This window comes from Symphodus melops (assembly GCF_947650265.1).
Source record: "Symphodus melops genome assembly, chromosome: 18".
Lineage (NCBI taxonomy): Eukaryota > Metazoa > Chordata > Actinopteri > Labriformes > Labridae > Symphodus > Symphodus melops.
In genome coordinates, this window is record NC_136708.1 from 16,385,222 (window position 1) to 16,446,169 (window position 60,948).

General features: G+C 41.4%; 3 protein-coding genes and 1 long non-coding RNA gene across 6 annotated transcripts; 2 read left to right on the forward strand and 2 right to left on the reverse strand.

Annotated features, from left to right (window-relative positions):
• The first annotated feature begins 25,086 nt into the window (after positions 1 to 25,086).
• hey1 (hes-related family bHLH transcription factor with YRPW motif 1) lies at positions 25,087 to 27,895 on the forward strand. Its single transcript, XM_079367548.1, has 5 exons — positions 25,087 to 25,281; positions 25,396 to 25,471; positions 25,563 to 25,646; positions 25,785 to 25,866; positions 26,178 to 27,895. Exons 1-5 carry the CDS (start codon positions 25,196 to 25,198, stop codon positions 26,840 to 26,842), a joined length of 993 nt encoding a protein of 330 aa, XP_079223674.1. The 5' UTR covers positions 25,087 to 25,195; the 3' UTR covers positions 26,843 to 27,895.
• A 3,667-nt stretch (positions 27,896 to 31,562) lies between these two features.
• Positions 31,563 to 40,525, reverse strand: stmn2b (stathmin 2b). The gene is made up of 5 exons (XM_079367922.1): positions 40,360 to 40,525; positions 33,951 to 34,046; positions 33,602 to 33,774; positions 32,854 to 33,045; positions 31,563 to 31,835 (listed from the first exon to the last, which is right to left on the reverse strand). Exons 1-5 carry the CDS (start codon positions 40,376 to 40,378, stop codon positions 31,776 to 31,778), a joined length of 540 nt encoding a protein of 179 aa, XP_079224048.1. The 5' UTR covers positions 40,379 to 40,525; the 3' UTR covers positions 31,563 to 31,775.
• A 745-nt stretch (positions 40,526 to 41,270) lies between these two features.
• Positions 41,271 to 43,829, reverse strand: LOC306839180. 2 transcript variants are annotated; one of them, XR_013781163.1, is made up of 2 exons: positions 43,252 to 43,829; positions 41,271 to 42,931 (listed from the first exon to the last, which is right to left on the reverse strand). It is a non-coding gene; the product is annotated as an uncharacterized lncRNA (long non-coding RNA). The 2 variants fall into 2 exon arrangements; XR_013781164.1 differs by lacking the exon at positions 43,252 to 43,829 and adding an exon at positions 43,073 to 43,245.
• Positions 42,863 to 59,229, forward strand: LOC306839165 (Y+L amino acid transporter 2). Of its 2 annotated transcripts, none has more exons than XM_079367700.1 (13): positions 42,863 to 42,952; positions 46,370 to 46,747; positions 46,914 to 47,089; positions 48,478 to 48,620; positions 49,514 to 49,639; positions 49,930 to 50,074; positions 50,390 to 50,513; positions 52,343 to 52,446; positions 52,566 to 52,662; positions 52,757 to 52,906; positions 53,948 to 54,131; positions 54,797 to 54,892; positions 58,333 to 59,229. In XM_079367700.1, exons 2-12 carry the CDS (start codon positions 46,628 to 46,630, stop codon positions 54,889 to 54,891), a joined length of 1,464 nt encoding a protein of 487 aa, XP_079223826.1. In that variant the 5' UTR covers positions 42,863 to 42,952; positions 46,370 to 46,627; the 3' UTR covers position 54,892; positions 58,333 to 59,229. The 2 variants fall into 2 exon arrangements, with proteins under 2 accessions (XP_079223826.1, XP_079223827.1); XM_079367701.1 differs by lacking the exon at positions 58,333 to 59,229 and adding an exon at positions 56,836 to 57,381.
• Positions 59,230 to 60,948: the final 1,719 nt, after the last annotated feature.

Here is a 60,948-nt window from a genome sequence, read left to right on the forward strand (position 1 = left end):
TGCAGATAGGTGTTAAAAAGTCGATAGTAAACTCCCATTTACTGCTCCAAAACAGTTAAATTGCAATGTTTAGTGCCAAAGTGAATAACATAACATTATAAAATCCAAAAGTAGCCCTCTTTAATAAGCTCAACTCTACCAACTTTAAATTCTAACAAACCTAGTTACAGTCGCTAACCTCTGATGAGACATTTTCTCTGCAGGGGAGGGGATTAAAAAAAGCTAAATTAGACTAAAGAGCACAGTCTTTTTTTCCCCCTTTTTAGTCTCTTTGTCTTTATGAACAAAACTTATCAGAGGTCTGGACATGTATGTGTATCGAATGCTCGGATATTTCTTTGGTTTGTGTTACATTTTATCCACTTATGTGTTTGTGTATTTATGACATTCCTGGCTGAGCGTTGTGGATGTCTTCCCATTGATGTCTAATCATCGTTTAACCATTATGGAGGGGGGGTAACTGCCCGCTTAGGTCCTGACAGCTGAGTGCGCCCACTTTCCCATGCTGTCAATGGTCAAAGGTCACCTTGCAGCTACTGCTGCAGTTGTTACGACCCCTTGTACACAAGGCCTCTCCTGTGTGGCTGTGCGCATTACTGGTCGCATGCGGCTGAAACAGGAGAGGCAAAGAGGGGCCTCGTGTGTATTTGACTGTGCTGTGTGTTTGACTACGCTGTGTGTGTGTGTGTGTGTGTGTGTGTGTGTGTGCATATGTGTGAATGGCACCCCACAATGACTTGCTCAAAAGTAGTCCTTACATCGTCTCGTCTGTTTGTTTGGACATGTGTGGGTGTGGGTGTGTGTGTGCGTGCGTGCGTGCGTGTGTGTGTGTGTCTGTGCGTATGCAAGGCAACTGGTAGCCTCAACCACCATGAATATGTCCTTGTTAGGGTCCATGAGGCCTCTTGTTTGTTTGAATTGATTGACATACAGTGTTTTTGTATGAAAATGTGTCTGTGTGTGTGTATGTGCGTGTGTGTGTGTTTGTGTGTACGTGTGTGTCCTTTGAACTGTTGGCATTCAGCATTCAAAGTTTCCTGCTTTTCTTCCTCGTGAAAATCCGGCAACCTTCGTTTGTTTTTCTTGCCAGTCTTGTTACTGTGGCTTCATCTTCACTCCTGGGGCTCAAAAACAATTTCAACCTCGAAGTTCAAAAACACACGTCAAACTGAGGGTTGACACAGCGTACTTGAACTCTTTTCACTTCTCCTTCCGTTTTGTTTGGGGGAGATTTTGAAACAAAGGGCGAATAATCGGCACAGGTGCAGGTGAGGTTCCATTGGCACAGTGTTTTCCTGCCAGGTGGAAAGCAGAACATTAGCGATGTATGAGATGAGTTTTACGCCTTTATGTGTACTTTGTTATTTGGCACCTAGGGCACTGGTGTGAGAGGAGCTTTTGAAGTTACCTCTCTGCCCAGAGGGCAAACTATCAAGACCCAAGAGTTCAACTCTATTGTAGCTGCATGTACGATCTTGAATTGAGTGTCTTTTCTTTGGCGCTGTGAATGCTGCAGCTGAGGTTTGAATTGTGTTTATTGCTGCAGGCAAGGTTAAGATTATTTTACAAAGATTTTTTATTACATAGGTTTAAGACACCCTTTCATTAACATTCAAAATAAAGCTATTAATGCTTTAAAGACTGCTTCATCATGGGTGTCATAGGGGGGAAACTAGGAGTCACCCAGAGCCACAATGGAGAGAAATGTCATTAAATGTACAAGTGCACAGTATCTGAACTGAACAATTCTAACACCTTAGACTGTAAATATTAAAGGAGTAACTTCAGCCATTTGTTAAAGCAGGGGGCTCTGGCAGCAGCCGCTATGCTGGAAATCCTGTCTCAGCCTAATGTTCAGTCGACCTATGCGACCTATCATTCTTAAAATCTTGTAAACGGGGGTAGTTTAAAAAAAAAAAATCCACCCCAATACGTTGTATGGCCATGATGAAAATAACTAATCAGACCTACAGTATTGTGTGGACAAGCGGACACTCGACAAAAGTGTTAGCTTTATTTTTCAAGATTGCTGCTTGGTCCACAATTGGATGAAAAAGAAGCTGTAGAGGAAAGGAACAGAATGGAAAACAAGTTACAAGTTTTTCATGACATCTGAAGAGATGAATTAAAAAGTTAGAATGTTTTTTTTTCATGCATCTCCACCGGGAAAAATCCCCCCAAACTTTTGCTCTTGTGCTCAATGATCCCCGATTTCTAGGTTGAAATACAAAGTTTGTGTGTGTGTGTCATAAAATTAATTGTTTTAATGGTGTGGGGTTGGCTCGTGCTGTGGTGGTGGGGCCCACAGTGATATTATTTCATGGGGCCCAGGATTCCTGGTGCTGCCCCTGGCTATGGCACAACACCACTGAGATACAGGTGGCTTTTTACAGTTAAGCCACACCACATGCCAGACTAGAAGAGCGCTAAAAGGGTTGATTGTAGATGTGTTGGAAAGTAGCGTCAGTTAGGCTTAAAGAGTGAAGTCTCCAGTTCTCCAGTGTTAACCGTCTGGTAATCCCACTGTGTTTGGCTGTGATCCGACTGGATTTAGTCTATAAAGCTGAGCAGTGGCGCAGGTGCTGCCCGATAAGACCGAGGATTCACAGAGACAATAAGAAACTCAAAGGGGGGTGTGGTGGGGGAGTAAAGAAACAAGCTTCTCTTTGGCTGATTTTGTGTCCTAAAGAACCTGACTATAAACCAGCAATCTGTAAAACAGGATTGGAAAGAGAATGAAGAAAAGGGTCAAAGAAATGGCATTAATGTCGACTAAATAAAAAATACAATCTGAGAAAACCAGGAGCACAAAAACAGAGGACTAGACAGAAATTTCAAGGCACTGTTCTCATCCCTTTGAAGAAGCGTATTGTAGGCAGTAATCCCGTGTTATGACAGTGACATAGTCCGTCTCTCCTTCCTTCCCACAGGTTGGAGGGATGAGTCAGACAGAGAGGAAAACAAAGGAGCAGGCAGGAACTTGTAAAGATTATGCTCTCACCGTGTGGAAACTAAACACCGCAACCAGAGCCACTGCAGCCGACGTCTACTGAACTACTGTACTGCTGTACTGCTATCTGCCTGACTGACTCTGTGTGCGGGCTTAGATATCTCCTTATATTTAAATGAATTAGCAGTAAATGATTGAGGACAGGCTGAGGCAGGTTATAAACTTAACTCTGTGTTAAGACAACCATTAGGTAGACCACTGATTTTATATCTTTTATGTCTCTTTAATTTACAACAAATCTGGCAGGTTTCTATACCACAATTACCACCATCAATTCACCACAAAATAGTCCCAAACAAATTTACTTTGCATTATATATAAGGCTACAAGCCAAGTCACATAAAAAATGTATATTCCTTTAAAATGTAATTCTTATTATTTTGCAGCTTTTTCCATAATTTGTGGATTGAACTCCAAATAAATCGCTTTCAGTTTAATTAAAAAGTAATTTAGGAACAATGTGCCTTCATTGTAGAGCCTTATTACATTTTGACATTCTGATGTTTCAATTCTTCGTGTGCCTCCAAACATAAAGGGTGATGTTATCAAAGGTTTTATGTTGCAGCGTCACTTCAGGTTTTCAACTTTTGCCCTCAACTTTTGTTAAATAAAGAAAACACTTTTCTTTACTAATGTTCTGAGATTCAATCTTACTAAATGATCACATTTCTGAAGAATGTCATAACAGTAAAAGCCACACGGCAGAAAACAATAATAAAACATAATTGAAAATATCGAATTTTCCTGAGCCTCCCTGTGAGAGAGCGAATTTCTGCACAAACTCTCTCAGGATTCCTGCTTTTTTAAAGGCAGAAATAACTGAGCTACCAGAAATAGCTGAATAAACTATGAGACAGCAGCTCCTCACCGTCTGCAGACCCACATGGCTTTTAAAGAGCGGGGCTTTCCAGGGTGGTTAGCAAAGTGGACATAGACACACACATACAAAGACACACACACACACACACACACACATTTTCCAAGGAGCATGAGGGTCACGCTTGTCTTATGTAAAACACAGCTACCCACAGAGAGCTGCGGGGCACAGGGCCAACCTGCTCTGATGTTCATGTGCTAAAGTTGAGTGTGTGTGTGTGTGTGTGTGTGTGTGTGTGTGTGTGTGTGTGCATGCGTGTGTATGTGTGTGTGTGCCTGTTGCTTGGGAGAGAGGGGTTTGTTTTGGTCAAATGTATTCACCCAGTAAAAGAGCTGTGGCGACAGTAATTAGACGGTGTTGTTGAAGTCCGAAACTCTCCTAATATGTTCCTGGAGTCCCTGTGCAGTGTGGACCATCTTTGTGGTCCGCGTGTGTCTGACTGTGTCTGTCTGTCACCCTGCCTCCGCCTCTCAGCCAGTGAGTCTGGGACATGAAGAAAAAGGCCAATTATATATATATTTTTTAAAAAACCCCGCTCTCCATCTTTGTTCTGTGGGTATAAACCACTTCTTTGCTTTTTTTGTTTTCTTTCTTTCCCCTTCTTTGGCTTTCTGACATTCCTCCTCCATTCCCACCATCCCTGAAGCCCCCACTCCGCCCTATCACTCATGCTCACACACAAGCATGCACGCACGCACACACACACACAATACACACACACACACACACACACACACACACACACACACAACACACACACACACACACACAACACACATGCATACAAGCTGACTCTTTTGGTCTAAAATAGTCACCATGCTTCCTGGTCCTTCATCAGCACCATATCTTATCCTATTTGAAAGAAAAGCAGGGTGCGGCTGCTTGTTAGATTGTCTGTTGCTATGGTAACAGCTTTATCCCAGGGATATTTTTGATATTAAAGTTTGTGTTTCCTGACACTTTATATTGCTTTTGTATTTTTTTGTAATTATATGATCAGACTGAAAACATATAATTTCAGCAAATACATCAACATACATATAGACACTTTGTTACAGTACTGGTCACAACATGTTGCATAAGGGCATTTCTTGAAAGGGCAGGAAGATCTGTGTTAAATTAACTGTACAATATAGGGCAGTGGTTCTCAACTTGTTTAACCTTAAGAACCACCACTAATTCCTCCCTGAAAAATGGTGATCCAAAACTATTGTAATTTTTTTATTGTAATCAGATGAATTTAATGAAAAATTGTAAAATTTTGACCTGAAACAGTACAAGACAGCGGACGTAAGCAAAAACTGAATATAACAAACAAGTTTAAAAGCACTTGATCCACATTCGGGACAAAAAACAGTTCCACACCCACCTTTTGGTTCCCAACACATCACTTGAGAACCAACGCTATAGAGGATAATACTTACTTATTAGTATGTTGATATCCACTACAGAGGTAGCCGCAAGACATCAGTGGATGTTCCAAAGCCTTTTTTAACCATTAGCAGCCATGCTTGTTAATGCTAATGACTTGTAACAGGTGCTTATCTACTTTGTTTTTACTGATGAGACCTGCTAACTGTATGAAGGCTTGTTAGCTGAGCAGAATGACAAATACCAATGAAAAGGCCATCTGTCACCTTGAAAAAACAGGAAGGGACATTAGAGTAACATCATTTACATAATGAACACAACACCGTCAAGGATGTTTTCCATTCCACATTTTTTATTCTCAGCAAAGAAGTCAAATTGCAACTTTAGGGTACTGCCACCTGTTGTTTACGATCAGAGGTCAAGCAGTGTTTTCCCATTACACCTTCGAATTGATGAGTCAGCTGGCTTGGACACCTGGTGCAGAGCATACAGAAATAAAAAAAAGTTCTATCCACAACTTTTCTGATGAAGAAGAGAAAGGCAAAATGAGACAACTCAGATCAACAGAATCACGTCTGGTGGAAATGAACTGAACTTAGAATTTAGGCGGTGTATGTAATAGCTCTGCTTTTATCCCCCTTGAATAATGATTGATGAAATATGACATTCAACTTTATACAGTAAATTACTTGGACCAAAATGCCAGAATGGATGAGTAGAGAATGGATGGGATACAGAGAAAGAAGGCTATCTGGAAGCTATTTTGATTTAGTGCAATCCTGTCTGGCTAGCATTCACGCTTTTAGCATGCTAACTGCAAATTGAATTTTAAGAAAATTTAAGATTTGGCTGTTGTACTTTCTGGTGGCCCCAATTCAGACATGAAACCGATGAAACTCCTGAGAGAAAGGACGTTGTCCTTCCAGCTGCTCTCTCACACCCTTAGGCAGGTTTTCAAAGAACTTCCCTGCACATCATCTTATCGTACATGCAGCAGTCTGGAGTTCTCTTTCTCACACACAAAAACAAACCAGCCGTCTCTCTGTCTCACACATTCGCAGGGCTACACTCGCTGCTCAGTGTCCAGCTCTGGGCGGTGTTCCCATCCCCATGGCCTTTCCCAGCACAGACAATGCTTTGTGTCCCACAAAGGAAGCTCTCATGCGGGCTCTGGGGCCCTGTTTGGCCCTCGGTGGCCCCCCAGGCCTCGGAAAGGCCCCTTGAGCCACCCTACCACAACCTGCTGAGGTGCCAAGAGGAACATCTGTGTGACTAGGATGAAGAGACTTTGCTGAGGTTCTCACACTGAAAGTTGCCTGTGTGTGTCTTAGTGTGTTTTTGTGCTCGTGTGTGTGAGTGTCTCCCAGCTTGCGTGTCTCAGTGTTCATGAGCACAAGGTCTAAAGTCCTGGGAGTCTCCCAGTCCAGATAATAAATGGTGTGAGAGGAAAGACAGAGTGTGTTGCCAGATCTTCCCAGTCAATGAACCACGTGTCCCAGCAGTCTGGCTGCAAACCAGAGAGTCTGAAACCAGGTCACACTAACAAGAACAGAGAGATGAGAGAAATTAAGAGAGAAATGGACAGAAGGATGGAGGAAAGAGAAGGAAGTGTTTACGGGAATGTCTGTGAGGATAGGAGAATGAAAGCGGAAAGTAAACACGCAAATAAACGTGGTTGAAACACCCAATTTATCTTTGAACCATATAGTTTTCTGTTTTTAGTAAGTTGTGGTATCTCTCGTCATTTCAGGTATAGTGTCTCCAGATTTCGTGATCATCCACATCTGGCCCCTGATCTTGTATTTAGTGAGCACAGTTGATATACTCTGTTTTCTCTTCTCCCTTGCCAGATTGTCTGTCAATTTTTGGGTTATTTGATTTTCAGTTATTTCCCAGTGTTGTTGTCCCCTTTTATTTTTTTACTCTGCTTGTTTGTCGGTTTTGGGATTTTTGCCTATTTCTCTTTCGGAATTTGTTTGTTGATTTGGACTTAACTCATGTGTATTATAGTCCTGGTTTGCATGTAGAGTCGATGCTTTTTGAACTGCAACTTTTGTCCTGTTGTTATGTCTACTGCCTTTTGTTCTGTCTGTGTAAGCTAGTTACATATATTTGGGACCGACAGTCCATCGCAGGTGGCTCCCATGATCCACACACACAAACACACACACACACACACACACACACATAACACACATATATACACTGTACATGCATGCATACAAACATTCTGTACACACACTTAAAACCACAAGCTCTCGTGCTATCCAGTACAGGAAGTGACATCATCAACTACTGGCCAAAACACAGGAAATATGACGACTGCTTGTGAAGGACATGAGGGAAACATCAGCTCTATGTCATCCACCAGCTGCTGATCCCACACCCATGAGCACACACATCCAAACATAATCACACACATAGAGGAATTAATACAAATCAGCCACAGTGTACTTTTAAACGACATATCATGAGACGTATTACATTTCTTTCTCCGGGTCAAATACTCCTTAATTGCTGAATGCCGCTGTGAGTACATGCTTGTGGGAAAATGTGGGAAAGTGATTGCTTTCTGCATCTGTATGTGAGCAGGAACACTCTCTGCCTTAAGGCAAAAACCATATATTAAGGGTTTTGATAGTGTAGCCCAAAAGAAATCCCTGATATATCTAAGGGAAATGTTTTTTCTGGCTACAATAATAAACATAAAGTCAGATTATAGGCTAGTTGTTAGATCAACAGAAACATGGCATTTGTTTTAAACTCTAATTATTTTCTGTCTGTGTTTTTCCAGATTTTGCCCGATGGCATTAACATCAGCATGTGAATGTGTTCAGTAAATGGGATTAATTAGTACTGGTGGACACTTCCTACCATCAGTGTGTGAATATGGTTGAATGTGACACAGTGTAATTTTAGTGGTCATAAGATTAGCGCGCTCAAGAAGTCAATTTAACACCTATAAAATGAATGCCAGATTATTTGTTACTTTCACATTTTACGAAGTATAAGGACAACTTCAAAAACAAATTCTCACTTTTTTTGGGGATCAAAAATATTGACCCAATCTTCAAAAAGATTTTGGTGAATGTTAGGGAAAGAGCTGCTTTAATGTTACCAAAGAGATGTCTTGCTCTCCTCATTGTTGGAGACTTTTTACCAACTGAGTAAGCGCCCTTGTTTTTTTCCGAGCTAAAATGAAGTCTTTAGACAAAAAAAAGTTTGATATAATTTTGCATTTACAACCAGAAAGCAAGATTTTATAGCTTTTAAAAAGACATACTTACCTGTACAGTATAAACAAGTTACAGCTTGTTGGACACGTTAACAATCAACACTTCCAGTCTGCAGTAGGTTTCCTACGAGATTTAATTTTTTTTGGGTCACAGTTTACGATGTGGTGTTATAGAGCTAAAGGTTTCCTGCTGTTATGTTTTCAACTTCATGTGGCGCATGTTCACTACAAGGTCTGGATCCGGTTGCAGGCACATCACGCAAACACACATAAAACACTGAGACCCGCATAAACGGTGACAGATACCATCTTCTCTCTTCTTGCATTGCCTCCCACAGATATACAAAGTCTTCCTTTCCATATTTCTTATTTGCAAAAAAGACTGCTGGCTCTCTTTTTTTTCTCTATGTCTTTGTCGCTCCTCTCTGTCTCGCTCCCACATTCTGGACACACACAACAAACACACCACCACCCTCTCAACTTCTGCACGTTCCTCAGAAGAAGCATGCATCAATAACCACAACAATGCTCGCTCACACACACCACACTCACGCTAACATACACAGAGAAAAGAGAAACCCACAGTGGCCCAAACAACATGATCCCAAATATTCATGAGTATAAGCTACAAAGCAAATATGTGCGGTCAACACCAACACAAAATCTGGAACCATGCAGGGATGTCACAACTTTGATTTTCATTGAGCCTCATCCTGTCAAGTGTCTTTTGAATTTCTATCTTTCCTTGTTTTTTGAAGTAGTCTTTCATTAAATCCCACTGAATGCACACAGCAATGAAGACGATACGAACGCCTGCAGGGACAGCTCTGAGTTCCTCTGTATCCAACAAAGCCTTTCCTTTGCCGGTGGAACTAAAGTCTCTGTCTATTTCCATCTGCAGGCATAACAAACAGAGCGTAAAGCGCCCAATACAAACGTAAACACGGGAAATATTCCTGAGTCCGCTCCATGTTTTCTCATGGCATGTCCGAAATACCGCGAGGCCTTTGATAAATAACTAGAACAGCACAATACTGCAACCAAAACTTCTCCAGAAAGGAAATCTATACTCTACAAAGGGATACGTAACCAATCTGTTTGTCTTCTTAGGAAATGTGTGAAAGACAAAACTGTTTAACACAACAGTACGTCTCCTTTGATAAATCTCCTCATCTGTGGAAAAGAAGGACGAATCAGGTTTGGTTTCACCAAAGTGGCTGCCTGTTGCTTCCTGTTGAGACTGTGGTCTTGTTTCCTTTTAGCTATGAACAATTTCCTGGTGACAGAGAGCTCCCTCACTCTTTTCTGACATTTTCTCTCTAGCTATAGACACGCATGGTACAAATGGACAAGATATCTCTGAACAATGGTTGTCCAAAACTAGAAATCCTCACATCCAATCAAAAAGTACATTTTTGTATACTTTAAACGATAATGTTAAACAGCTTTGGTTGCATCGTCTACGTCTTTTTATCACTTCTTTATCACTTTGGTATGGTGGCCCAACCAACGCAACGCACTTCATCAAGAGAAAAAAATTGCAAATAGACAAACCAGAAACACATGTGCGACATTTAGACAAAAAGCTTCAAAGTGAAATAAACATCAAAATACAAAAGACATTTTTGGCGTCCCACTTCAATGACTTCCTGAGTCACGAATTCTGGCAACAGCGTGTCCCAGTCGTGGTCATCACTTTTTGTGTTTCTTCTGAAACCATTTTTGCCTCTGTGAATTATCATTTCGTTACATTTTTTTTTGAAAGTGCACGAAAAAAAAATCAGCAAAACTTTATTACAGTTGTTGGATGTTAGTCATTTATTAGAATTCAGTTAAAAAAAGTTAAACTGGCGGGGACATTCGTTTAATTTCCGTTATTTTCAAACGGAGAAAAAGACATTCGGCAGCAGTGATTTAATAATTACATCGCACAAGTTAGACAATTTTGCTGTTATAATATTTAGTCCCAACCCTTGATGCGTATAACTACTATTTCAATCAAAAGAGATGTTTTGGGCATTTGTGACTGTTGACTGAAAGTAAAGGAAAACACCAGCTCTTCCTGCCCTCTGTCTGATGTGATAGTGTCAGCAGAGTTCCCACCTTTATTCAAACCTGAGTTTAACTGAAAAAGTGAAATGTTATCAGGTGATAACTCCAAAGAAAATCAGCCCCAAAATGTTATGAACAGGCCCAGAAGGAGGAGTTTACATGCCATGCTCACACGGAGGCAAGTGGAGTACAAACACAAAAGTGTTCTTTAGCTATCTTGCATCAAAACATTCTCAAGACAACCTGTTTGTCAGTGTGTGTGTATATGAAGACACAAACTTGGATGTGTGTTTCCTGGTGTGTGCGTGTGTTGTGCATGTGTAATCCTTTCCAGCCGCTTCGCCCCCTTTCCTTTCTCTCTCCGTCACAGTCCTGGGAAGCAGTCGTGGGGGGGGATCTCTCACAAGCGCTCAGTGTGTGTTTGTGTGTGAGAGTGTGTCTCGCAGACAGCTGTGTGGACGGCCGGGAGCAGCCGTTACAGCAGGGACACACACACCCACACCCACAGCCGTCCCATCCCGGCATCCTACCCAACCCTCTTCCTCCCCCAGTAGTCTCATCGCTGCCTCTTCTTCGTAAAGGGAGATGTCAGCTGCGTGTGTGTATGGTAAGGTGAAGAGACAGACATGGTAGCTCTGTGCTTTGGACAGCAGAGGTTATTATATCATTATGTGTGAGTGTGTGGGTGTGTGTGTGAGTGTGTGTGTGTGTGTGTGGGGGGGGGGGGGGGTGGTTCGACAACCAGATGGCAAAGCGCTGACCTCTTTACTTGTGTGTGTGTGTGTTGGTCAAGACACAGTCACATTACATGGTTGACTAAGTGTTCATGTACCATATACCATCTTGAGCATGTCAGCATGTGTCTGTGTGTATTTGTCTTAGATGGTGTGTGGGTGTCTTAAACGTGCGTGCACAGAGAGCTCAACTCTGACTAAGTATTGAGTAAAGATGACTCACAGCTTTTATAGAAATGCACGTCAGAAAATCTAAACGCTAGCACGTGCAGTGTTAAAAAATTTGGATTAGAAGTGAACAGCTCTCTACCTTGTGTTTCTGTTTTTTTGCAGATTTAATGAACACGATGCAGTGTGTTAAGTTTGGAAGTACTTGTACTGATGTAGATGTTATGGACAGAACCAGGCTAGCTTTTTCATCGCTTCCATTTTTAAACACAAACTGCGATAACTTACTGTGATATCACCAGTGTAGAATTCATTAAAATATTGGGACGTTTTCGAGCTCCTCCGGGGGAAATTCAGAGGCGACATATATAATCCCTCCAGTGAACTGTGGTTTTACCCTCCTCCTAGTTGGATGTTCCTAAAAAAAATCTTCAGAGGGGAATGTTCTGGAGGCACCCAATCAGATGCCCGTACCACCTCAACTGGCACCTTCAGATGCGAAGGAGCAGCGGCTCTACTCTGAGCTCGCGCTGAATGTCTGAGCTCCTCACAAGCACTTTTTCCTGTCATAGAACCATTGCCTCGAACTTAAAGGTGCTGACCATCATGAAAGTCCTCCTCAATAGCCTCCTGAACACTCCCCACCGAGCCAATTTGCATTGTCTGTCCATGATATACAATAAAATGTTAACGATATTTTGGGTGAAAATGTGAAAACAAACACAAAATGAATGAATAAATGAACTTCATAATTTGTGTGGACTTCATGTGTTGCACTCACAATTAAAACATGCGAAGGTTAAAAGTGAGTCAGTCAATCTAAATGCATTAGATTTTAGTTTTATGACTATATTATTGCTGTGGACTGTTCAGTGATTGGAGGATATTTGTAAGGCTTTGTCCCAACTGTTGTTATCCAATTTAAAAGCCTTTACTCCATACTGTGTGCCACATACTCCCTTTTTGGTTGTTGCTTCAAAAAAATTAGCTTCAATATGACACGTGATCCTGCTTGATATAGTTTTTGAAAGTACATTTTTCTCAGTATTTTAATACCTTGTTGGTTTTATGATTTACTGTATCTTATTTCAAAGAACAGACAGGAAGCTTGGCGTAGGAGTCTCAGGGTGAAGGGGACAGAGGGAAGAGCGCGACCTCGCTGTTTGTGTTGGTATGGCCGCAGGAACCCAATATAAAACAGAGCTGTCACTAACACTTCTGACTGCTAGGCTCTGTGTCAGCCCACAGACCAAATAAACAGCAATCAGTCCTGCACTAACCACTGTGACAAGACACACACACACACACAGACACACACCAAAGCCAACACTTGATGAAGAAAACCAAACTCAAATCACAGCAGAGAAGCATGCATATATTGTGCGCGCGCACACACACACACAGACAAACACACACACACACACACACACAGACACACACAGACAAACACACGTTCCTGCACACAAATGCATACACACGTCACTCACAAGTCCAAAAGCAAACAAGCCGGGCCGCCTGTTTAATTAATGTTTTCAATTCGCCCTCTTAGTGATGTAATGACAACATGAAAGTAATTTTCTCTGAGCCTTGTAAGTGCGTGACTTCCTGCATATGGAGTGAGTGTGTGGGCACAAAGCGCCACCCTGGACACTATCTTATATATCTATACTGTATATATTTATCAAAATGGGTTTCTTTTTAACTTAACATAAAGCAGTCTTTGCCAGTATATAGTTGAAAAAGTAGTATAATGTATCAATGGCCAATTCATCCTTTCATAACATAAAGGAAGTTTCAGTACATCCATCTAATTCAGTTAACCTTGGTAATAATGGTGTGGGTGTTTCCATGGCAGCTCATATTTGTGAGCTAAAGAGTCGACATTTTGTGCTAAAACAAGTAGTTAATCAGGGAATATTTAGTGACTTAGACATTTTTTAAATACATATTCTTCTGAGTGCCTTGTATTACAATATGCGACTTATCCTTTTTTAAATATTTCAATATGCAAGTCTTCTCCAGCCAGTCTATTTTATTTGACATCTCCTTTTGAAGATATCCATACGGTACATAAAAACATAACTGGCATTACTTCAAAGATATTTTAATACTCTGACTGGATTCATGTCACATTTTCTCTCCGTTATTTCAGGAAAAACCTCAAGAATTTCTGAGCCGAGCGTTCCGCATTTCCATGTCAGCCCACATCTACAGCAGAGGGATCAGACATCACAAGTCCTGACTAATAGATACGATTGTTTCCTAAAGCCTCTGAGAGGGCGCAGACAGACAGAAAAAGCTTTCAAGATCCCGCTGTGATTGAATAAGCATAAGGAGGAATTGGTTTCGTAAGCGGCCAGGACCAGCCCGAAGATATGACTTAAGTGGTCACATTCAAACAGTCACAGCAGACAGACAGAGGAGGCTTGACTGGGAGCCTTAAGAGGAATAGCAGATGCTGGAGATGAAAGAGCAGTCAGGCCTTCACTGGAGGGCTCCGTCTCACAGATACTGACACACCCACGAAAAACAACCACCTCCCGTGTCCTTTAACATTATACTTAATAAAGGTGAAAATATAGTATAAAAAAAGTTTTCACACAGTTTAGAAAAAGGAAATCTGAGACACAATATTTATGCTTAATAAACAGTATGTCACGTTTTGGGTAGGAAACAGGGAGAGGAGGACCCAAGTGCAGAATAACTAATTATTTATTTTAACAAAAAGGCAAAAACAAAAACTTACAAGGAAAAATCCAAAACGTTCCAAAAAGCAAAAACAAAGGAAATCCAAAAAGGCCACGAGGAGAAAACACAGGGAGCAGGGAGAAGCAACACATTCCAGGAACACGAGACAATGACCATGACAATACAATGAACCAACAAGAAACTGAGGCAGACAGAGACTAAATAGACAAGGGGTAATCAGACACAGGTGAGACTAACGAGACAGGTGAGGAACATCAGGGTAATCACTAAGGCGGGAAACACAAGGAACAAAGAACACAAGACCAGAACACTGAAGACAAGTACAAAATACAACCTGACACCGACACCACCAAAACCAGATATACAAAATAAAACAGGAAACACTAAAGACTAGACTTAAAACACAAGACAGGAAATAAACTAACAGGCAACATAGAAGAACACAAGGATACAGGAAAACACACTAGGGACTAAAGTAAACCACACTAAGAACATACATACACAGAACACGAGGGAAACAATGAACTAAAACAAGATCAAATACAGAACAAAAACCAAACCATGGCACAGTAGCCTTATTCAACCTGCCGTTTCAAGGCAGGATATTTACACCACTGTGATATTTCACCTTCAATCTGAATGTCGCAAAGGCGTAATGGGGAGACAAAGTGATCCCCTCTCTGTACCGATGGTACCGTCTTAGGAATTAGTAACAGAGGTGTGACAGGGGTGAGATGGGATCAGCCGAGTCAGCATGGGGGTGCAGCGCTGTGTGTTTGTGCATGTCTGACTGTGTGAGCTCCAGCTGTGCCTTGTTTCCGCAATGTGAGTACATAGACTTTGACAACAATATTAGGCCGTCATTATGACTTCACAAGGATATAATGATGGCAGATAAGACGTATAAGAGTATGAGGTAAAAAGTAAGCCGGTAGCCTGTTAGCATAGCTCCAAGATAAACAAACAGCCGAAGAAAGCTAGCCTCATTTTTTTCAAGCGTAATAAAACAGCCATTAAGTATCTGCCTGTATCAAAAACAAGTCGGGACATGTATCGATTTAACAAATGACCTTCGGGACAAAACCAGGCTGGGCCTTTAGACTGTGTACAGTCTTTATGCTAAGCTATGCTAGCTAGTTTCTGGCCTAAACTACATACTTTAATTAAAATAATAATAATATAATTAAAAAGCTATTATCTTCTTCTCTGCAACATGTTTAAGGCATACAGTCATGTGAAGCGTTATAGGCTATGTTTCTGGAGAGAAACATGCCTGTGTCTTGCTTTCTTTTACAGAAGCGCTACCAAGAAACGTCATCTGAGTTTGAGCTTTTAGTCCGCTGTCTCCTGTCATCCTCACTCTAGACAGGCAGGCAGACAGGGCACCCTGGTCACGGCACGGCGGGAATAACCACTGGGATCTACCATTTCCGTTGGTGCGTCTCCCCTGCTGTCGCGGTCGCTCCCCTCCTACACACACACACACACAACCACCACACATAAAAAATAAACACACCACAACTGGTCCCCCTCTGGAGAGATCAATTTCACGGGATCACACGGCGAGCTCTGGTTCCCAGGCGCTCCTCACGCGCTCTGCAGACGTAGACGGTTCCCTCGAACAACCTGACTCCTGACCCTCCGTCATTACCCGGGTCAGAGGAGCAGCAACCCCTCACTACAGCAGGGGGGTGGGGGGGGTTTCTCTCTCCCAAGACATTGAAAGGAGGCTCATTTTGTTCTCTCTTCTTTTCTTGAGGCCAAATGTCAAACGTTAAAACATGTTTCAACTGTTCGGCCTTGTTATCGAATTAGGTAGTGAGGATTGGTGATTAGAAGTTTGTGTGCTTAAGGAAAGTGTGTCTGGTGTGTGGATTTGTGTGTGTGTTTGACAAACGCGTGAAACTAATGTTGTTTCTCGCGTCACATTTCGACATACCTTCATGTCAGGCATGGAGATCACAACGCAGCCATATCAAAGGATCAAATTTGGAGCTATGTGAGACAAAGCGTGAACTTCTTACGCCACTCGTGACTTCCATCGCATGCCAGCAGGTTTTCTTCTTGAATCTCGACTGCCACTCTAACTCAGATATGTTTTTCATAATATAAAATGTCATAACAGGAGAACATTTGCTGATTTTAAACGGTACAAGGCCAATTACAAAGTGTGACTGGGTCAAACAGAAGGCAAATAATCACCTCAAGCTGAGATGAAAGTTGAAATTCTCCCTTTGTTCTTTAACTCTCTCCTCACAGTGACCACCCACCAGGAGTTTCACCGACTGTAGACGAGTCACACCCAAAGCCCCTCTCACCAGCCGCTCTGCTTCCCACTTTAACCCTTACCCCATAGAGTCAGACAGCTGATTATTACTGCATCCTGTAAATAATTACCTCCAGGTACGCCCGTCTTCTTGATTGGGTTTGATGGAATGCAACAAATGGGAGTCGAATACTGAGGTCTGCCTTCCCTCCACCTGTTGAATTTAGATCCCACCATGTACCAGACTGAGGATTAGAGGACCGTTCAGAAGATCAGAGAATTGCAGATGAAAGGGTAGGGAGGGTGTTCAGGTCGTCTGAGTTTTCTGTAGCCAGAGAAATGATCCCTGAAACATATGTCCATCAAGTCTGCTGTCTGGGAAATACTACAGGTGCCCCAGAGTCCTTGCATCCAGGAGCAAGACCTGATTTATTACCCAATCTGTTCAGCTTGTTGTCAAGCCAAAGGCAATGGCATTGCTGAGTATGCACAATTTCACTTGAACTTCTGTGAAAAAAAAAGTTTTATGAGTTTGCTGGTTAACAATGAATTGGTTGGACTGACATTTTGTTTACAAAGTTTGATAAAGGTAATTCTTCTGCCCAAAATATTATTACAAACAAGGCAACAAGACAAACATAATAAATAAGTAGACCATTGTGTAGACACCATTGTGCCACTTACATACCCAAAAGCATCAAATATTAATCCTCAACTAAAAGTATACGACAAACACTTTTAAACTTTTAAACACTTATAAGATATTTCTTGTTCTTTCAGCGATGTTAGCATGAAATATTTATGTCTTCTTGTACTTATTGCACTATTCCTTTTTTTTTTTTAAAGCTGTATTCAGATTCAGTAACATAGCCGCCATGTTCTCTGCGTTGTTCTTCGTTGTGCAGACGTGGACTCTGCATCTCTTTTATTTTTCAATTTTGAATCCGCCTGTCTTGTAAAAAGCCTGATTCATAATTATACTCAACAAAAATATAAACGCAACACTTTTGTTTTTGCTCCCATTTGTCATGAGATGGACTCAAAGATCTAAAATTCATTCCAGATACACAATATTACCATTTCTCTCAAACATTGTTCATAAATCTGTCTAAATGTGTGATAGTGAGCACTTTTGCTTTGCTGAGACAATCCATCCCACCTCACAGGTGTGCCACATCAAGATGCTCATCAGACACCATGATTAGTGCATAGGTGTACCTTAGACTGTCCACAATAAAAGGCCACCCTGAAATGTGCAGTTTTTGCTTTATTGAGGGTCTGGGGACTCAGAACCAGTCAGTATCTGGTGTGACCACCATTTGCCTCATGCAGTGCAACACATCTTCTTCGCATAGAGTTTATCAGATTGTCAATTGTGGCCTGTGGAATGTTGGTCCACTCCTCTTCAATGGCTGTGCGAAGTTGCTGGATATTAGTGGGAACTGGTACGCGCTGTCGTATACGCCGGTCAAGCACATCCCAAACATGCTCAATGGGTGACATGTCCGGTGAGTATGCTGGCCATGCAAGAACTGGGACATTTTCAGCTTCCAAGAATTGTGTACAGATCCTTGCAACATGGGGCCGTGCATTATCTTGCTGAAACATGAGGTGATGTTCATGGATGTATGGCACAACAATGGGCCTCAGGATCTCATCACGGTATCTCTGTGCATTCAAAATGCCATCAATAAAATGCACCTGTGTTCTTCGTCCATAACAGATGCCTGCCCATACCATAACCCCACCACCACCATGGGCCACTCGATCCACAACATTGACATCAGCAAAGCGCTCACCCACACGACGCCACACACGCTGTCTGCCATCTGCCCTGAACAATGTAAACCGAGATTCATCCGTGAAGAGAACACCTCTCCAACGTGCCAGACGCCATCGAATGTGAGCATTTGCCCACTCAAGTCTGTTACGGCGACGATCTGGAGTCAGGTTAAGACCCCGATGAGGACGACGAGCATGCAGTTGAGCTTCCCTGAGACGGTTTCTGACAGTTTGTGCAGAAATTCTTTGGTTATGCAAACCAATTGTTTCAGCAGCTGTCTGAGTAGCTGGTCTCAGACGATCTTGGAGGTGAACCTGCGGGATGTGGAGGTCCTGGGCTGGTGTGGTTACACGTGGTCTGCGGTTGTGAGGCCGGTTGGATGTACTGCCATATTCTCTGAAACGCCTTTGGAGACGGCTTATGGTGGAGAAATGAACATTCAATGCCCGAGCAACAGATCTGGTTGACATTCCTGCTGTCAGCATGCCAATTGCACGCTCCCTCAATGCTTGCGCCATCTGTGGCATTTTGCTGTGAGACAAAACTGCACATTTCAGAGTGGCCTTTTATTGTGGGCAGTATAAGGTACACCTGTGCACTAATCATGGTGTCTGATGAGCATCTTGATGTGGCACACCTGTGAGGTGGGATGGATTGTCTCAGCAAAGCAAAAGTGCTCACTATCACACATTTAGACAGATTTATGAACAATGTTTGAGAGAAATGGTAATATTGTGTATCTGGAATGAATTTTAGATCTTTGAGTCCATCTCATGACAAATGGGAGCAAAAACAAAAGTGTTGCGTTTATATTTTTGTTGAGTGTATGTAAAGCTACGAATGTATCGTAGTATGACGTTAAGAAGAAGAAGACGTAACCATGCTCATGCCCAGTTAGTCCTGGAGCAGTGTGAGTGCAGGCGGGGATTGAGGGGGGGGGGGGACGGGACAAATGTTGATTAGGGCAAGGGTAAGGTCTCAAACACTTCCTATGGAGGGACAAGACTAAGACAAGTGTCAATGGGTCAACTCTGACGCATCCTTCACTTCCTCACTCACTGAGACGCATGTTCTGTGTTAAAGTGAAGGAGAGGACCCCGCTCACAAAACTCACAGGGGAACATTCAGCGCCTGACAAGGGCAAACAATGAGACCACGTTCAAAACCCAACCCACCTTTAGGACAATACTCACCCCTGCCTCACAAACAGCCCTCCCTCCTTAAGACACACATTCATAAACAATGTCTCTCTCGATCCCTCTCCCTCGGCTCCTCTCTCTCTCTGAGGCACAATGGTCGGGTGTCACACATGTCTGGAGCAGAATTAGCTGTCGCTTCCTCTCCCTGTCAGGGGAAACAAAGATGGCCTTCCTCAGTGCTGCACACGGCTCTATTTATAAACAATAACAAGGCTCGCCCTCTGCAGGGTTTCACCAGTGAGCAACTCGGAGTATTGTTTTCAGGCCAACAAACATCTGTCTGCGGCTAACCTGCAGACACTGCAGCGCTCAGTGACTAACTGAGGGTCACACCATCCAAAAACTGTGGAGTTTTGCACAAGCAAATATTCAAAGTCCCCGTCTTTAGGTAGGGAGGCTGGACTGAAACCTGAATTATACTTCTGCATGCCGGCTTGAGCGAAGCCATATTGCTTACTCTCTCAGGATTGCTGTGCAATTCTCCACCTAACAAATACTAGTTGGCAGCGCGAATTACACGTTAGATGTATTATCAGTTTCTGGTTCTTCCACATTCTCTACTTATTTGTGTAAAGGAAACCCTGGTGACTGGGACAAAGTTTTATGTTGGAGCTGATAAATGTTGGCTAGCCATCAATGATACAGCAGACGATTATACCGGCAGTGATAATGGAAATATTGCAAATGCAGGAAATACAATATACCCATTCATCAAACCAATCACAGGCTTGTGATCTGGGTCAATTCAGACTTCAGACTTTGTACGTCAGCTTCTAAGGCCCAAAAGCCAACACACACTAGCCTATACCATTAAATATATGTATGTCATCAGTTGAGTTGGTAAGGATGTGGTTCATTAACAAAAGAGGAAATGTTCAACAGATTAAACGGATAAGTTGAGTTTTGATTCACGTGTTGCACGGCTGTTTTTCTAAATCTAACGCACAATGCCATGACCAAACAGTGTTCCCTTTAGCATCTCGCCCACTTTCAGCTAACGCAAGCGACACAATCAGTATGCATTCTTTGAAAGAAATGGCTCAAAATCACACATAGATGTGAAATGTGACTGAAGTGACATGAAATTTGAAGTCATTCCCCATGAAGGAAACACCACCAAGGGTAGTTAAAGTGCCTGACAGTTTAGCATGACTTTGTTTATTCAAGGAGTAACTGAGAGTTCCTGATCATGACATCAACATCATTCATCAATGTCACTCTGTCAACAGTACAGCCGAGATTCATTTACACTCCCTGAAGTCATGTAGATCGGCAGGAAATCAAATCCAAACAAACTGATGCAGCTAAACACCTGATGACACGTCGAACACTGTCTAAGTATATACAGCACAAGTAATTACACCTAATGCATAAATGTTGGACTGTGCCGTCAACAAAGACAAGTTAAGGGAAAGCCTGCATTGAGGACTACTTCAAATCTAAGTGTGCAAACAGATGCTCATATTTCTTCACGCTGGATTCTATTTATGTTAAAGGTGATGATGTGATAAATACTCAAAAAACTTCAATACCCCTTTTGAGTCTGTAGTGCAAGTGAACAGAAGACTTCACTCAATTTATTGTCCTGCTAAAACGTCTGCACAGTGCTACATTTAACTTCTTAATTATTCCTCTTTTGAAGTCTGCCGGTCCTCTGTCATCCACCTCCTCTCCGAAAAGCTTCTTCACTTCTGAAGAAGTCCAGCTGCTCCTTGGATCAAGCTTTCAATTCCTAATTTGAACTGACCCCCGTCTATGTGTATAAATAATTAAAACTTGACGTCTGAGTTAAAACTAAAAATGCAAAGAAATAATTGCAATAGAGGGAAGATCAAACAAGAAACAAGAATGTAAAGGAAAGAGCAGGAAAATAACAAGAATTGAATTCAAGCGCAGGGAGAGCAATGGAGGTGAACCAGCGCTGCAAACCCTTGATTATTTGGTCCCAGCATTTGAGTCAGTTTGGTGGCCTGATTTGCAGCGGGAGAGAAGAGGCGGAGGGTGGAGGATTTGATGATGTCGTGTTGCGGACCCTCACCTTCAAAGGGCGGCCCCTGAAAGGGCCTACTAATCACAACATGTGATGAGACCGGTAGAACAAAGACAGCCGTGCAGAAAATAACAGCGTGGGAACTCTGGTTGAACTTGAAATACAACAAGAGAGGGCTCACCCCCCTCCTCATCCTCCTCCTCCCCCCCATCCCCTCCTCTCCCTTTCCCCCCTGGTTACACACTGACACACACATTCTCAAAGTCGGTACCTAATGTGGATGCACACCTGTGTTTATTGTAACTAAGGCTTCAGGTTATATGTAAAAAAAACTCCCCCCAAAAAAAACAAACCTATGTGGACGTAGAGCCCACGAAAAATCCATTACAAACACGCACACATTAATAATGAGTTCGCTGAATGAATGGAGTGCATCTGTGTGCCTGTCCTGCTTCAAGCATAGCCTTGTACAACAACAATAAGATGAAAACAGCCCTAAGTGCTTCCTCTCATTCATAAGAAGCAAACAAGGCAGCCTCCTCTCTCTATGATGACTATAACGCCTTTGGTAGCTTCCCACTGATAAGAATCACCAAATACAATATTACTATGTGAGTGTGTGTGCGCGCGCATGTGCATGCATGTGTGTAGGCTAGCAATGACTACTCTATAATTCATTGTTTTCTGTCGATCTTTATTAGAACAACAAATCTAAAACAGAATTTCCCTCAGAGGATATTGATGGTGTGTCTCATTTATAATGAAATATTGTTTGAATTTGTAATGAATCATGGTTTTATGTTTCCTCGCTGAATGTTCAACTTGCAGTTTCCCTTGAACTCCAGTCGAGTGTTTTCCTTTTATCTATTTTTAGCTTTTATCCATAAATGTATGATTTATATCTTGTTTTTTCCACTAAGGTAGTATTGTTACACTCTGCATGAGACATATATTAAAATTGCAGTAACTTTAAGATATAGTGCAATGATTTAGAAAGATATGATTAAAGGCTTTCATGTGGAGATTAGATGACATGATGGACACCACTGATGACTGCCTGGTAAGCCATGGTTCTAAAACCAACGTGTGGAAAACAGGTGGAAACAATTAGCATGTCCTCGTGAAAAAAAAAAAAAAAAAAAGGTGGAGGGGTCTTATCAGCACACGTCAATCTCAGTCAAATCTCACGACTGGACTATTGCCTGGCATGCATACATTACTTTCTGGAGTCTGCACTGCAACTGAGCAGAGGCAAGAAATAAACAGTAGCTCCCCCGAGACAATAAATCATCATATTTACAACAGTTTCAGATTGGATGTACTGGTGGAAAAATGTTATAGCAGGTCTAGCGTTTTTCTAAAGCTGTGTTTTTTTTAAACATATGCACTGCTGAAGCTATTTAGTATTACTGCATTATCACATCAGCTCCCTCAGACGTGCTGCGGAAAGTCAGGAGAAACTCTGGGTGAAGTGCATTGATTCACACAGCTCCTCTTTCAAGGATCAGGAGTTTTTCACGAGCATTCAACTGCTTTTTAAAGCTTGGTAGTAATGGGAGTTCGGATCTTCCAACTTTCTGTAAGAAAGACATGTCAAACTGTTCTTTTGAAATGTTGGACTATTTCTCCTATTTACAAGGTAAAGAAAAGCTGACTGAAGATTATCTAGGTCAAATTCTACCTTCTCCATTGGCCGTCGGTCTGGGTTATTTGAAATCTGCTTCAGTCCCGGCCCTGCAGGAGACCCTCCACTGAAGAGCTCCGGCTACACATGCAGTAACAAGAGCCCCCTATGTATACAAACACACACCAGCAGCTCTGTCAAATTATTTGTGGAGTGTGTGTGTGTGTGTGTGTGTGTGTGTGTGTGTGTGTGTGTGTGTGTGTGTGTGTGTGTGATCATTATAGGAGCCACCAGTCTTGTGGTGGTGATGATGTGGAAACTCCGCGGGGAAAAAGAGGAGGACGGCTTTGATTGCATTCTGCTCTTTTGTTTGGTACTTTGAGACAGACCTTGAAGTCCCCACAGCGTCTTTACCGTGCACGAGGTCTCTCAGTGGGGTAAGATTAGACTTGGTGGCTTCCTCTGGTTGCGGCAGTGCTCCCTGTCTCTCCTCCCGGGCTGAGTTAGTATTGGATTACAGGTTCACACGCTCGCTCGCAGACCGCCCGTCGCCCCGACCAATTGCTCCATTCATTCCAGCGCCGGAGACGGCCGCCGGCCCCTGATTGGTTATCAGCGCCGGTTAGGGAACTTTCCCACGGCCAGCGCGTGCTGACAGCCGGCCAGCCACTCCTCATCACCACCGGGACACACACGGGGAGGAGGTGGGAGGGGGAAGGGGGGCAAGTCACGGACCAAAAGTCCATTGGACCGCTGTCAAAGTTTCTCCAAAGATCTTCTATGTACAAAAGATGACTCACTCCAGCGTTTAGCGTTACAAGATCCCAATGAGTTTAACTTTGCAGTATGAGGCCTGACTGACAAACGGGAGGATTGAGTTGGGTTTAAAGACTAATGAATAAAAAAAAAAAGATATGTTCTGTAGTTTTAAGTTTATGCCAATAAAATAGTATGTGTACGTAATGAAGATGTTTGGTTTATGTGCAGACATCCTACACATTGTAGTTTCTCCTCCTTTTGATGTTTAGATGATGAAGAAATCTCCGCTGACACTGACTTGCTTGTATAATAAATAAGTTTATTTACAAAGAAAGAACAGCATGAACCTGACTTGCCATGGATTGCCTGGGAGAGACATGAAGCCAATATCATCTCTGTCAAACACAGACAAACTTCTCTGGACACAGGACCCCATACAGTCACTGTAGGGATGACTCTCAGATGTTATGTCTTCCTGTGTATTTCAAAGATCATCACGTGTTTTCATGTTTCAGATTTAAACAATACCTAGTTGTAATCTTACACAGGCTAAAAGGAGCTTTAACCTTTAACCTGAAATAATTCACTTCAACTTAAACCAAACATTGAAGCGGAGGTCTGTTCGTTGTGCCCACTCATCTAAGTGAAAGACAACACAAGTATTATAAATAAATTGTCGTGTTGTCTTGCTATGTTCTAGTTACAAAAAGTTCATAAAGAAGAGCTGTCCTTGTAGGGAAACGATTACGAAGATATTGATCTGAAACAGTTGCCCTCCAAAAGCCAATTTAAAGGTCACTATCAATAGAGTTGGTTCTTCTCAAAACTAAAGTTCTTCTTGTACTTGGACCAAGAATTAAACCACTAAAACGTCAAATTAAAACATAGGTCAATGTGATGATCTTCTGAGAAAATGCTCTGAGTCTTTTAATGATACCACACATCCGAGGTAAAAACATTTTTTTAAACAGCATCTCTCATTATGTTTGAGAAAAAAATGCAAATACAAAATTTCAAATTAAATGATATAACATTGCCACTGTCTCTTCAAAAGGGTCACACTTTTCACATTCATTTCATGCTAGAAACACATGAAAGTGCTTTCAAAGTAAGATACAATTTGGCCAAAATCATTTGGCCCTCTGTAGTGAGAGGTCTTTCCGTTTTTTCTCTCTCTGAATTTATCCAAGCGCACTGATGTGTGTTTGGGCCAAATGCACTGTCACTCAAAAGTGCTCCTGCTTGATGATTGGCTGCTTTGCCGAGAGTGTCCGCCTCTCCTGGCTGGCTCCACCGTTGAAATGACACCGTGGGAAAGCTGGGTGCTTCAAACAGAGACGCTCCGGGCAAACCTGGGCAGACGCACGTCAGACGCAGACACAACAGTATCTCTGAAGGACTATTGTGGACTCATCGAAATGAAGCGGAATCACGACTTTAGCTCCTCGGACAGCGAGCTGGATGAGACTATTGAGGTGGAGAAGGAAAGCGCGGATGAGAATGGGTGAGTTATTTAGCCCTAAAGTGACAGCTAAACCGGGCTCTCTGCAGATTTCACATCAACGAAACACTTGGAAAAAATAATTTTGATGAAGTCTCACTGTTTCTTCTCTTTCAGGAATATTAGCTCTCCCCTGGGTTCAATGTCTCCCACTACAACCACTCAGGTGCAGGCAAGGAAAAGACGCCGAGGAGTAAGTCGCAGAAATGTTTGCAGAAAAAGCGTGTTTGAGCGTGTTGCAGAGTTTGAATGGATAATAACCAAGTGATGTGATTTCTCCTCAGATAATTGAGAAACGTCGCCGTGACAGAATCAACAACAGCCTCAGTGAGCTCCGCAGGCTCGTTCCCAGCGCTTTCGAAAAACAGGTAAGCAACATGGCACCACCTCCACCTCCTTATCACCTTCTCCGAATCCGTTTAAAGTCTCAACATATGTAACCCCTTCTCCTTTGGATGCACTATGTTTATCTTATTGGCTTTCTTTCTGTCTCCTTGTCACTGTAGGGCTCAGCCAAACTGGAAAAGGCAGAGATTTTGCAGATGACTGTTGACCATTTGAAGATGCTTCACGCTGCTGGAGGCAAAGGTAAGCCTTGGATCCATTTGATGTTTAAGGTCTTAGAGAATTCTGTAAAACAAAAAAAGGGGGAAATGTGAACTATATAACTTTGTGCCTATTTTTTTTCTCATTCTGGAGTTTAAATGGATGAATAAACATATAAAAGTAGAGGTTTTACAAATATTTGTGTAGTTTTTTAGTGATTATCTATTAGACAGTAAAATGCCAGGTGTATGGTTTAAGTCATATAAAGCTCCTTTCATTCCAAAAAAGCTTGTGTGCGGTTTCAGGTGAATTTTTTTTTTTACTTATTTGCTGTCTTCCTGTCCTCTCACCAGGTTATTTTGATGCCCATGCCCTGGCGATGGACTACCGGGGTCTTGGTTTTCGGGAGTGTTTGGCCGAGACGGCTCGCTACCTGAGCATTATTGAAGGCTTAGACAGCACAGACCCTCTGCGGCTCCGTCTGGTCTCCCACCTGAACAACTACGCCAGCCAGAGAGAGGCTCACTCCGGCCTGAGCCACCTGGCATGGGGGTCTGCATTTGGGTCCCCTCCTGCCCACCTCACTCACCCCCTCCTCCTGCAGCACCAACAAGGGGCAACTTTGGCAACTTTACCCCGTAGTGCCACCAGCAGCCCACAAACTCCTCTGTCAACAACATCCACTTCATCCCCCTCTTCCTCTTCTTCTTCATCGTCATCGTTGGTTGCAGATACTCATGTCCCAGGAAGGCGCAGCGGCAGCGCTACCCCCCACTCAGATCAAGGCCCACTCCGGGTTCCCCACACCACTGCTGGCTCAGCCACTGTCTCACACCCTGTTCTGGTCCCTTCAACCTCCAAGCTCTCCCCTCCTCTCCTCTCGTCTCTCTCGGCATTCCCTTTCCCCTTCAGCGCCTTCCCCCTTCTCTCCCCTGCTACCGCTATCAGCCCTCCAACTCCGACATCCAGCGTTGGGAAACCGTACAGACCGTGGGGGATGGAGATAGGAGCGTTCTGACTAAAGTGAAAACCTCCAAAACTTCTGCATAAAGACTCACTTTACTCCCCAGCTGAGCTGGACTTTAAAAGGACAAGACTTTATATTTTCTCAGCTAAGAAAGATCTATTTTTTCTATGATGTTGACATCCCTAATAGCTATAGGATTTTTATTTTCTTGCTAATGTATTGTGTTTTGTATAGAAGAGAAAGAGAAAGGCGAGGAGGGAGACCGCGACTAAAAAGCAACAATGATTTATTGTGATTGATCTGAGTTCCTGCCCACCCCTCTAGAAGTTTCACCCACTGGTCTCAGCCTATCAGGATCAGCTTTTCCAGATGGTCAAGCACTCCTCGCCCATCAAGTTCCTGGGCGAAACCTCTCCCCCTCTTTATTGTTTTCCCCTCTAACTTGAAACAGTTAGTGCCCTGGTTACGTACTGAGTGGGGGGAGTGAAAGGAGGGCCTGAGGTGGTCGAGAGTCACCCCCTTTTTACTGCATTTTATGGGCTGGAATAACCGAAACCAGGTGTTTGTTTTGACTAAATACTGGGAACAGAAGTTAGCTACCAGCTTGCTTGAAATAAACTTAACCATGATTTACACAGTGCCTCATATGGTGCATTGTTTAAGCTTCATTCCTTAGGTTTCCTCTGTACTGTAAATGTCTCCCTTTACAAATGGGGTTTCACATATTATTGTTATTATTATTTTTTACCAATTTCAAGCAGCTTTCACCATTTCTCATATAACAGGTGTTTGTATGTTTTAAATCATCTTGTCTGTAAATTGTTTTCTTGTACAAGTTTAAAGTAGCAGCATCAGTAATTATCAAACAAGAACTTTATTTTTTAGGCTTCACAGCAGTTAAACTCTTTTTTTTTAAATGACTAACTCCTGCTTCCCCCTCTGATTCTTTGGATTTCTTCTGGTAATCCTCACTTTAAGTTTTGTATATTTGACCGTTGTAAAAAGCTCAAGCAACCACAGACGAATCAGATTTTTCAGCCTTCATAAAGCTGTTGCTTGTGGTGATGGCAACATCCCTGTAATAAAAGAGTTACGATAAATCACTTGTGGCCTTTATAGCATCTTTTGTATGTGGTCATTTGCATTTCTGTTTGAGCCTGATTGACAGTGTGCATATCGTTGAAAATAGTTTTTATTCGCACGTTTGCAGCTATATTTGTGTGTGTGTGTGTGTGTGTGTGTGTGTGTGTTAGATCGCACTTGTCATATGTGTCAATGCATGGTATCAGATGAGGCAGCCGTTTTCTCTCAGCAGCCCTCTGTGTGTGCACAGGAAACCATTAACAAGGAGGGGATATCCTGGACAATAGCAGCCCGGCTGGCCCCATGCACCGCGTGGGAACTAGAGGAGGAGGAAAGAAGGAGTGAGGAATGGTTGGAAGAGGTTGAAGAAGAAGAGGAAGAGGGGAGGGATGGAGCATAGAGTAGAAAAAGGAGCAGGAGAGAGGGAAGAAAAGAACGGGATAGGGGGATCAAAAGGAGAGAGGGACGGGAAAACTGTGAGAAAGGAAGTGTGCACAGAACACTGTTGTCCCTTTGCCATCATTTCAGCTCTCACCAGCTGCACCCTCTGTTCTCAACTCCTACACGCAGTCCCCTCTTCTTCTAATCCGAAACGCTCTGGCCAAAATATCCCTCTCTCTTTCATCTTTCTCTAAAATGTACACTCCCTCTTTCCCTTTGGCTGTCTTGCGTCTTTCCCCTTAACCTTTTCCTCTAGTACTAAGGCTGATGAAGGGCCAGGTAGTGATGTAAGCTTCACTGCAGCCAAAATTACAAGGTCAATGAGATTTTTTTTAGCTGGGACAACTTATCTTTTGTCTCCCTCAGCTGGTTACAAGTGGTACTTCATCTACAGGGATCCTAAAACGAACACTTTGGGAAGGGCCGAGGAAGGGGTTAGAAAATGTGTTTAACTTTGTTTACTGAAATAAAAGTAACCAAACCGACAATGTAACAATATTCTGCTAACTAGAAAGTAGATTATTTCATAAATGTACTGTTTCAGCTGTTGTTTGAGCCTTTATAAATTTTAACAATTAACCCTTCTGGCCTTCGCTTGATTTTACACTATTTTACAGTGTGGCAGACTGCTTTTACCTGACTATGGAAAATGGAAAACGTAGGGAAACGGTATTAAATATTAATGCAGAGAATACAGTATTACAATGAAATTATCAAAAACATTAAAAGAACCTAAGTCTTATACTTAAGACAACCAGAACTGATTTTAGTAAATGTGCTGTTTTGAATGGAGCACTATCCTAAGAATCAGCTTTTTTATTGTCACGTTGATATTGTATAAATGTAATAAATCAGTATAATTGCATATATGATAAAGATGAGGTATATTTTGAGAAGTTTTAGTTTATAGCTGACTTTATTTTTTGTATTGCATTAAGATAATTTACTTAATCAATATATTATGAAGATTGTTTCTATATCTCCTTAAGAGAACTATTTAGCATGATGCACTTTGCCTTCAATATAACTGATTCTTAAGATTGGAGAAGTGATTTTATATTTTTACTACAAAGAGGTGTAGAAGTCACTTTTACGATATATACCACATTTGAGAACAAAATTTATATGTACACGCACGATGCACAGCAGAAGTTTTCCCGGTGCTCTTTCTTTACCCTCGACTTAAAGGTATCATCAGTTGAGTGTGATGATCAGAAAATCCTGGATTACACTTTGAACCACACACATTTTGGGGTAGTACAAAGATGAAAATGTGTAACTGAGCAATGATAAAGGACTTATTAGAATGGCTTTCATCCATGTTAGTGGGTCTGTAATCTGTTTCAGTGAGCCAGTCTGAAAAATGTCAAGGCCCTGAAATTGGTCAAGCTAAATTGAATTTTGCTATTGATCAGTAATGTAAAAAAATGTTTTAAAGGCTGTGATGAAAAAAGATCTATTGAAGGATGCATTGTTGAACACAGTTCCTGAAGAGCAATGGTGGCATATTCTCCTGTTTACTTATTTAAACAGACAGCACAAATACATATACAGCCTAATTAACAAAGAAAACAGCAATTAGTCTATTCTCTGATGATACATTTTTGGTCTTAAATTCAGTTAACAGTAGCCTATAACAAGTTGCAGAAATTCAAAAACCAAATGCAAATATGGAAACATGCTTTGGTATCTGAAAGAAGTCACACTCAAAGGCAGTTTCATTCACTGAACCCCAAACCTTTATTAACCACTGCTTGCTCACAAAGATATACGTGGAGAGGGGGAAACACACAGATGGACAGAGAGAGAGAGAGAAAGAGAGAGAGAGAGAGGCAGGTAGGATGACCACTGTCTGTGATGATCTTTTGACAGCTTTTACACACTGTAATGGTTTACACTTCACCTGGTCAATATCAACATGGCACATACATTCTTTTATCTATCCGCCCTCTCTGAAATACACACACACACACTCACACACTTCTATGGGCCGATACCGTGCGTGCGTCCCACCGTCAGGCTTCAGCAACCCCTGCTTACAAACTTTTCGGATACTTGAATACACTCATATGTACCTTTACAGATGGAAATACTGTTTTCATGGATCATTGTTGCAGCGATTCCTGTTATGGCTTCAATATCTTTCTTGTGCCAACTTTGCAGCGGCGTTTACAGTGGAGTGAAGTGCAATGATTCCAGTCAGTGCTGCTGATGTTGAGCACTACTCTAGCCTTTATGAAACGGAGCAAGATTGGTTTATTTGTTTTTCTCCCTATTAGATTCACAGTAACAAGTTTGATCTTGGGTGAAGTTTTTATGCGTTCCAGCGTTCCTTAATCCTAGTTGTGTTTTTATTACAGTAACATGTGGTTGAGTTGTGATTGGATGCTTGTTTCAGAGGAATATAAGAGGCCCGGACATTGGTCAGGGATGTTGTGTGAGCTTTTTCCAGTGCCAGATGGACAGAATTTAGCAAGCTCCAAACTAACTTGGCTAAACGCCTGCCCATGTGGAGAGCGTGTGAGTGAGTGATTCTACAGTATGTATGTGATGAGATGAAGAGGTTGCAGACGGAGGGAAGATGGAGGAAGGATGGGCTCATTAAATGCTATAGTGTTCTCCTCATCTACCTCAGAGGATTGGATGTGCAGTGATGGCCTGCAGTCCCCACAGGAACCCCTTTTCTTTTGCCAATTTTCCTGCACAGGTCCCTCACTAATTGGAACATTGGCAAAAAACTGGATGGAAAATCACTACGACCAAGCAGGCATCTGAATTTTTGTTTCCAAATCCGCAGGGTCAAATGAGTAAGTACCCACTAAGGGGGATTTTAGGGAACGGAGCCAGGATACAAGGCCTTGTGAGGACTCAACCAATCACAACAGACATCAGCTAGCTGGCAAACTCACAACAAACACCTACGCCTGAAAAGATCATCAGACTTAAATGAACGAACCAATAAAACATGAAAATGAACAAATAATTACATCCATATATATGCAAGGAAAGGAAACTCATATAGAAAAAATGGCACACTGCAATCAATACTTTTGCTTGTATCGTACTGTATATAACAAAAAAAGAAGTATTTACAAAAACCAATACCCACTGTCGCTTCTCAATTTGATTTTTCTTTTCTTGTCATTTGAAACGGAGCAAAAACATTCTTTTTGGAAGAGTGGGTGTGAGACGTTAATTTAACCTTCCCATTTTTTTTTCATAATTATTTTTTGCTTTTTTTCCCCCACCCCCACCCAACCTCATTTAAACCTCCCACTGTTCCAGGGTGGCGTCTCAGGCGGTGGTAGTTTTGTAGAATTATGGGGGAGTATGGCAGGGCGGTCGAGAGGTGGGTATATGCTGGATAAAGAGAAAGAGAGGGGTGTTCTTTAGGGTCGGGAAGTGGCTGTGGGTTGGTGGGTGGGGTTTGGGGGTGGGATGTTGAACCTGTTGGGGCTTCTCACGCTGTCACTTCTTCTCTCAACTCCTTGTTCTTGCGCACCTCCTGAGCGCGCCTCTCCTAAAAAAAAAGCACAAACAGAAATTTAATTTCTACTCGGCACTTTTCTGACATTTGTTTCTTGCTCACATCATTATTTCTCATATTTGACCTTTGCAGTGACAACCTACTTAATTTTCTGTTTCTGCCTCCAGTCCTCCCCTCTCTCTCTCCCACTCACATTATTCTTTATCTCCCTTCAAGCACAAGATTGTATCTTTGTCAGCCTCCTCTATTCTTTCTTTTCACAGAGGTCAAGCAGGTGTACCAGTTTTTCTTACCCTCTGCTTTTTTCCAATATGTGCCTTATTTACTTCTCTTCACTCCTTTCTGCACACAGAGCGATTTGCACAAGATCAACATTAGCATTAGACTCGACTTTATGAACATATACTATAAGTGTAAAGAAAGTGATGAATTATAACCTGGTTGTATCACACTGTTTAGCTTGCCTGGAGTAACTCAAACAAAGCCATCTCAAGAAAAAGCTAAAGTTAGCTTGTTCATTTTCAAAGTGAACGAGTTAGCTTAAGAAATACACGGATGTATCTATCCAGAAATGTGATAATAATACTGCTAGATATGGTATTACAAGTGGACATATGTATTTGTATACCTTAATTACTGAACATAAAACTTTTTGAGTAAATTAGCATCTAGCAACTAGCGCATTGGTTAACAGACTGATAAGCAGGTTGATGGTGTTTAACTGCATCAGAGGGTTTTTTCAACAACAGGTCACCAACAATCTTTTAATGATAGGCCAATTTAAAGTTGTAAATCGCTTGTATCAAATAATTGTACATTGGTCATGGATTTACAAATAGCTCTTTCTCTGCTTAATTTTCTACACATCAATAAATAAATTGAATAACTGGTGTTGAAGACACCAGTTATTCAATTTAATTTCACTTTACTGCCACTAAAACAGATAGGGAGTTTAAGAAACCAAATGTTTTTATATCTAGATAGTTCAAATAACTGTGAGAGGGGTTTTGGATTTTTGACCTATAGACTATCTATGTTTCTAGCTTCTCACCCTCTCCTGCAGGCGCTCCATCATGGCCGCCAGGTAAGCCAGCCGATTCTCCTCATTTTGCTCCATCTTCATCTGGAGCTTCTCCTCGGCCATGCGGCTAAAGTTGCTGTTCTCCTCCATGGCCTTCAGCAGCACATCGCGCTCGTGCTCCCGCTTCTCAGCCAGGGCCCGAAGTACCTGTGCCTCCTGGGACTGCGGGAGGAAGAGAAGTAACGGACAGCAGATAGAATGAGCTAAAGGGTGAAGGTCGATAGCGGACACTGATTTACAGAATACCAATTATTGATTTTTCTTTAGAATCATGCAGTAGTCAGAGCAGCTGCAGCTGCAGCAGTGTATAAATTAATGATAAGCATGAGATGGTTACTTCTCTTGCCACCTACATCATTTTCTGCTATGTAAGAAAAATATTGTACACATATGTCGGACTTACAGTATTGTTTAACAAACCCATCAAACTGTTATTGATCTTGGGATTGATTTGTTGGTGGGGTGCTGGATTTGTCAATTGCCTTACTGACTTACGAACATACAGATCGATGACTTACAGGAATTAGCCGGTGGCAGAGAAGATTTTTCATGGCAGTTTTGTGGCTGCAGTAATGCACAACTGAACCAAATAACCAGCAATTTAATCACAAAGTTGACAATGAAATAAGTCATCACATCAAACCAGTGATGCCTTTTTTTGTTTTTTAACTCATATATGGCAGCTGGTAGCAGTGAAATATATTGGAAGCATCCTTACTCTCCTCCGGTCCTCAGCTGCCTCCAGTTTCTTCTGGATGTCCTCCAGGGAAACGTCCCTCTTTGGGGGGCTGGTGACACAGTGGGCGGCATCAGACACGGGGGAGGACGGCTTTAGGATCACCTCAAAGGCCTGGCCTGAGGCTCGCTTGTTAATGGGCTTGATGTCCAGGTCTGCATGGACATTTACAAGAAACACAGACAGACAGACAGACAGACAGACAGACAGACAGACAGACAGACAGACAGACAGACAGACACAGTTTGTTGCCTCAGTTTGACTCTTTAATTATGTTTTTTTTTTTTTTTTTTTTTTTAATAAAGTAGACAATTATTAAATGTTTGATTACCTTCAAAGTCACCCATGATGTTTTTACGGGTCTCAGGGTACAGACAAGAGCAGATGAGTGAGAGAACTGAAATCTCCTTCATCTTCTCTTTGTAAGCTGTGAAGTCAAACAAAATACAAAAACTGTTAGTTACACTCATGTCTATATAAACACTAAAGAAACACAAATGAACACAGAGAACATATTATTAACCTACTAACACAAAAGAAAAGATGAAACATCATTAACCCACTTCCACCTCCACAGGAGGCCCTTGATGTATGTAACCAGATTTTTTTGGCACATGATTATTCATCAGATCCACCAAAAGAAAAAGTCATCAAAGGCGGTGTCTGCAGCTGAAGCACTCTGGGTTTTCGAGGCATTTTGCAGCCTTTGTTTCCTCTGTGAAGCGAGGAGGATGGATGTGTCCTTGTTTGGCCTAATTTTCCCAAACATCCAAGACGCTGCCTTTCCCCACAGGATTCGCCACACATCATTAGCAATGCATTTCATTTTGGTCTATTATTTATTAACGTGGCCAGACCAACGCCCTATTATTGTCCTACAGCAGCTCCGTAGCTAACACCAAATGCATTTGAGGAAATTTTGAAGGTAGAGAAGCATGGATTTGTGGTAGATTTAGGGATAATCTCTGGGTTATTCTTATCTTTGTTGTTTAGGCTTGAGGAAAGAAGCTATAAGCCAACGATTTAGCTTATCAGCAAAATACAGCAATATGACTTTCCTTCCCCTGGTGCAATCAGGGCCCGAAAAGTTAACAACACTGATGCAAAGCCAGCATAGAAATAATACTTGCTGTACCTGGCAACATCCTGCACTAGGCTCAATATGTAGGAACAAAGTGCTGCAAAGGGCAGACGGGCAAAAAAGAATAACCTATCTTGTCTAACCTTGTTTTTTCATTCTTGTGTTTTTTGGCACTTGCTACTTAGTAATATGAGCCCAGAGTTCAGCAGCAGTCCCTGCAGGGAGAACGGCAAAAATATCCGCAACTCACTGCAGGTAGCGAAATACTTTGCTTGTGCACACGGCGTTTCTGAAAAGGTGCACTGCCTCATAGAAGAGATTTGCATGCCTACTGTCATAAGAAGGCACAATCCATCACCTATAGCACATGCCTGCAGGGCTCAAATGTGGCACAATGATTCATGATTCACAGCACGCTACAGTAGCAAAGCCAGAAATGAGATTTAGTTTGGAAAAAGCTTCTTCGTGGTGGAGTTCGGTGTACAGTATGATTAATCCAAATCCTCCCCCGTACTCATTTTCCCTTCACTCGTCTTTCTCTCTCACTGTGTCTCGCTTTCTGCCCTGCAGACTGGCAGACGCCACGGTAATGTGATCAACTCTCAGATGTAGCTCTCACTACTCTCTGATGGCCTTGTTAACCCTTTCCCTGAGGAGGAAGTGAGAGAGGGTGTGAGCGTTGAAGCGGGTGGAAAAAAAAAAAAAGAAGAAGAAGAGGGGTTTGAGTGGGAATGTAGATTAAGATGAAGTTTGGTAGAGAGGCAGAAAATGATGAGATTTCTCAAAGATGAAAAGAAAAAAGTAGATGGACTATAAGCTGGAGAAAAGATTGCAGCACCTTTCTGATAGTCACAGACAGGATGGAGGATTTGAAAGAAAAAAAAAACTGCAAACAGGGACATCTCCCAGTGGGATTCACAGCCACCATAAACGCCCCCAGGACTGCCTAATGGAAGTCACCGCCTCAGGTGGATGCTGCTCTGGTTTGTAATTAGCCGACCATACCATTTCTACTGACGGGAGGGGAGGGGGGCCATTTGGAGGGCTCATTAAGTGTGTGTGTACATGTCAAGACCACAGCAGCCATTTTCTCCCACTCACAGCCCCACTTGACAGCTGAAGACTCAAACGGTTAACAATCCAGTGGAGCAGCTAATTTACTTGAAGTGCTTATGGAGCAGATCAGCAGAGATTGTTGTTTACTGGCTGCCAGGCTGTAGGTGGAGCCTTTTCTGTGTTCAATAATGGCGTCAAACTGATGATTTAGAGATTGATTTCTAGTCTAAAACTACACCTATTCTTATTGCTTCTTGAGCTTTTGTACCTATTAGTTAATTGATAGAACTTCAGAAAGTCTAAAATTCCAACATCTTTATTTAACATTTTTTTAAAGAAGAAAAAAGCTGAAAATCTCGACACCTCATTTACTCATTTAAGAATTAAAGATAGTGTTTCCTTGGTCCGTCAGTACCTTTTTTAATCTCTTTATTGTACCTTAATTTTTTAATTGTGGGGTGTGGTGGGGGAGGGTGTTGTTTCTGTGTGTTTTACTATGATGCACTTTGTGATGCAACCTTGTATGAAAAGTGCTATACAAAAAAAGTTTGATTGATTTATAGATTGATTGAAATCCTGACACCTAAAATGGGATTTACAGATTAAAAATGACTTGAAGTCATTGGTCTTGATTATCCACGTGTGATTGATAATTTGTAAGCTGATCCAGTTGTGTTTTACTTTGTTTTAGTTATATTCCAGAAGAATAAACTAAATTTTTACTACTGTATTGTATTACGATAACAATTTACTCCTACTTCTTGTGCAATAATAATGTTATAAGATGCCACCTGATCTTATCTGTATTTTTATTCTTAAATTTGATTGCATTGCAATATTTATTTATGGGACAATTTGTGCAATAACATTCCATCCTTATGTGCACTGTGTGCACGATAGTGTTCATACTGTTTATATAGACTTACATCTTTAAGCTACTGGCATTTCAACTGTTCCTTTCTGAGGCATGTTTTTTAATACCTCTTTAATTGATGCACATTTCTTTTTCGTACTAGCTCTTGATTACTGTTTTTGATGCATATTTTGTTTTGTACACTTATTATCCTATCTTATCTTACTACTGTACTGTACTGTACGTTCTTTGCTATCTTGGAAGATAAGCGGTCCTGTAAATTGAGACTGCTAGCCATGGAATTTTTCTTTTATACCCCTAATCAAAAATATATGAGATTCTCTGCTGAGCAAAAAAATCTGAAATTGCAGCAATATTTCTCTTGAGAAGACCAATCTCCTCCTTCTGTAGTAATACTACTTATTCCCAGCGGATCAGCAACATGAAAAAAAAGACAAATGATCCTGATTGAATTTCAAAGCAGAAAGTGCGCAAACATGATTATCAGTTCAAACACTCTGGCTGGAATTCAGATTCTTATATCAACCTGTGATGAGACACACAGAGAAAGAGAGAGATGTCACCACTTTATTGCTTTCACTCCATTCCTTGCAGGCTGCTTTTAAGTCGACAGAGCTGCTCCTCCGGTCCTGACCACAGACACACAGCCAGCAACCTGCATACTTCCTCTTTCAATCAATCAGCCAGAGAGCACAGATCATCAATAACGCCTATTCCTCTTCCTCCTCCTCCTCCTCCCCTGCAAGCATCCCCCCCACCCCCCATCTCTTCTGTCGCTGATGCTTTCTCCCTCTCTTTCTCCATTTTCTCTCCCTCTCTCTGCATCTCCTGGGATCCTAAATTCTGCGTTAGCACAAACTCTTCTTCTTTTTTTTGTCTCACTTCCTGTCAACCTCTTTTTTTGTCATCTCCTCAAGGCCCAACCCCACTGTAGGTACTGAAATAGAAATTTAAAAGATTCTGGCAATGTGCTATATGAAAAAAAAAAAAAAGATACTGTAGACAAGGTTATGAGCAAACTGCCCTGTGTATCACAATGTTTTCTGCCCTCCTGGGTGCCATAGCAAAGCCGCAGTATTGGCTTGGCATCTGTGTTCAGCACATACTGGCACTTTACAGCATGGCCACCCGGCAACAGCAAAATTGGCTATTAAAGGAAACATTATGGCACCCGGATGATCGGGGGCAGGTCCAGTCATTTAATGTACGAGGGATGAGCGGGTAGCAAACTCCTGAACCGCACCCTGTGTCTGTCTGAGGAGATCAGAGACTAACGCTGTGATTTAGGATTATTTTTAATCCATAAATCTTGTTCGTGAAAAAAACCCAAGAAAAACAACATCAATTATTGTGAAAATCGAAAGCCTTGTCATGGCTTAAAACAACTTGTTTAAGCTGGAAATCCCAACATTTAAGAAGCTGCAATAAGAGATGTTTTGTTCTTTTTTCAAACTGTCTTTCTACTAAAATAGCAATAGTAAGATTCTGTTTTAATACAATTTATGAGTCATATAAATGTGTCAGCTCAGAACATCGTATTCCATGTGCAGAACGATAGCGTCAAACAAAGTGTGGCAGGAGAAAATAGGTTTCTGCCAAATATTTCTAAAGTATTCTCAGGAATTTGTTGGTTATAGCGCCTGAGGATGCCATGTGCCAAACAAGGACGCTACGTATTCCTGAGCTGTCACTAACTGACGTTAGCGATTTAAAAGTGATAAACAGATCACGAACAGATGGCATAGCATCACTAGATTGATGTCACCTCCTTCTTTTAAGAGCAGCGGTCATCTGAACCAGGAATGGGAGTGTGCTGCATTGATCGATGGGATCTGGGAATAAATCAGGATGAATAATGAGTCGAGGAGAGCTGTGAGCTTTAAGCACATGACATGGGCTTTTGCAATAGTAGTGATGCGTATGATACATTGAGAAATACAGCAGCATTTGTCATTCTTGCAAATGGTGGCATGATAATTTCCTAAGAGGCCCCTGTATCTGGACACAAAGGAATTGATTTTAGGCGAAGGAGCTGAGTGACCACACCTTATTGGACGAGTCAAGAGTGCACGATAAGGATCAGTAAAAAAGCTTGAAGGACTAATGCATAAAAGAGGGAATCTTATAATGCATACAGGAGCTATTGTTTTATAGCTGTTACATGCTGTAAACTCTTAAAGTTCTATATTACTTTGGAGTCAAACTCCTCACGCGATTTTAAATATTAAGAGCTCACATGAACTCAGTGAACCTGCAGCGTGCAGACTGACTGGCACAGTGACTGCTCCCTCCCCGAGTGTCTGCTCCCTGCCAGTCCTATTCTGCCTGTTCACAGCTCACATCACAGAGGAAAGAAGAAGAGAAGGAAGAGGAGGAGGAGGAAGAGGGGAAAATAACTATGACAGTCAGGGTTTAGTAGCTGTGTGTCCCTCGGCACAGACACCCGGCACCTTATTGCTGTCTGTCTGCATGGCCCTCCATCAATCAAGAGAGTAGTCGAGCAGAAAGCAAACACTATCTCCCAGACTGGACACATATACATTAGACTTGTTGGTATTTGAGTACACAACCTTAAAGTGTATACACCTTTCTTGATGTTATACATGGCTAAAGGCTCCATATTGATTTAGTCTGCAGCAGGTCAAATAGGCCCAATACCGCCCAGATAATGAAAAATTCAAATAATCAAATTCAGACAAATATCACCAATCAAGGCTTACTCTCCCATGACGTGCACTCTTACTTTATTCGTCAAATTCTGACACATTCTGCTATTTCGGCCCAATGATAATTAAATCGAAAATGGCCCACATTTACAGTCTCTAACCTCCCTAATAAAATTGAAGTCTGATATTTCATTTTCATCACCAGTCATTAATTCTTCCTTCAACAGTAAAGCAATTGCAAAGGGATGTTTCTTTTTTCTTCTTCTTCTTTTTTCTTTTCTTTGCCTTTTCTTGCTCGTTCAGTCATGCCTTTTCACACCACACAAAATTTGGTTGAGTAAGGTTTACAACAAGGCAACACACAAGGATGGCCCAGTTTTCATAAGGAGATTCGTTACAGTGAAATTTTTCACACCCTACAGAGAGAGCGAGAGAGAGAAAGAGAGAGAGAGAGAGAGAGAGAGAGAGAGAGAGAGAGAGAGAGAGAGAGAGAGAGAGAGAGAGAGAGAGAGAGAGAGAGAGGGAGAGGGAGAGGGAGAGGCTGGCTCGCTTTGAAGGGACCGGAGATGTTGGGTGGGGTCGCTGGCGCTGCATTATGCTGCACGGCTCTGAGTCAGGCAATAAGGGGGCAGGTGCGGCACGCAGACATCGACTAAATGCTGTGTTATGGTAAATATAACCTCACCTTTCTTCCTGACATTCTGCTAAATAAGACAGTTCAATTGATTTTTTTTTTTTAAATGCGTCACAAATATGGCAAACTGAATCCAAACTGACTCACATTGATCGACACTCATTTGGATTTCACACCAATCATTGTCCACAGAAATGGATTCCTTTGAGCAATAAAAAAAACCCCAAAGATGGAGAAATATAAAAATACAGTTAAGAAACTTAATTCTGGGGAAGTGACTTGCAGAGGAGTTTGGCCGCTCCCTCTCACCCATCCTCAGCATCCTTTTGTGCCATGGGTGTCGCCACAGCCTCTCAGCATCCAAACCTGCGAAGGCGTTGGTAAATTCCTAAAACATAAAAGCCTAATATAGGAAAGTGTTCAACTCACCGATAGCGGTCTTAGCCATGTCTGTACGGTGATGAGCCGGGGCTGGTTGACCGGAGCAGAGTGCGTCAGTAGCTGGGTGCTGTATCTCGAGGTGAAGGGACTGCTGGTAAGGCACTGAGTCAGCAGAGACAGGGGCTGCCGGTGCGCCTGGTGGTCTGTTTTGAGCAAGTCAGTGGTAAAAAACCCAGGGCAGAGCCGGAAGTAAGAAAACCAGTCTTCAGAATAAAAGTCGTAAATATAATCCATCGCATGTAGAATCTGGATAATAGCAGCAATGCCTGATCATTTATGACATGTATCAACTGCATGTAAAATGTAAATGATTTGTAGATTATTTATTGACAGAATATGAACTGTTTTGATAAATGATTAACAGTCACAGTCTTTTTTTTTCTCACAGAAAAGCCAAATTTTTGGTACAAACTTCTATTTGTAATGTCACAGGCCTTGTTAAAAATGAATGTTGAGATGGTTCAGGTATCTGATTAGGATCCTTGCTGCCTGTCTTTAAAGGTCTTCTAGTACAGCTGGTGAGAGGGGGCCTTGTTGCCAGGGAGCACCTCAAAAACCCCCAAGAAGAAGCTGGAAAAAGTACTGGCGATAAAGATATCTGGGACAACTTGTTCGCTCTGTTGCCACTACAAACCAGAAGAGTGAGAGAAAGTGGATCGATGGATGGGGAAAAAAAAGATTGTCCTGTGAATTCATCCTCTCAAGTTGTAATTATTGGTGTTTACACAGTGTTTGACCTAACAATTACATTAAAGAAAAAATAATAACTAGATTAATTGATTATCTTAATATGCTACACACGTTTTCTGGAAAAAACATTCAGAAAGTTGGACAGTGAAGTCTAGTTGTTTTTGGTGACAAGAATAAAATGACAGGAATACAAGAAAAACAAACAACATGTTTTAATATTGAGTTTATCAAATAAATGATATTGGGGAAACAATGGTTTAATTTACAGTCACATTCAAGTTTTTATAAGAAGAATATTTTGAGTGTATCTTATTTGTTCTTCTAAAAAACAAGATATTGCTACTAAAGCAGTATTGGATTCACTGGGCCTGTGCACCTCTACCACGTTGCAGATTTTTGTTGACATAAGAAAACAAACAACTGTATCATCCCCTACAAGCACACCCACACGTTAAATGAACATGCACCACATTTATTTTGAAATGCAAGACAGGAAGTCTCAACATGCAATCTAATTGGCATGACAGTGGGTCGGTAATAAGCGTTTATGTGCCTCCTACAGCATATTGGCTACCTTACTCCCTGGACGCGCCTCTCCTAACCAAAGCCCTGACAAATCAAACGTCCCCTCGTCAGGGAGAGTTCAGGCCGTGAGCAGTGTGGGTGTTTCCCTCTTTGTTTCTGTGCTGATTAGTCTCTGTCCATGGTGCTGAGAGATGGGGAACGACACTTGATATTATGACATTTAGATTCTAGGTGCGTTTTTATTCTTCAAATTTTAGTAAAATAAAGGATTGAGGCAGGCTCTTCATTTTTAAGCCCAACTTTGACTGTTGATGCCATTTTTAGAAAAACAAAAAAAGAAATGCAGGAGGGTTTCAAACTGTAGCCAAGTCTGCATATTGCTCAATAGTAAGTTAGTCAAACCAATGCATACAACATAGCCTCGTATAAATCATTTAACAGTCGATTTGCCGTATCATACTTGCAGGAAATAGGCCTGCTAGTCTCAAATCAATCCTTCAGAGTGTGGCTGGAGTAGCCTACAAAAATCACTAGGTGGCAGCAGATCTCAAGTTATGTGCTCGACTGCATTGATAGTTTACTGCGGACTGTTCGCAACCTTTAAACTTTTAACATCCAATCAGTTACTGAGCAAGATCGATCAAGGTCCATTCTAAATGTTAGAACTGTATTTCTTAACCTATTAAGTCAAATAGGCTATCATTCTCACCTAGGCTAATTTAAACAGTAAGTAAGCCTAAAACCACAACTCAAAACTCTCTCACCGTTATGCTTATCATAAACCTTCTGTTTGCATAACCCAGATAAAGCAGAAATGTCGCTGCTGTTTAATGAAATGAATGGGTAACCTACTTCGAATTGGAGAAGGTGAGATTTTCAATGGTCACTCATTAACCAGAACTAGTTTTAGTTGTGGTATGCACTAGCCACTAGTGATTAGCCCAAATACCTGAGGATATTAACCTACTAGAGTGAACATCCAATCAGAAATTTAGGATGGGCCCTACAGTATATTAATATTTAGTCTACAATTTAAAAAAATTCTCAATGTCAATAATATTAACAGTGATAGGATCAACATTTAGATCACTGCCATCGTTACAAGTTGTTGCTGCACTGACATAAATACAGGCGTTTTTAGAGGTTGTTTAATTTTCTGTACATGCATTTGTCCCCCTCGGTCGGTGGGAGGGGTCGTTGCGTTGGGGCCACCCTGTAGTGGTCGATGAGGAGGAGGAGGAGCCGAAAAACTCGCTTATTAGTGCAGATGTCTATACTGCCTGAGAATTAGTCCAAAGTTGGTCTCACGAATCCGAAACGGGCACACGTGAAGCTGCTTCCAACGCTGCAGGAAAAGAAATACAAGGTAAGCTCATCGATTATTTACTCTTTAAACACGCACCGTCTCCCACTGTGCACTTCCTGAACTATGAAGCGATTTAACGACGGAGTGCTTCAAATAAATCCGACTATTAGTTTTACTTACTTCTTTAGCATGTATGCATCCATAGCATCATATATGTAACAGTGTCAGCTTGTGGCTGAGCTAGCTTTGTTAGCATAAACGCATATAGTAACTGTGAATCCCTGTAGAGTTCAGATAGATGCTGTGTAAATAAATACCAACTGGTGTCGCCTTGTTAATTAATGTGAGTGTTGTGAGACCGGCTTTAATTGGTCCCTGTGTTTTCTCCATGCGCTTGTTAGCGGGTGCTGCTAACATGGCTATCAGTAAATCCGACGCTTATTATGAATAGCGAGCAGCATGTTAGTTTGAAAGGAGAGGATGTTTTGGTTAATGTGAATCAAACTCGATAGTGAACTGTCACTATCGCGATAGTGAACTGTCACTATCGCGATAGTGTCTCAGCCGTTAAGATAACATGCTGTAGTCCAGTCCGCGTCTCCATCCTGACTGCACAATGTGCAGTTTCTAAAGTAGAAACTTTGCAAATGCATTTATTAAAGGCTCTTTCTTCATATTAATAAACAGCTGTAACAATTACCGTTGTAAAACCATCCCTCGGCATTAGGGAACTAGGAAATATTTGTAGTGTTAATCTTCATATCAATTACTTTATCAAACGTCTGTGTTTCCGTTTGGACACGAGGTAACTTTAACCTTCATGTACAGGAAATGTAAGGGAGTTGTGGACATTAATGTCCTCGATAGATTTTTATTCGTTTTTATTTTAACTTGTGCTGAACAGGAACTTTCCTGCAGCAGCAATGTTGTCTTTTAACTTTAAAGAGCATATTGCAGGTTAAAAAAAAAGTTGAGATTAACACTTCATGTTGTCAGATAAGGGCTGTAGAATAAGTACATCAATTTTCAGTATATTCTTCAACAATTAAGTGCTCTAATTTAGAGGAGAAAGTGGCTGTTTTTAGCATAGCTGTTTAGAACTCGCTTTTTTTTTTCAACAACGCGTCATATGACGTAACGTAAGGGAGTCGTGTTCTGTCACTCTGCTTTGATCGGCTTTATGCGTATGTGTATGAATGAATGAATGAATGAAGCCTTTATTGCCCCTGGGGGAACTTGTATTGCACCGAGAGCATAAAACACTTTACAAACAAACATTTAGAAGGCAGCACAAAAGAATTAAAGCACAAAAAACAGGCTAAAACATGATTAAAGAGGTGTAATGATACGTGGTAGTGAGTGAGAGTGTGTGCGTGTGCGTGTGTGCGCAGTGTGGAAAGACGGAACGCGCGGTTTGGAAACAAACAGAAACGCAAGCTTTACGTCTGTCGGTCCTTTATCCCATTAAAATGTTAAACTTTTTGTAGTTGCCTAATATATGTGCAAAAGCACGCATTAAACTGTGGAGTGTGTGTGCTGTTGTGCATGTTTGTGTGGACGTGCGCTGTGAACTCACGTCAGGAGAATCCTGCATCATACACTGTATTTTCTATAACAACGTGAGCACTGGGCTGCTTGAGGAATATACAATAAAGACATAGTGCTGCATTAGCACAGGCTGTGTAATCGGGTTTTGTTAAACAGACGGGGATTCAGCGGGACTCCCTTACGTTACGTCACAGCCGAATGCGGAAGTAAAAAGCAAAGACGTGCGAAAACGTACTAAAACGTCTCCAGGAGACCCTGTGGGTTATTAATTTCAGAATTTCTTTAAAAACAGTATTGTTAACGTATTTCCCTATGATTAGTTAAGTTTTGTCTTTAACCTGCAATATGCTCTTTAACAAAGCAGATACACGTGAAATGTCATTGGACTGGTATACACTTTACACTATCTTACTGAAATGTATGTGTATATACAATACTGATTTAAAAAAAAAAAAAAAAAAAAATCTTTATTAAATTGTATTTAAATTTTATGTTTAACTGCTGTTTTATCTCAACTTGTATTAGCCTCTTAAAATGTTTATATTTTTTATTATCTTGTGAAATGTCTAAATTATTTCTTTGCCCGTGTTAAGCACTTGGAATTGCCTGGTGTCTGAAAGGTGCTATATAAATAAACTTACCTTACCTTTCCCAGTAGGACTTGTGGTGCCTTTATTAACATTAATAGAAGCATTGTGTTTTTGGAAGTGATTTCCATAGAAGTTTGTAACTCACCGTAGTTTTAGCTGTCACACTGGATCCCAAATATGCGCTGTCTTTGTTCTGTGTCCCTAATTCAAGTGAGCTGTCTTAAGATAATTAAATATAAAAGACATTGCCAGATACAGATGGCCTTGTATTCCCACATGGTTGGCAGTAATGAGCATATTTTTGTTACACAGATTTGATGATGCTGTTAATAGGTCAGTTTTTCTTCTTAATGACTATGCTTTATTCTATATCTGGCATCGTTTGATTGCATGTGCTGTGTTGTTCAGACTGCTGCACCTTAATTGTACAGCTGTTTCCAAGAAAGACACATTTGGTCAGTTGTGGCTAAATTTGGATCCATTGGCAACAGGACGAATGCTGCTCCGTGTGAACTGAATCATCACAGGGGATGAGTTCAGTATGGCTTGTGTGGAATTTGGAATGGGGGAAAAAAAGCTTCAAGGCAGCTTTGTAAAAGAAATGTTGCCTTAGTTGAGATATCATATTGAATGGATAAATGGAGCTGCCTTAATTTAGGTGCTCTGTGTTGAACGTTGTCATGCTAGCAGTCACACCTGTGTGTGGGAACCAGAGAAGGCTTTATAAAGTGTCTAAATTAACTCCTGTGAATGCTCAGGCACAAAATGGAAACTTTAAACACTGCTGCAGGCTTTTTGAAAACTGTCACGTTGCCATGTGCACAGTGATTGCATTACTTTCACTTTCTACATCTGATAAGGAGTTAATTTAATCCATTCAGTAACTCAATAAGTCATTCAGTTTCCTTTTTAGCGTTTACCTTTTAGGATTTCCAGCTTCAAAAAAATCACCTCTTTGCTGACATTGTGCTTGCTCTGAATAAGGTTGGACGCTGAGGTTTTTTTTTTTTTTAACTTTTTGATGAATAACCTAATTGACTCTTCTTGAACAGCAGTGTCTATTGACACCTATTATCTGTCAATCATTTTAGCAAAGTGTAATTTGCTCCGGGATATCCATCAAACGTGTTATGAAAGCTCCCGTTTTGAAGCAGTGGATACGAATACGTTTTTTTTCAGGTGTAATTATGTTTTTTGATCTTTGCATAGACTGTTCACTCGACGGTAATCTATTCAGCGTTTGTAGGCTGAATCCAAGTGATTTCTATAAAGATGCAAATGGAGCTCCTGAATGTGTGAAGCCCTTCTGTGACACTGTATTTGCTTGTTTTTCTTGCAGATTACCCCAGTGAAGGATTAGTCCTCGGATTCCACAATTGCGAGTTTGAGACCTACAAACTCTTAACCTTCTGGTGACACGCCCACCTCCTTCTCTCTTGTCCTTGCTACCACGCTGCTTCTCATTCATCCAGTATTTAACCTTTTGCCTCAGTTTGGTGCCTGGTGCTGCCTGGAATCAGTCTGTCCTCATTATCGTTCCACATCACTCCCTTGATAGCTCCTCTGCGCCCAGGCTGAGGGCTGTAAATCCCTCAGAATGGCGGACGCGGCATCTCAGGGCAACGGCGTGCGGCTGAAGCAGGAGATTTCTCTACTCCATGGCGTCTGTCTCATCGTAGGAAACATGATAGGCTCTGGCATCTTTGTCTCACCTAAGGTAAAATTCTCTTCTCTGTTCAGCCAGTTTTATTGCTCCTGGTTTTAAATGTAATTTGTTTTTTAATGACAGATTTCACTCCACTGTCAACAAACGCAGAAATGCACAAGTGTGAAAAATCTTAATTTTTTTTTTTTTTTTATCTTTTTTTTTTTTTATCTTGCAGGGCGTTTTAATGTACACGGGCTCGTTCGGCCTGTCCCTTGTAGTGTGGGCTATAGGAGGGATATTTTCTGTGTTCGGAGCATTGTGCTATGCTGAGCTGGGCACCACCATCCGTAAATCTGGAGCGTCCTACGCCTACATCCTCGAGGCCTTTGGTGGATTCTTAGCTTTTATTAGGTATGTGTTGTGTTTGTATTTTTTTTTTTCTGTCGGCAGGCACAATTTCTCCATTTGTTTATTCAAATATTTTTCAAGTGATGCTGATGCTAAATCTCTTCATACTATGTGTTTGTAAAATCGTGAAAAAGGAGCATTTATGTGAGGACACTGTTGTCAGTTTACTTGTTTAGCTGGTCATTGACGATTATTATTATTATATTGTATATCCTCTACGTCGTTCGTCTGCTCCATTTTTCTATACCTGCTTAATGTGAGAGCCATTTCTTCCTAAATTAAGAGACTGTCAGTCTCTATTAAAAATAAGATGATGTAATATGATTCAAGAAACTTCTAATTAACTTCTCATCTGTCCTCTCTCGATTTTGTGAGCTCGCTCTGACCTGAAATGGAGACAAACTCTCCTGCTGTTCTGTACAGCAAAGAGCATTTGAAACAATCAACAGTACAGAGAGCAGTCACGGCCACGTACAGTCAACAGCAGAACATCTACCCGAGGGCACCCACACACAGTCGACTCATACATCCAATATCAGAGCATTTGCTCAGAGGAAATCATAGCTCTCCTAAAAGACGCTCAAAGAAAGGACAGTCGAGGAAAGCCATTGAATGAAGAGCCAGTTGCTCTTAACTAGTTATTTTGTAAAGATACGTTTTAGCAGACTGTCCCATCAAACAAGCGCTTTGGAGATGTTTCCCCTTTGTGAAATCACAGAGCCACGCAAACACCGACAGACAGCTGCGCACACACAACAAGCTAAAATGTCCGAAGTGTAGACATTAGATAGAGAGGAGTATAAGGTTCGACATACAGGAGGACAAACAGAGTGTAACTCTCTGCCCAGATCTGATCCAGGTGTCTGCGATCCCCGTGTGTTCTCTCGAGTTGGTGGAGCGCATCCTTTTTAAAACATTATTTACAGTAATCACTTTGCAAGAAGTATTATAGATGAATATTGATAATTAACGTCTTTTTGAATCTTTCCAAGAAGTGTAAATGTAATGCAAAAAAAAAACAAAGAACCCCTTTTGATGTCATGGTTGCAGTGGAAACCTCCTTTATTTATGTAAAGGAGAAAAGAGATGATGGCCTTTGACTCTCTCCATGTTCGAAAGAGATCAGAGTGAATGAGAGACGTTCATGTTACCTGCTGAAGGGTTTAAGATATTTTTTGGGATTAACAGTTAGCAGTCAGTGTTTTATTAGGAGCATACAATTAATATCTTTTTTAAAGAGAAGTTCCAAAAATCATTAGTTATTGCTGTCAGTTATAGATCTTTTAAAGAAAAAGTAGATTTCTGCTAAAAATCGGTTTCGCAGGCCTGAATGGCCTCAAAGATCATGGAACCCGTGCGTCTCTCATTAACACGGATCATTTTTCCTGCAGACTGTGGACGTCGTTGTTGATAGTGGAGCCAGCCTGTCAGGCGGTGATAGCTCTGACCTTCTCCAACTACCTGGTCCAGCCTTTCTACCCCACCTGCACCGCCTCTTATGCCGCTGTCCGCCTCCTCGCTGCCGTCATCATATGTAAGACTCTCCCTGTACTGAACACACTTTCATGCCCTTCTTTAACTTGTGTGTGTTTACATTAGTGGTGGAGGGCACGGGCGACGAAGGCGTGTGTGTGTTTTATATACACTGTGAAGCTGCGCTTGCAGAAAGGTTTAACCAGTGCGTGAAAAATACTGATGATTCATTTTAAATATGTATTGTCCAGCACAGTCTGTGTTGACAACTTGATTCAGTCGATCCCAGTGAATTTGTTCAGCTCTCGTCCACACTGGGGAGCCAACATGCTCTTGTGTCTGAAAAGCTGCACAGCGTGCCGTTTTATCTCCATTTTGAAAGTTGCTGCAGTTTGTCCGCGTTAACCTTCGACTTCAGCTTCTCCTGTTAAGTCAACAGCAGACTGTTGGAGGAAGTGTGCAGAGGGAGTTCACACGACAGCCATAAACGACTATCCACGTCTACTTAGAAAGACGGTGTTGAAAAAGTTTATTGATGGCAGCACTCTTCCTGGTTCACTTCTTTGCATGCTTTTTAAAAGTTTAAATGTTTTGTGGCGTTGTGATATTTGGAAACGCAGTCTGCCTGCTAGTTTGAGGGTGGAGATCCCTCCGTGTGTACTGAAACGCTCAGATATACAACACCACCGACGAGCATGGTTTGTCCTCTTTCCTAATGTTAACACTTTTAAGTCAGACTTTCCGTGTTTATAAATAAATGCTGCTCCCACCCCCGCCGCCTCGACTGGTTCGCTCCATCAAAAGATCAGAGTCATTTCGTTTCTCGTGTCCTATTTTCATGTAGTTCATGACAGACGGAGAAGATTTCATCCCCTCCTTTCTGTGTCCATCGTTCGGTGTAAACGCATCACATTGTACACTGGCTTACAGCTGACTCCGTCCCCTCTCTGTCAGGTCTTCTGACCTGCGTGAACTGCATGAAGGTAAAATGGGGCGCCATTCTTCAGGTCATCTCCACGTTTGCCAAAGTGCTGGCTCTTATCGTCATCATCATCACTGGTCTTGTGAAACTGGGACAAGGTAGGACAATAAATATATATATATATATATATATATATATATATATATATAAACATACTAGTCCAATATTTGACTTGGCTGAGAATGTAGGCAACTAAATACTTTTTAAGCTCATTTGTCCTATATTTGTCACGTTTGTACTTTATATGAAAGTCATGGCAAAGATTGAAAAAGAAACAAAATAAGTGTCACCCAAAGTGAACATTCATAGATTATTTAGGCCGGGAAGATAAAAGCGAGGCAGGCTCTGGTTCCTGTACTGTGTTCACGTGGATTCTATGTTTGTGCAGGTTTTTACCACAACTTTGAGGACTCCTTCAAAGGGTCCAAGCTGAACCCCGGTGACATGACCCTGGCTCTTTATTCAGCTCTGTACTCCTACTCAGGCTGGGACACACTCAACTTCATCACCGAGGAGATCAAAAACCCAGAGAGGTACACACACACACACACACCCACACACACACGCAGTCTGTTCATGTTCAGCCTAGTCTCTCTCTCTCTCTCTCTCTCTCTCTTTCTCTCTGTCTCTCTCCTAACCTTTGCTGCTGTAAACCAGTGACACTGGTTTAAATAGTTTAAACTTGGCAATTTTCCCATCACTTATGAAAGGTATGCGGCACAGCTACACGTGGACTGTGCTGCACAAGCGTTTATTACAAAATGTCTCATCAGCTGTAAATAAAAAAAGACACCTGATATCTTGACTGTAAGAAAATGAAGACCGCTTTTCTGCGTTTCCTTTCGTAGGAACCTTCCCTTGTCCATCGCTATCTCCATGCCCATTGTCACCGTGATCTACATCTTGACTAACGTGGCTTACTATGTCGTCATGGATGCAGACGAGGTGCTGAGCAGTGACGCCGTCGCTGTGGTGAGTTTGGAGTGGAGTAGTGTGACTGCTGCGCATACTCGTCTCTTATCGGCGCCTCACAGGAGCAGCACACTTTGATCTCTCCCGCTGTCCTCTCGCGAGCGAGCGTCTGCCTCATTACTCCCTCTTTTGTTATCTGTCACTGTAGGAGTCCAGATGATGACAGGAGCATCATTTAGCTAAAGAGGTTAGCGCCCCACACAGGAACATGGGGACACTGATGATAATTTGATTAGTGCGTTAGCGGAGGAAGAATTGTGCTCAGGCATGTTGACAGTGGTATTAGCTCGTCATTTTAGTGCGTTCATTCAGATGGTTCACTAATCCTACAAGCCAAATGAGAGAAGATGGAATTAGTTTGCATGACTGGGTTGATTGGAATCTCATTATACGCGTCACTCCAGCATGAAAGAACATCTCTGCTGTCAGAGGCAGGGCTGTAGCACATCTGTTATTTATTCTTTAGATTAATTTCGTGCTTATTGGTTGTTAGAGTTACACAATCTGAAACCCAAAACGACGACTTGGGGAAAAAAAAAATGAAAATCAGAGAATCTGACTTGTTTTTTGAATTCCTGTAGAAGATTAAACCAGAAGTAACCGGCTACTTCAGCAGTGTTTCTATGGACGCAACAAATCCATCATGTAAATGCATCAATCAGAAGAGACTGGTTCATGCTGATCTTTGTCCATGTCCACGCTTGATCTGATTGGTTCTTCCTGGTAGTGGAAAGAACATTGATGCTGAGCATGTTTACCTTCTTCACCTTCATGTCTGAAGGTCCCTACTGCAGACCTGTACTGCTGAGATGTAAGGAAAAGGTATCCAACCCTCACAGATGTGAGAAGGAGGAGCAACATCTGGAGACGGCGACGCACAGCGACAGCGGCGCATGTTTCCAACACAGGGAGAAGATTTGCACGGAGACTTTAGTGTGTTTATCAAAAACTAGACTGAAGCGGTGGAATAGCAGGACTTTGTGTTCCGCTTGAAATGATCTCACGCCAGTGGATTTTTCTGTTTGCTGGACGAAGATTTCAAGTAAAAGTTCTTTGCAAAGGGGCAATCGGATACAGAAGTGACATCAGTCACAAAAGCATCAAAGATTCCCGGGGAAGTCCCGGTCACTTTATCCTTTCACAAGGTGTCGGTATATTCCATATAAATGTGATTTATATGAAATGCTCATTGGTTTCAGCTTGCCCCAGTGACTCCGTCTTCTGCTAGTTCGCCTGCTGATTTATCTATGCTAGCTTCTTTCTAAAAGGCACCTGGTACGAAGGAACACCAACCCGAAACGTGTTTGTTCAGAGGGAACAGATTAAGGGTCACGCTGTACCCAGATCCTGAGGAGTGCTCCATGTAGGAGATGCAGACCAAGGCCCTTTAGAGGAACGCGTTCTATTTGCGAAACGACGCATGAACACCCAAACCTTTTTTAAGGTCAAAGATAAAAGACAGATACTACTTTTCCACCACACCAATCCAAAGGTTTTGATTTGGTTGAAGGAATTTTGCACATTTAACTGATAACAAAGCAACTGATCTTTTCTGGTCAACCTGCAGAAAACAGGCGGGCTAGTTTACAGAGTGAGATAAACAAGGTAAACAGATTGTTGTTGGCACAAGTCATTTGCCTCATCCTACCGTTCTACCGTTTAAACGGATTAAAATTTCATCATTGGATTATAAAGGATTTTGATTTTTTTTTCTTCCTGCCATTTGTTACCAGTGTGTTTTGTTACCTCCTGTGCTTTAAGGTTAAGAGTCATTGATCTTACCATCGACGTTGTGTAAGAATAAATCATTTTGTTGAATCTCTCCTCAGACTTTTGCAGACGAAGCGCTGGGCTGGGCTCGATGGCTGATCCCTCTGTCTGTGGCCATTTCCTGTTATGGAGGTCTGAACTCCTCTATCATCGCTGCCTCCAGGTCCGTAAATGCAAGAATGTCTGAAGTTTTTTTTTTTTTTTTTTTTTTACATTTCAGGTAAACTATATGCTGACATGGCAATAATTTAAAAAAGTTGGGGTTTTTCCCCTCTCCTGCAGGTTATTTTTCGTTGGTTCAAGAGAAGGGCATCTACCAAACATCCTGTGCATGATCCACGTAAAACGTTTCACTCCGATACCTGCTCTGCTTTTCAACGTAAGTCAACTTTTAGTGTTCTGGAAACTGATAAACTGAATTTGTTGTGTTTTTTCAGTCGCACTGATGTTTCTTTGTGTGTTTGGTGTTTCAGGGTGGTATGTCTCTCGTCTACCTGTCTGTGCCTGACGTCTTCCAGTTGATCAACTACTTCAGTTTTAACTATTGGTTGTTCATCGGCCTGTCGATAGCCAGCCTGATCTACCTCCGCTTTAAAGCTCCAGACATGCACAGACCTGTCAAGGTAAAGACTTAGACATGCACGATGAGCAGAAACCATAGGGACTCTATCAAATTTAACCCAGACCCACTTATCCTTTTCATTTCTAACGGACAACCCACATTTATGATAGCTGTATTTTTCTACTTTTTTTTGTCAACTGCAAGTCTTCACTTTTTACTTTTTCTCAAGCAGGTTATTTTTTTTTTTTGTTTTTTTTTTCTCAGTCAGTAAAAGTCTGTTTTTTTTTTTTTAAGCTGTGACAAAGTCCAAGATGACCCAAATCACTTCTTTGCCATACAAACAAACAAAGGCATTGTGCTTTAAGTGTTTTTTTTCTTCTTCTAATAACTTGACCTTACCTAACACTCTTCATACAGTAGCCACTGTTAGCTTGTCTGACCTTTTAAAAATATATATATATATATATATATATATTTTTTATGATTGCACTAACTATTCAATATATTAGAATGTTTTCAGAAAGTGTATTTTTGTAAACCAACATTCAGTGCGTCGTTCCCCATGCCCTCACTCCGTCAACAAGCGCTGGTAATTTCTCATTATAAAACTGAGCCGTTTGCCTCAGCTCCCATTCAATGTCTGTGCTGACGAGAAAATCATGTGAACACTCGATGAAAGAAACCACAATGATCGTAGCTGATTTTTATTATTTTTTTAATATTTTTTTTAATCTTTTCTTCTTCTTGATGATGGGTTGGATTGAAACTGTGTTGTCCATTCACTATCAAGTCTTATGACTTTGTCTCTTCAGTTGACCGGACTCCTCAGTGATGTCTTTGCTTAAGAGTTATGATTTTGTTAAAAGTTCTTGATGTTTATTGAATTCTCCTACCATTAAAGTGAGTACATGCTCTTCAAACTGACTGAGCAACTCGAGGGCTATTAGAGTCCTAATCTAATCATCAGGTTAAACTGAATCCAGTGCCATTGTATTTCTTTATGCGATTTTATTAAACATTTGATTCTATTTTTTCTCATTCCCAACCATTCGTTTCCTCCGTTCTTCTTCCTGTTTTTTCCTCTCTCTTTCTCCCCCTGCAGCTGTCTCTCTTCTTCCCCATCGTTTACTGCTTGTGCACCGTCTTTCTAGTAGTGGTTCCCCTCTACAGTGACACCGTCAACTCTCTGGTGGGAATTGGTGTGGCGCTGTCTGGTGTACCAATCTATTTCTTATGCATCCACCTGCCACCCAGCTCCAGACCGCCCTTCGTCAGTAAAATGCTCGGTAAGTGGGGGCAACCCACTTGTCACATTTATATAATTATTTTAGCCATTATACCATAGCCACTGTAAAAATGTATTTATTTATTTTAAAGGTTCAAATTTAACAACTCTGCATCGACCAACCAGGAGACTACATTTCACCTTGTTTGACGTTTTGAAGCTGCATCATTTAATACGTAGCAGCACGCATGTTTTAGTTGTAAATTTTAATTTATTTTTTTCTTTCTGGTGTCATGTTCTGGAGCAGTTTGTGCCACAACGTGATTTTCCGTAGCCTTAAGCTCACTTTGGCATTCAGTGATGTCTGTCAGCATTTCTCAGGGACCCAATAATGTGGTGTGGCGAGTCCTGTGACATACAGTAAGCTCTATATGAATGTGTTTGTGGGATCTTAAGAACAACTCCTGAGAGTAGCTTACTCGTCTTAAACTCCTACCTTAGTGTGCATTAAAAAAAAAACATGCCTTTAGTGTAAAGCTTAAGCGTGTTGAGATTATTGTCTCAAAGTTCAGTGTGCTATATGCCCTTGTGTTGTTAAGGGGTTCTGCAAGTTAAAAAAAACTCACGCCTCCCTCTGAATTGCATTGACTCAATGCTAGATTGTTTGAGACTGTAACACCAGTAACTGTTCAAAGCAATCACAATCTTTTTCTTCTGTCACTGCAGATTGTCTGTCTCTCAACACTCAGAAATTGTGCATGTGTTGTGTGGCCTCGCCTGACACCGACCTGGACAACATAGACCCTGAAAAGATTGAATGAGGTAACGGTAAAAGCACACGTTGGACATGCGTTTTAAGCCGGGACAGCAGAGGAAGAGTGAACACATGGGAAGCTGTGTGATGCAAATAATCAGGATTTATATGAATGAAGCTTGATTGAGTTACTGAGGAAATAATTAAGAGTTCAGCTCAACACATTTCTACTCCTACTCGTCAAACACGTGAGCCATATATATATATATATATATATATATATATATATATATACACACAGTACAGACCAAAAGTTTGGACACACCTTCTCATTCAAAGAGTTTTCTTTATTTTCATGACTATGAAAATTGTAGATTCACACTGAAGGCATCAAAACTATGAACTAACACATGTGGATTTATATACAATTATAAACTATATATACAAATATGTCTTATATTCTAGGTTCTTCAAAGTAGCCACCTTTTGCTTTGATTACTGCTTCGCACACTCTTGGCATTCTCTTGATGAGCTTCAAGAGGTAGTCACCTGAAATGGTTTTCACTTCACAGGTGTGCCCTGTCAGGTTTAATAAGTGGGATTTCTTGCCTTATAAATGGGGTTGGGACCATCAGTTGTGTTGTGCAGAAGTCAGGTGGATACACAGCTAATGGTCCTACTGAATAGACCGTTAGAATTTGTATTATGGCAAGAAAAAAAGCCGCTACGTAAAGAAAAACGAGTGGCCATCATTAGTTTAAGAAATGAAGGTCAGCCAGTCCGAAAAATTGGGAAAACTTTGAAAGTGTCCCCAAGTGCAGTCGCAAAAACCATCAAGCGCTACAAAGAAACTGGCTCACATGAGGAACGAGTCACCAGCCTCAGAAATTGCAGGTTAACAGCAGCTCAGATTAGAGACCAGGTCAATGCCACACAGAGTTCTAGCAGCAGACGCATCTCTAGAACAACTGTTAAGAGGAGACTGTGTGAATCAGGCCTTCATGGTAGAATAGCTGCTAGGAAACCACTGCTAAGGACAGGCAACAAGCAGAAGAGACTTGTTTGGGCTAAAGAACACAAGGAATGGACATTAGACCAGTGGAAATCTGTGCTTTGGTCTGATGAGTCCAAATTTGAGATCTTTGGTTCCAACCACCGTGTCTTTGTGCGACGCAGAAAAGGTGAACGGATGGACTCTACATGCCTGGTTCCCACCGTGAAGCATGGAGGAGGAGGTGTGACGGTGTGGGGGTGCTTTGCTGGTGACACTGTTGGGGATTTATTCAAATTTGGCAGCATACTGAACCAGCATGGCTACCACAGCATCTTGCAGCAGGATGCTATTCCATCCGGTTTGCGTTTAGTTGGACCATCATTTATTTTTCAACAGGACAATGACCCCAAACGCACCTCCAGGCTGTGTAAGGGCTATTTGCCCAAGAAGGAGAATGATGGGGTGCTGCGCCAGATGACCTGGCCTCCACAGTCACCGGACCTGAACCCAATCGAGATGGTTTGGGGTGAGCTGGACCGCAGAGTGAAAGCAGAAGGGCCAACAAGTGCTAAGCATCTCTGGGAACTGACTACCTCTTGAAGCTCATCAAGAGAATGCCAAGAGTGTGCGAAGCAGTAATCAAAGCAAAAGGTGGCTACTTTGAAGAACCTAGAATATAAGACATATTTGTGTTTAGTTTATAATTGTATATAAATCCACATGTGTTAGTTCATAGTTTTGATGCCTTCAGTGTGAATCTACAATTTTCATAGTCATGAAAATAAAGAAAACTCTTTGAATGAGAAGGTGTGTCCAAACTTTTGGTCTGTACTGTATGCGTGTATATATATATATATATGTGTATATGTTTTTGTTTTTTTAAAGGAGCAAAAGTGAAACATGATTACCATCCTACAAACAGTACTGTACAGACAATATGAGTGTGGCATGTGCACAGTGATGGTTGTGCGAGTCCTTCCTTCACATGGGTAAATAAACTACAACTCAATCACACAGATAAGCTGACAGAAAGCCAGACGCTGCAATTAAATAACGGCCTGATCCAGAAGGAATGGACTGAAAAATGCCTGCAGGGATTAAGTCACAAGCAGCAAGATATTACAGGAAATCACAAGTGGAGGTTCACAGTCTCGTTGTATGCCTCACACGTGTTGTGTTTCTCATTTCAAGCTGTCACTGCAGCTCTTGAACTTGAACCAGTTTTATCCTCTCATTAGAACATAACTAAAGGCTCAAGATTAGTTTAAGAAGTAAAAGAAGACTTGGTTTTAAATCTCATTATCTGTGATGACTTAAATACAAAAGTGACCCAATGAGGTGTGTTCTTACTTCAAGGTCTCAACGTTTATTTTTTTTTATAGGGAGTTTCTGGTCTTCTTACTATACATGTAATCCTGGTTTTAGATTTTTAAGGTTAGACAGTACAGGCAGATTAACAAGACTATATCCTGAGACGTTCTTGTAAATGCAAACTGACCTGTAACCTTCAAATGGCAAAATTCAATCCCAATTTCAGTGAGAATTAAAATAAATACCTTTTCATGTGAGCTTTAATTTGGTTTATCACTAAACTGAAGAACAAAGCAGACAAGTGTTGATAAACTCTTTTTATAATGTACTGTAGGAGGATGGCACTATATTCAATGGGCTCTTAAAGGCAGGGTAGGTAATTTCCTCCAGATGCATTTAAAAAAAAAAAAAAATTGGTAGAAATTGTCTAAAGGTCCTGATAGTTAACTCGGTACACGTTTTTATAACCTAGTCAAGCCTCTCTACCCCATACATGCACCAGCCCATACTCAAAGCATGAGCTGAAATCTGCTTCTGGACCAATGGCGTGCATGCATGTAAGTAAGGGGGCGTGGCTTTTGAATACGCAGAACGGAGAGGATGCTACTTTCAAAATCATGCTAGTTTTTTATTTTTTTATTTTTTAATTACCGACCCTGCCTTTTATAGTTGCCGTTTGAACGAGCTCATAAGAACGTGTCAGTTGACTTTGAATGTTTTTTTAATTTGATTTAGTTTTCTAATGAGAATATGATCACATCTGTCACCTTGTTCACCTTGCTGCTGTAGTTTCAGTAATAATATGATAAAGCAGTGTGAATGCATAATCGGGGCATTTTTTGTCTTCTGGTGCCTCCTAGTGGAAGCTAACTTTAACTTTGGAGGAAAATCTACAAGGTTTTCATTCAAGAGCCTATCAGCAACTTGTTTTTTTATTTTTTTTATGCTGTATAGTTTCACCTTGTGACCTTGTTCTCTTTTAGCCATTTATAAACACACACTAGAGGGTGGATTGTGACTGAGTATAAACAAGTACCTCTAAACTGTGCTTATGTACAATACTTGATGGATTGCACATAGTTGCTTTCCAGCACTGCTGGTTCGTATGATGTTCTTACTCTTAACACATTTCTAATGCAGCCTACGTGTTCAAGTCATGGAAAGGGTTTTACACGTTTTAATTCAAATGTGACTGTTTTCCAGATAAAGCGAACGTAAGTGCCGACTCCTCTGGGTCTTGATTTGCTTCTGCATGGGTTCTTCATAGAGCCAAACCTCAGGATCCACACTGTTCTCACTTGATAGTGTTTATTATCTTTCTCTGTTTTTTTGCACAAACATGTCAAAAGAGTTTCAATCAGTAATGGGATATTGAGTCTAATTTTGCCTTTTGAATATATCACACACTTATTCACAGTGCATAACCAAAGGTATTTAACCGTCACGTTGTTCTGGTGTCTCTGCTTTCTAGTGAGAGCATTGTAGGTGTAGTTTGTTGAACCAATCAAATGTCTGTGTTTATATTTTACCGTGGTCTTTCTGAACTGTATGTGCCTTCTGTGAGTCTGGTCCTCCAAACAACTTGTCTATTTTTGATATTGTAACACAATGTTTGTGTCTAGAGCCAAATTGAATTTACATGTAACTGTAAGGTTTGCCGAATGTTATTCAGGTCTATTTGAACGTTTTTAGATCTTGCTAAACCAACGGTGCAGCTTCATGTTTTGTAGTTCGGGTCAGTTCAAAATGTTTAGTGCCATCCCAAAGCACTTGTACAACACCAGCTAACATATTATTTGTTGAATGCTGGTAGGTCTGGCGTAAACATTTACAATAGTCTGATTTTGATACTGTAACCACAATATGTCTGAAGTCCACTATGAATATTTCCATAAAGGAAATTATTATATACTCCGGAAACTTGAATGTCACCGTGTCATGAGCATTGGGTACCAAATGTTTTTTTTTTGGTTTTTTAGAAATGTGTTTTTTAAAGTACTGGCTTGAACTCATTGTATTTATCATGCTGTGGATGAACAAATGTTACAAAAATGTTTATTTTCATGTGTAAAATTTGAATAAAGTCGATTACATATTGTGCATTTCTGTGAGTGAAGAACTTAAATCTTGATCAAGTAAATATGTTCTTTTTAAATAGTCAACCAGCCCTCTGTGAACATTTTTCAAACTTACAGAATTGCCCTTCGGGGATAAATAAAGTTGTAATCGTGTAGAAAGGTGAATATTCTTGGGGTATGTTGAAAAAAAAGTTGTAGATTAGTGACTCCCAGAGACCAGAATTGCACTCAAAATCGGCAATAATATGAAAAGAATTTCTCCGTTATCCCAAACTTTTCTGAGCAGTCATGGTTAAAAACAAAAAAAAAAACTGGTGCTTGTGAATTTTATGGATAGAAGAGAGGGGACTGCCACAGTGATCCTTGTTGGTCCACTGTGGGTGATTGTGTAATGATGCCAAGGAAACAAAAGGAAGACTGAGAACGTAGAACTCTTATGTGAGTTAGGCCGACGGATACTAGAATGAATAACTGGATCTAGAGAGGGGGTGTTTAACCACTGCACAGACACGCGCACACTGTCCATGCCTTTGTCCCTCTGATTACCGCCTTCCTTCCATCCTCCTCAGGTGACTGGCCACCATCCAACTTGCGTCCTGGGGGTGTGGGGGGGGGGGGGGGGGGGGGGGATTGTTACGGAGGCATCACATTTCAGCAGGGTGTGCACTTTTTGCTTCATTTGCTGCCCTGCTGATAGGTGCATGTTCTTGGAGGGAGGCCTGTCTAACTCCCTGACCAGGACTTCAGGAGTTGGGTTCCACTGACTCATGCATAAAAGATACAGCAGTGGAGGGGAGATGTAGCTGAGCACAATAACAGCTACAGTAACAGCTCTTTGCAACAGAGTGCACGACAGGCTTCAGACACAGTAAGCTATTTAACCCTTAAAAAGTGTGCCGCTCAGGAGGTTCTTGATGCTCCAGAGGGAGTGTCTGTCCTGGGGATGGACAAAGGACTGGGGTGCTGCTCTTTGATGGGTGAGTGGCCCTCATACAGTGGCACCGGCTTGTCATCATGGAGCTGCCACGACGCCTGAACTGGATAAGAAACCGACCCTGGAGGCCTCATGTTTGCCGCAGGGAGTTCAACCGTAAGTGTTTCTCTTCATTTCTGTCTGCTTCATTTGATAGCTAAAAAAAAAGCCACACACACACATTGAAATAATCTAAAGCCCTGTAGGGCTCAATCTTTATTTGGCTTTTCTCTAGTTTTGAAATCGTGAACCTTCTTGAGGACATTTTGCTTCCACATTTCATATGAACCTGAGAAGCCCCAAGTGAAGTCAGGCCAAATGTTGTTACTGGCTCAAACACTGTTCAACTCCACTGTTTTAATGCTTTAAAATGTAGTTTATTTAAATACAGCCAGTTTTCCAGGTTTGTGAATTAGTAATGTGATTCAGATAGTGGACTGCACCAAGCAGGAACCACTAACATCCTCCTGAGTGCACATGACATTACAATGCTGAGTCAAACAGTGTAAGCATTGTCTCAATTTGAAGTTAATTTGTACACCAGGCTGAATATCAGTTCATGACATACTCTCTTTTTTTTATCAGCATTAATCATGAACACTGGACTAAAAAAACCTTGATGTGACAGACAACACAACACATGCCCTTTGTGGAAGTTTTATCAGGCTGTATATTAAAATCTGATATCCCCTCTAGATGTAGTTTCACCGATGGATGATGGTGTTGGTCTTCACACTTGCATGTTAAAGGAGAAGCTTTTATTATGAA

Coding starts and splice junctions, on each gene's coding strand:
- hey1 (XM_079367548.1), top strand. CDS start 25,196: ATGAAGCGGAATCACGACTTTAGCTCCTCGGACAGCGAGCTGGATGAG. Junction 25,282..25,395: donor GAAAGCGCGGATGAGAATGG/GTGAGTTATTTA, acceptor CTTCTCTTTCAG/GAATATTAGCTCTCCCCTGG. Junction 25,472..25,562: donor CAAGGAAAAGACGCCGAGGA/GTAAGTCGCAGA, acceptor ATTTCTCCTCAG/ATAATTGAGAAACGTCGCCG.
- stmn2b (XM_079367922.1), bottom strand. Junction 33,046..33,601: donor CAGCTGAGGACCGGAGGAGA/GTAAGGATGCTT, acceptor TTCCTCCCGCAG/TCCCAGGAGGCACAGGTACT. Junction 31,836..32,853: donor TGGAGCGCCTGCAGGAGAGG/GTGAGAAGCTAG, acceptor CTTTTTTTTTAG/GAGAGGCGCGCTCAGGAGGT.
- LOC306839165 (XM_079367700.1), top strand. CDS start 46,628: ATGGCGGACGCGGCATCTCAGGGCAACGGCGTGCGGCTGAAGCAGGAG. Junction 52,663..52,756: donor TACCTGCTCTGCTTTTCAAC/GTAAGTCAACTT, acceptor TTGGTGTTTCAG/GGTGGTATGTCTCTCGTCTA. Junction 54,132..54,796: donor CTTCGTCAGTAAAATGCTCG/GTAAGTGGGGGC, acceptor CTGTCACTGCAG/ATTGTCTGTCTCTCAACACT.